At 41.3% G+C, this 58906-nt stretch overlaps 4 protein-coding genes across 4 annotated transcripts in view; 3 read left to right on the top strand and 1 right to left on the bottom strand.

Annotated features, from left to right (window-relative positions):
• Positions 1 to 9179: 9179 nt before the first annotated feature.
• aebp1b (AE binding protein 1b) lies at positions 9180 to 30373 on the top strand. The gene is made up of 20 exons (XM_042099684.1): positions 9180 to 9550; positions 13355 to 13666; positions 13927 to 14073; positions 18731 to 18865; positions 19162 to 19236; positions 19896 to 19946; positions 20953 to 21006; positions 22793 to 22864; positions 23683 to 23792; positions 24078 to 24217; positions 24747 to 24831; positions 24940 to 25084; positions 25700 to 25788; positions 25945 to 26068; positions 26429 to 26625; positions 26916 to 27095; positions 27398 to 28031; positions 28268 to 28407; positions 28651 to 28750; positions 29004 to 30373. Exons 1-20 carry the CDS (start codon positions 9286 to 9288, stop codon positions 29534 to 29536), a joined length of 3588 nt encoding a protein of 1195 aa, XP_041955618.1. The 5' UTR covers positions 9180 to 9285; the 3' UTR covers positions 29537 to 30373.
• On the bottom strand, positions 30208 to 36423 carry pold2 (polymerase (DNA directed), delta 2, regulatory subunit). The gene is made up of 11 exons (XM_042099686.1): positions 36274 to 36423; positions 35548 to 35772; positions 34993 to 35114; positions 34405 to 34528; positions 34166 to 34280; positions 33840 to 34038; positions 33335 to 33415; positions 32903 to 33060; positions 31776 to 31903; positions 31303 to 31404; positions 30208 to 31044 (listed from the first exon to the last, which is right to left on the bottom strand). Exons 2-11 carry the CDS (start codon positions 35762 to 35764, stop codon positions 30887 to 30889), a joined length of 1404 nt encoding a protein of 467 aa, XP_041955620.1. The 5' UTR covers positions 35765 to 35772; positions 36274 to 36423; the 3' UTR covers positions 30208 to 30886.
• Positions 36424 to 44881: 8458 nt separating this feature from the next.
• entpd2a.2 (ectonucleoside triphosphate diphosphohydrolase 2a, tandem duplicate 2) lies at positions 44882 to 53081 on the top strand. The gene is made up of 9 exons (XM_042099685.1): positions 44882 to 45052; positions 46867 to 46984; positions 47474 to 47624; positions 47770 to 47929; positions 49722 to 49949; positions 50138 to 50407; positions 51051 to 51170; positions 51796 to 51930; positions 52153 to 53081. The coding sequence occupies exons 1-9, from the start codon at positions 44936 to 44938 to the stop codon at positions 52360 to 52362; spliced, it is 1509 nt and encodes a 502-aa protein (XP_041955619.1). The 5' UTR covers positions 44882 to 44935; the 3' UTR covers positions 52363 to 53081.
• Positions 53082 to 58090: 5009 nt separating this feature from the next.
• The window catches only part of nelfb (negative elongation factor complex member B), a 6026-nt gene continuing 5210 nt past the window's right edge, over positions 58091 to 58906 (top strand). Inside the window, exons 1-2 of the mRNA XM_042101685.1 lie at positions 58091 to 58359; positions 58787 to 58906. The exon at positions 58787 to 58906 is cut by the window's right edge and continues 41 nt beyond it. Of these exons, the coding sequence (XP_041957619.1) occupies positions 58258 to 58359; positions 58787 to 58906 (222 nt within the window). The 5' untranslated portion in view covers positions 58091 to 58257. The remainder of the gene's footprint in view (positions 58360 to 58786) is intronic.

Here is a 58906-nt window from a genome sequence, read left to right as displayed (position 1 = left end):
AAGACTTGCTTTGTCAACTATTCATTGCATAAACCATGGAGAGGCCTATGTATGGTTGAGGGCATGAATTTATTGCGAGTCTCTCCATATTCTGCCCTTTCTGTTGCCTGTTTAGTGAGGAGTTATGGCTGTGTGGTTTAACCCCAGCTGTGTGATTGGAGCATGTAAAAACAGAGAGAGAGAGAGAGAGAGAACTACAACCGCGCTGCCAGGCCACAGAGTAGTGGTAGTGCCATCAAAGAGCGTAAAATGAAGTGGTGGTCCAGAAGTGACTGTGTTGATGAAATGATTGGTCAATTAGTAAATGGAGTCTCTCATTGTCAACTTATTGCTTCTTATTTTTTTTCTTTTCTGTGGTTCCCAGCACTCACATGTGGTGAATGCTAGTCACTTTGGCTCCAAAGGAACAAGGGCAAGATGGAGTTATGGTGAAATCCTTTTTAAAGACTAGCAGAGTGGCTTGAACCTGTATCTCTTTGTAATGATGTGAAGAGGGCATGCATCTTGCTTCCATCTCTCTGAGTCAACGGTCGCTGACTCATCTCATTATATGCAATCCTTCTGCTGCTCTGCCTCTCCTCAAATACACACATACACACAGAATCCAGGCCTTGGCCTTGTGTTTCAGCCCCTCGGGCGAAAGCTCAGTTTTCAGGCAAACTCTTGCCCCTCACTGGTGCTGTCGCCGCTTCCAGGAATTTCTGAAGCAGTCTGTCCCCAGGCCAGGGTGATGCTTGGATCTAGCCTGGCCCGGCCAGATCCGGCCTCAGCCAGCAGAGGATGGAGAGTGAGGGGAGGGAGGGAGGGAGAGAATTCACTAAATGTCATGAGTCATAAAAAACTGAGTGAAAGCTGCTGCAGAAGCACTTGCTAAGCTGCAAAAAAGCTTACATGAAAAATCGGGTGACTTCTAGGGTGCTGCTGTTACACACTAGACAAACAAAAGAGGCACCTTGGAAATCATGGAAAAAATGCAACTCGTCATCAGTACTCTGTCATAGCATCAATTTTGGCTTGAGGTCACAAACTATAGTACTGGTCCAGATTTCAATGAATGATGGGACCGAGAATTGCAATACTGCCAGTTCACAAGATCCAAGAATTGTGATGCTTGCGATTCCCAGAACTGAAATACAGACTATCAGATGTTGAGAAGTAAAATTAACTCCCAGAGAGACTAACCAAATAGTTCATCAGCACATTCATACGTACATAAATGATTATGGCAGTTCTAAACTAACATGCCTTAACATTACAGAGGATTTGCCTTTGTCTAAAGGTTACAGTGTCTCTTCCAGTAGGCCAAGTGTGATCATTCTGGTTATGCCTTATGTTAAACGGTCGAAGCTTTAAGAACATTGCTTTAGTGCTTGTGCCCAGTGTTGTGGACGTTTGGTGTCTGTCTGCCTGTCTAGCCAGCTGAGGTTGGTGGGCGACCTTTCCTAAAGATTTAAGACCCATATGGGCTCAGTCTGTCTGGAAGTCACAGAAATATGACCGCCAGTCCTGCAGCCTTTAAGTATATACACAGACATGCACTTTTTTACAGAAGAGCAAGTTTGGGCTGTTTGTCTGTCTGTGCATGTCTCCAGAACGGGACCTGAGGTGTGGTTTTACAAGAGACAAATCTCGACTAATAAAAAATGGTTTATTTCACCACAGTGGCAGACCAAAATATGATTTCAGATGTGATTTCCTGATCTGGGAAACCTGTGTGCGGCAGCAGTGACGTAATTTCAGCACTTCAAAAGCTGCTCTGACTATGGGCTTGTCAAAGGTGTTTACATTTGATATTTTGGGTTATGTTTCTCTGTAGATAATACCACTTGTAAAACAATCATTCATATACTGATATGAACCATGTGGTTGAGCTTGGATGACTGCCAGGTTCTTAGCGGAACCATATATAGGAGCTATGCAGAAAGAATGTAACAGGAAAATGCCACATATGATTTTATGATACACAAAATCCATTAGTTTCACTTTCCTGAGGTTTGTATGAGCCTAATACTGTATGTACTGTAGATGACTTTGTTGGTCTTTTATTATCAACACCTGATCTTTAAACAGTGTTCCTTTCATTGTGTTCCATCATTTGTGGGATCAGTTGAGAACCTTGGTAATATTCTGTGAAGGAATCACGGTGACATCAACCTCCTCACCTACCACAGACCTTCTGCTCTGACACGACTCCGAATAGAGAGCTCCTATTAAGGGGCCAGACTGACCTTCCCAAGAGAAGTGACAAAGAGGCAGAAATGAAGAGCCGCAGAAACATACCAAGCCAGCCTAGCAAAATCCACATCTGTGTGCAATCAAGCTCGAAGCAGGCCAGCTTGGCCCATGTGTCCAGCAGGCCTTGGAGAGGCAAGCTGTGCGAGGGGTAAGCAGGTCAGTGACAGGACACCCCATGAGGAGTTTGACGGGAGAGAAAGAAGAATGTGAACGGATGCAGATACACCTATCAAGCCATTGGAGGTATGAAGGGCTACACATTAGTCACTACTTGCCTCATGACAGGCTAAGTCTGCTATTGTCATGTGTTGCTCTCTTGCCCACTCATATAATCTAATAATTTTGTTAAAGAGGAAAATGCAACGTGTTTGCCAATACAAGTGGAATAGATTAGCTACCATTAATCACTTCCCTTTCTCTTCACCGCTGCAATCTCATCTAGTCTTTTACTTCATGCCCAGTTCCCCTTCTCAGAATCTTGAAAGGATAGATTGAAAGAAAGTAAAGTTTTGGAAGTTGTTCAAGCAGCATTCTTAATCTGGGTATAATCACAACATTGGTTTGACTTAGAAGAGCATAGTTGAGAGGTCTGTGTAATCTTTTTGGTAGTGGTAACTACTCGCAGACCTCTCAGACAAAACAAGAGCTGGTATATCCCCTTAAGAAAGATCTCTGCCACATACAGTATAACTGTATCAAGCTGAATAAATCCAAACCTTATGTGTGGTTATACAAGTAGTAAATACTGACAACAAAATATTTTCAGTTTATAAACTAATAGTACAAACTTGGTCAAGGTCTATTTTCAGTACTTCTAGTACAACACACCTTATTTGATGTAAATGGACACAGATATTTTCTTCACTTTACTTTCTGTACTCATACTTTTTATTTGTCAGTGATATACAAATTCTATGGCGGTACAATCGGTGGCGGTTTAAGATGAAGTTGATCTTGACGCAGGGTTCAAGGCCACCCCATGGCTAAACTGACAAGTTTTCAGCTTGGCTACAACACCCCAGCTAAGCACGCCTTTCTATACCACCTGATCATAAGAACCAGGCATGTTAGATAAGGGTTGAAATAAAATACTTCTATCTGCAATGGATTTCCAGGAGAAGGGCTTAAGGACAGTGTTTTCTATTCAACAACACAACCTAATTGTTATTTTTAACATACTTTTGTCACAAAATGGATATAGGATACTGTACATGGCATATACAATGAAATGATAACTTCATACTCATTTTGACATTGACATGCTAGAGTGGGTAAAACATGTTGGACTGTATTGGATTTATTATATATATATATATATATCTTTTGTACTATTGTACTATGTTATTTGCATCAATTATTATTATCTTTTAAATTTGAACACCTTTGAAGTGGTTTCAGTTTTAGACCCATATTACCTGAAATTTAAATGTAGGATATCGTGGTTTGTGACTTGAGTTACAAATGTACTGAAGGACTTAGCAACATGTTACATGTGTCCAAAAGACTACAATTACACTCCATCAGAGCTAAAGACCACAGTTTTACAAAGCTAAGGCTGAGCAGATGGGAGGGATATGTTAGCTAGGCAACAATGAAAGGTATGGAAGTAATGACAGGACTTTTGCCACAGCAGCCATCCACTTAAAACTAGTAATGGCAGTTTGGGTGTGTTCCAGAAAGGAACTCAATGTGTTCCAGACTCAATGTGTTCCAGAAAGGTAGTTCTACAAACGAGTTTATTTAAAGGATCAAGCTGGATTATGGTATTCATGGCATTTACGGAAGTAAAAAACAATTCACCACAAGGTGTAACATACATAAAAATGTTGCTAAAGAATACAGATGTTGTCTGGTTTGACATTATCATGTGGTGTTCCGCAAGGGTCGGGTTTTGGCCCTATATAATTCTCATAATGTCCATACCCTATACATCTACCCTAAGGCTAGATCATTTCTTTCATTGTGATACAGAATATGTGCAATTATCTATGCTTGAAGTTTAGATATAGTACTGGTGTACACATCTGTTCTCCATGTACTGCTGACAACAACAGAATCCCTGAAACTTCCATTAGTTCAGCTTTGCCAAAACAAAATAAGTTCATTCATTGCTGCACAGGATACTGCATGTCATATTCAGTTGGATGTTAGGTCAATGATCCCTCAGGAGTCTAGTAACAGACTTCCAATGTAAATTTTTGGTTTACTGACATATTGTTGGAAAAATAAATTGTTGGTCAAATGTAGCACTACTGCACACAAAATTACACATGGTACAGTAATGACAATATCTAACAAAAAAACAAAAAAAGAAAACTGTAAAATATTTAAGTGCATTTAAAAAAAAAAACGTTTCCTTTCTGTAATCAGACGTATAATAAATATCTCTTCTGGTTGCTTCTTTAGTTATTTAGTTGGAATTGACATTCCACGTTGAAATTCCACATCCTGTCATACCCATATCATAACCATTTCTATGTAGTATAGTAGTAACAATGTTACATCTTCCTGCCCACACTGAGAATATAGTAGTATTAGACGTGAATCAATAGCACTGGCAGATAAAATGAAAATGTGGTGAAATCGCTTATTTGCTCTTAGTTTTTCATTCTCTTTTTGGATGAGGAGAGACCAAAGCCTTTCTCCTCCTGTCTTTGTTATTTCTGTGTCCCCCCTCACCCCTCTGCCTTTGCCTTACTTCCCCCTCTCTGCGTCAAAGTGCTTCATCTGAACTCAGTTGCACACACTATAGTGATTTGAGCAATGCGCTCTTCTTGTTGTGTGGGTGGTTAGCTGAGCATTCCGGACTGAGTCGGTTTAACAGAGTCAGTGTCTGTGTGACTGCTCTGATTGGAAGCCACAGCAGGAGTGATTCAGACCATATGAGTGGAAGTGTACAGTAGGTGCAGTTGCACATGAGGCTCGAGCAGCCTGCCTGCCTGCCTGCCCCCATCTGTACCTGGAGAGCCTGCTGGAATACACACAGCCACTCTCGTTCTCCCCGCGTCCTCACTTCCCATTCTCTCAGTTTCACTCAGCAGTTTCTTTAACAGCCTTTTTACTTCCTAGCTCTTTTTTCTTCTTCTCTTTCTCCCGCTTCCTCCCTCTCTCGCTCTCTTTCTCCCTCCCTCTCTCTCTCTCCTTCAGCAAATGAGAGTCTGTGTTTCCTCTCTCTTATTCTTCCACTCCCTCCCTCTTTTCCATCTCTCACGTCTTTCCACCTCTTCACCAAGTTTTCTCCCCTACAAACTCCTCTGCTTCATCTCTTATGGCATCTCTATGGCCATGATGTGTTATAACTTATCATTTATCACAGGTCATTTTGCATTATACTGTACACCCATATTGAAAACAACACCTCAGTGGTGTTTGAGAACCAGCGAATATACTGTTTTCTGAATCAAACTGCTTTGCCACTAATCAGCAATCATAAGTTATTATTCATTATAATACCTCTAACTGATATTCATTTCGGTATCACTTTGGACACTGAGGTAGAATGGTTAGCTTTTCTCCTGTCCAGTTCATTTTGCATTCTACCATTCTACTGGAACTGTGGGGACCCATAAATACTCCAAATGAAGTTCTCTATAACACCTATTTTTCTTGCATTTGCCAGACACACACACCTTAATCATCAAGGTATGACTAGCCGAGAAGAATTATTTGTACTTGTTATGATTGCTCAATAACAGCTTGTGTTGACTGCTATTATGTGGCCATTTGACAGTGCTCTGGTCATTGGAGTATGGCCAGGTGTTATATGTAGGCTTACCAGATGAGTGTGTAAGGAATGAATGACCTGTCTTTTCCATATTACTCATAGTGACATACCGAGGGACTGTTAAATCTTATAGATATTCCGTGTGTGTGTGTGTGTGTGTGTGTGTGTGTGTGTGTGTGTGTGTGTGTGTGTGTGTGAGAGTGTGTGCGAGAGAGAGAAAAAACAACACAGTTCAAGGTAGTGACCTCATTTCTTATTTGTAAGGGAAGGAGGAAATTCTTCTGAAAGCAAGCAGAACGTCAAGAGTCAAACAGCAGAACGTCGTAGCAAGTTGTGATTGTCACGTGATTGCCTCACCACTTTTCCTTTCCACCTGAATATGAGCCCCAGGTGGTGGAAACGAGGAGGAATGCTATATAACATACTTTGGCCAGCTTTATAGCAAAAGAGTCAGCTGCTAATTCAATTTCTCTGATGTTTTCGCCCATGTTTTTCTTTTATTTATAGTTGGCATATATGGTTACCTGTTCTTAGTCAATACTGACTGCTGTAATCAATCATTGTAGTATGGTGTCATGAAACAATATATAATGTCATACTACCTAAACTGGCTGATACAAGATATCTGCACAGTGAATTTCCACGGAAGCTAACATCACATAATCTTTTCATTGATTCAGTTATGGATTGTGGAAATGAATTCCCTAAGACTACTTGTGTAGGCTACAGACACTTAAGATCTCATGTGCTGAGATTAATTTAAATTTTCCTCCCACAAAACTCAAGTTTGTTTATCATGCCAAAAGTGCCAGATTGTTTCTTATGCCAAATGCTAACAGACCCCATCCATCAACTGCACATGTGGTAGGATGTAGTCAAGGTCAAAGATATGGGTCTTTGACAGTCACTGGCCCACGTAAGTGTACCAGCCCACAAAAACACATTCACACATGCCTGTGCACACAATGGATATATGTCTACTAAAGCTTCATACAGCTCAGGAGGGAGAAGAACTGGTGGCTTTCTAAATATTACATCATGTAAGCAAGTTTTTGAACATGAGTGTAGCCAGACATATGGTAGTACATTCATACCTGCACAAATGCACGCAAAAATAATTCCTACCTGTGGCATTACACTAGCCTCATTGAAACCAGACCCTTCTCAATTGAGATTGAAGGTGAGTCTGGCAAAGGTTCAATCGACTTCGGGCAGGGGCGTAACTAGCAGCTAAATTAAACTTACATTGGTACATTAAACTCTTAGCAAATTGTTTCAGAAGTGCATCAATCTTGTAAACGAAGGTTTTAAACTCAGTTGTCTACCCAATTTCAAAGAAATACACGTCCATGACAGATTAGCGTGTGTATTTGCATGCCATTGGAAATGGGCTTGTACGGAGCTCCAGAGCAAATCCGTATAGGTATTCCCAGGCTAGCATAACGCCCTACCTCATGCGAGTATTCATATGGTAATACATGCACACACACAAGCACACATACTATATATTATTGGGGGGCCCAGAATTATTGTCTGTCATAGGACCCAAATTGTCTAGCAGCACCCCTGCTCACACATACATTTTCCATCCAGATCACTAGTATAGTAATAGTTAATCCACTTAAGTAGTATTTTGTGTTTTATCATAGTGTTCATACTTGTGTAGAATAGGCATTTGAGAAACAGATATTATCTGATGATCTGATGGTTTTCATTCATTTTGAATGAACACATAGGCTACTAAAGTGTAAAGACATGATGAACCAGTTCCCCAGTCTTGGATTTAACCTAGACCCAGAAAAACAGCTGTCTCAGTGGAGATATATTTTAGTCTGAGACTAGTCTTAATCCCTGTCCAGAAAACCATCACAGAGTAGTAGATTATTTAGGTCATGTTACGCTAAGGAATCTTAAAATCTGGAATGAATCGCTTTGTCCAAACGGTATGGGGTCAAAGCCAAAGATCTGAAGATCTTGGAACTATGCTTTGGGGATTCAATGTGTGGCTTGGTGTCTCATCATTCACAAAATTCACACAGGATTCACAAAAGTACATATGACAATCAGGACTAGATAAATGTTTAACGTCAGAATAAAATCATCCCTCAGTCTCACAACTTGTAACATTTTGTATCAAATCTCAATAGTTTGATTTGCAATGCTCCTTATTTGAGTGTTATTTGAGTGAGATCACCCGGTATAATTAAAAAAAAGTCTTTGTTGCACAATATCCTGATGCTATGACTAGTAAGCATCATACATTCCAGCCTCTTTGAAAAGGTGGCCCCATTGCCAATGTTTTGTCTCAGTTTTCCACTTGAATTAAGCAATGGTGGTCTGCACTTGATTCATTTCCAGGACAAACACATTCTTTATTTCTCTGTGACTTATCAGTGGAAGAAGGGAAACAGAAAATAGGCATAGTGAAGTTAATAGAACTGTCACTCTGGTGTCTGATGGTCTACACACTCACTGAAGTCAAGGCTGAGAAGCCAGCCCAGTAATTAAACTAGATTTATACTGTTTCTTGCACATTTTAACTGGTTAAGTAGAGTAAGATACTGGTCACTTGACTAAACTCAACTTTAGAAATGTATAACTTGCACGGGAGGGAGGGGGAGGGAGTAGCGAGCTAGCTCTCTGTTTTGTTTGAACATCAACAGAAGTGACGTATCCCCGCTATCGCTGATACAACCTTTAATTAAAGGTAGTTTTTATTGACATAATGTCTTAAACCTAAATTCACTGTTATGGCATAGTGACATTGCAAAGCACCCTCGGTGTGACAGTAGCAAGAAAAAATCAAAAGGATTTTTACATATGGAGGTATGTGCTCCTGGCTCCCTTCTGTCGCCCGTTATGAGCTACATTTATTTATGTATTTCCATAATTTCCTTTCTATTTCTTTCTTGTTTTCTTTCTTTTTTCCTCCTTTATCTTTGCTGGCAAAAGAAGATGGAGGTGAAGGTGGGGGGGGGGGGGGGCTGCACCTGTTTGGACTCCTCAGATATTCCTCAATTTCCTTTGTTGTTTCAGCTGAGCCTCCTCTTCATATTACTCTGTCACTAGACCATCCACAAATTTCAACAGGACTCACTGCTGCCTCCATTCCCATCTCTCCCCCTTACACCTTCCCTCCTTCCTTCCCTCCCTCCCTCCCTCCCTCTCTCCTCCCCTCCCCTCCCACTCAGTCTCCCAGCCGTCTCTCCCCCTCTCACACACACCTCTTTTGCTCACTGAGTTCCTTGCCTGTTGAGCTCAGGAACTTTTCTATCTCTCTCTCTCTTTCTCTCTCTGCCTGACTGACTGACAGACTAGCTCCAGGCATGAGTCCTGTGAGAGGCACCTTTCTGTGCCTGGCCCTGCTGTTCTTCTGCCTGGGCTGCACACTGAGCCTCACTACGTGTTCTGGAAGAAACTCCATACAGACAAACACAGGGGACAAAGAGCTTGTGAGGAGCCAGGGAGATCCACCCCAGGATGAGGAACACAGGGAATCCACGCTAACACAAGAGGAAAGCAGACGAATACAGAGAGTACTTGGGCTGGTCAAGCCAGTGGCCAAGAGGTCTGCAGAAGGTGTGCTACCAGGTAAAGCGGATGTTCTTTTGTTTTGAATAGCTGGTATGTAACTGTGAAGGTGTAATCTCATATGGGTGGACTTCAATGGGCTGCAGCCATGAATGGAGAAGCATATGGGGTTTGTGTGTTTCTGATGAAATCTCAATTGTACGAGACTCAGGGCATATTTGGAGGAAAAACTCTCTTGTCTCCCATTATTAGCAGCGCTGGTAATGTTTTATTGGCATCATGCATTCTGAATAATGTGCATGTGAATATCTAAAATACTTTTCTTTTCTATCTGTCTAACTTGTGGCGTGTGGTAATATATGGGGTAAAGGACACAAGTGCCATACACATCTGAAAAGTTTCAGAGCTACAGTTGCAGGACAGCTGCAGGACAGATCGGAACAAGATAAGAGGTGGGGGAGAGTTGAGCTAAACCAGAACTTTCCTCAGTGACATGCTGACAGCACTTTGCTGGAATAACAAACACACACACACACACACACACACACACACACACACACACACACACACACACACACACACATACACATACACACACACACACACACACACACACCAAAACTGTCCTCAGTGACATGCTGACAGTACTTTGCTGGAATAACACACACACACACACACACACACACACACATTATTCATCATGCATGCGTTGCAAGCACAGTCTTGCAAAAGATGAGCTGAACGCATAATGGACAGATGGCCATGGTTCACCTTGGCAAGATGATCTGGGCACAGATCAACACAAGATTCTTCTTCAAACAGAACCAGATGACTCATCAGAAGCAACAAAACTCTCACCCACACTAAAATGTCTGTGTCCATCGGAAATGGAAATGGAAACATGTTTTTTTACCACCGCTTTCCATGCCTTGATCGTTGAGGTTATATGAGTAAGCTTTTTGGTGTCCACTCACTGGGCAACGTCATTTCCCTTGCAAACCGCCTTACAGTAGCATCCCTGTCTAGCCGCTGCTGTGGAACTGCCAGTGTTTGCAAATGAGGGAAACAGAAGGGTATGATGTAGCTGACCCAACTAATCCAAATCCAGTCTAGCTCAAGCGACTATACATACTACCTGGGCTCTCAAAATATAATGGCTACAGTTATAGCCACTCTAAGAGGTCTTTACTTTGGCCTCCATATTCTGGATATGTTTCCATTGAATTGCACATGTACATGTTCTCAGGATAGATTCAAAATGGTCCAAAGGAAATTCAAGTTCAGTATGCGAGTAATGTTTTAAATAGCTGTTATGTAACTGTGAAGGTGTAATCTCATATGGGAGGACTTAGATGGGCTGCAGCCATGAATGGAGGAGCATGGGGTGTGTGTGCTTCTGAGGAAATCTCAATTGTACGAGACTCAGTGGAATTTTTCGGAGGGAAAACTCTCCTGTCTCCCATTATTAACAGAGTTGGTGATGGACTCCATTGGATTACTTTATTTCACTTTGTTGAATGGCAGCTTTCCCAAAATGGGTTTAGTCTTTCTTTTCTGCCTCCATGCAGGGAAAAAAAATCACCAACATTCACACACTGGTCTTGTCATATATCATTTTGAAAAGTCAACCTTAAATGAAACAAGTCATGTAATGACCATAGGTTCCATTTATGTAGGCTAACCCTGACAGAATAGCAGCCTTAAGCTGCCCTGGGATATTAAGGGATTTTTGGTCTGCAGTGGGCTATGTCTGGACCAGTTCAATGGGAGATGAATTCCAAATGAAAGTTGTGGAAAGAGTTCTCTTTTGCCCTTCTACAGAAAACTGATCCCATACCAGAGTCACTGACTGAGTCATATCGCTCAGCAGGATATGTCTCTGTGGTCAAGTAGTGAGAAAGAGAGTGAGTGAGTGAGAATGAGGGAGAGAGAGAGAGAGAGAGAGAGAAAGAGAGAGAACTTTTGCAGACTGTAAGAAAAACGTAGAGGAGAAGAGGGGTGAGGTGCATATTGAGCTGTGGAGAAGAAATGGAGCTTCGGTTAGGGGTGAAGATGGACAGACATGCCAGAATGAGTAGAGAATATGTAAGGAGTTGGATAAGGAAAAAATACCTTGAGAAGAGAGAACACCGAAAACCTTTATCCCTCAAAAGGTACCAGGTGGTGTTTTAGCTTTGACCCCATTTGTTTGTGTGACCACTACAACCACTACACCGCAAGAGATACAAACCCAGCACTAAACTAAACCAAACAAAGTGAAGCAGAGATGTGTTCTCCTCAACTGTTAACATTTACCATTTTACACTCAAACTCTTAACTGTGGTGGAGAACTTTTAACCAGTTTGTGGAGAAACACACACACACACACACACACACACACACACACACACACACACACACACACACACACACACTGAATAACAAGTGAAAGTCAGATCTCTCAGTCCAGCTCAGTGTTTGACAAATGATGTCATTTGGAACATAGATTTCTGCTGAAAGTCTGGATTTTTTCCCCTCAGAGCTACCCTGTCTACTCCTGAGAGACAAACACAGGATGGGCTTTAAATACAGGAGCATCTGTATCAACATAGGATGACCTTAAGGGTGCCAACACACATGCTCCATACAGCATTCCTAATGTGGTCAGACCCATCATAACTTCACTAAAACTGCCGTTGTTCAAATTGTTCGAGTCTTTCACAGAAGAAAGAGTGAGGATGGCAGACATAGTGACCTTGGCACAGTCACAGTAGCCTGTTTATGGAGTGTGTAACTGGGGGGATTTCTTTCCATACAAGGTCTAGAGCTCACAAAACAGAAAGTGGGGGGATAGTTAGCAAAATTGGCCATGGAGACTAGCCAACAAACCAGTGATCCACGTGTTGGAAACTTTGACAGATTTATCTGAGTGTTAGCCAGCTGTCTCAGTAGACATTGCTGAGTGTTCCCTCCCCATCGTCAGTCCAAACATCCACAAAGGAAACAACGAAAGCCACAGACAGTTGAGGCTGTCTGAAAAGTTGCCATGGCCTCTTTAAAGTAATGCTTTTTTAAAAGAGTGAGGTATTTTGTCAGTCTAATTTTATTGTTTCAGGTTAAGTATGACTGGTCATGCTGGTAATGGATGTAGTTTCCAGGAGACATCCTCTCTGTGTTATTGTTGTTTTTCATGATAGTATCTTTGTTTACAACAAACTTGGATAAGAAGATAGAGGCACCTAATTAACTGACCAAACATCACTCGGCCTCTGACATTTGCTTTCAGCTTAAAGCCACAGAGTGCCCTTTGGAATTTCTGGTGGCTAGATGTCTGACTTTATCACTGAAGACTAAAGAAATGTTTTTGCTCAGTATATCATATGTCATTGATTTGAACTAACTGAAACAAACAATGTTGATACAAACTAGACTTTGCTGTGCATTTTATCCACTGCAAGTTAAGCCCACTCTGGAGCTCAGGATCAGTCCTAAATGTACACAACTGTGATATACAGTCCATATGTTGAACCCTGACTTTGATTTTGTATTGGTGGGAAAGCTATCTGGCTCTCCTTCCCCTCTAAGATAAAGACTAATGATTCACTATCCCCTCCAAATAACTTTGCTGATTAAACATTCTAAGAGTAGCAAGAAACACAAGGATAAGCTGCCTCTATCAGATCCACTGCCATCTGGCCGGGGTCCATTCATTTAGTTCTAGGATAGTATCCACATTAGTCTCTTGCATGGAGTAGTATCCACATTGCATCCTGAAAAGAATGTCTGCAATGGTACACAGTTCAGCAGCGCACACAAGCCAGACAAGGTCATTAATCCAGAGATGAGCTTAAATTGTCACGTCTTCTCCTCCTCCCTCTTTCGAAGCACCGAGGACCAAGAGAGCTCCGAAAGAGGGCCGGGGAAAGAGGCAGAAGGAGAAAGAGAAGGGGCCCAAACCCACCAAAAAGCCCAGAGGGGACAAGGGGCCGAAGCCCACCAAGAAACCCAAGGGGGAGAAGAAGAAAGGAGAGAAGGGGGAGAAGAAAGGAGAGAAGGGAGGGAAGAAGAAGAACAAGAAGCAGAAAGAGCTCACCACCACCCCACTGCCCACCACCACCACCCCTGCCCCCACCACCACTGTGCCCCTAGCGTACGATGACGAGGAGGACTTTTTCCCAGACTCCTACTGGGACCAAGGTTGGGGCCTTTTTCATTTCCAGACAGATTCAAAGCACATTCATTTCATGCAAATTAAAAAAAAAAATGTCATGATATAGTATTGCAGAATACAATAATGATATGTAGTTGGGCACACTACAGTTTGATATCTTTATATCAATGTATGTTGTTATAGATGATCATTGCAATTAGAGACTTTTTTTGTAGTATCGCTACTGTGTGTATATCATGAAAAAAATTGGGGTAAAAATGTGATCCAAGTTCTTCTATTTTCATAGAGTACCCTGACAGTACTGCAGACAGCAGTGTAGAACCACCCACAGAATTCCCTACGGAACCTCCAACAGATCCTCCGGTCGACACCTTCACGGATCCCATCTACACCATCGAGGCTGACACCGAGGAGTACGCCTACCCAGACCCTGGTGAGACGGCCGCGTCCCCCAGCAGGCCACGCCGGAGTGCTTGGGGTTTCTGAGTTATTACCCTCAGTCAGGAAATGTGGGTCTCTTGTGTCAGCACCTAGAAGACACACTAATTGAGGACATAATCATTCTGGTTAGGAGTTGTGTGTGTGTGTGTGTGTGTGTGTGTGTGTGTGTGTGTTTGTGTGTGTGTGTGTGTGTGTGTGTGTGTGTGTGTGTGTGTGTGTGTGTGTGTGTGTTTTAAGACTGCAGAAACCATAGAAGTATGGTCTTGCCTTGGATTGGAGGCTGAACTGCTGCACTTTATTCGTCTGAAATGAGTTATGTGGGGATTTTGTGTGTGTGTGCCTGTGCCTGTGTCTGTGTCTGTGCCTGTGTGTGTGTGTGTGTGTGTGTGTGTGTGTGTGTGTGTGTGTGTGTGTGTGTGTGTTTGTGTTTGTGTTTGTGTTTGTGTGTGTGTGTGTGTGTGTGTGTGTGATATGTGTATGTATTCATAGACCTATAGACCCTTTCAACTGCAAAAACATTATGCGTTTCTAATATAATAATATAATAATAAAGCTTTATTTGTATAGCACCTTTCATACACAGAATGCAGCTCAAAGTGCTTTACATTTGAAGCATGTAACACAATAATAGTCAGTCAGTCATTATCAATCACTTTTCTTTGCTGTTTATGATATACTCAGCAACATATCAAAAATATAGAAAATGACGTCATAAGACTGGCAGCCTTAACCCTCTTACCCCCCACAAGCACGCCATATGGCAACTGTGGCAAGGAAAAACTCCCATATTCCAGGAAGAAACCTTGAGCAGAACCTGACTTAATAGGGGGAGCCCATCTGCTTCTGGCTGGCTGCGCCCTCCAATAGTAGCAGATGTAGAATAATCTGAAAATGTAGTCTACAGGATAAGATGAGTTAACTAAAAGCTTTCCTGTACAGGTATGTTTTCAGATCTTTTTAAAAAATATTTACTGAACTCGCCTGCTTGATGTACAGAGGCAGGGTGTTCCATAGTTTGGGGGCATAATGGATAAACGCAGCTTCTCCACTTTGTTTGTGGAGCACTTTGGGTACGATTAAAAGATTAGAATTGGATGATCTAAGTTTCCTTTGTGGTTGATAAGATATTAAAAGCTCAGAGATATATGAAGGTGCTATGCCATTCAGAGCTTTGTAAGTAATTAACATAACCTTAAAATCAATTCTATAGGAAATAGGGAGCCAGTGCAGTTCAGCCAACACAGGGGTGATGTGTTCTCTCTTCTTAGTCTTAGTTAAAAGTCTAGCCGCAGAGTATGAGTGCCAATTTCTTTAGATGTTTTTTGGGAAGACCAGTGAAAAGTGCATTGCAGTAGTCTAACCTGCTAGTGATAAAGGCGTGAATTAGTTTTTCTGCATCTTGTTGAGTTAAAAAGGGCCGCACTTTGGCAATGTTTCTCAAGTGGAAATAGGCTGTCTGAGTAACTTTACTGATATGGGGCTTAAAACTTAACTCTGCATCTAAGATGACACCGAGGCTTGTTACTTTTGGTTTGACCTGGTGTGCCAAGTTCCCCAGATTACTAAGAATAATATCTCGCTTTAGTTTTGGTCCAACCAGAAGTACCTCTGTTTTGTCATCATTTAGTTTCAAAAAGTTTTTGCTCATCCACTGATTAATGGAGGTTAGGCATTCAGTGAGGGAGCAAAGGCCATCTGGGTTAGTTGGCTCCACAGAAAGATACAATTGGGTATCATCTGCGTAGCTGTGGAAGTTTACATTATGCTGACTTATGACGTTTCCCAATGGAAGCATATATAGAGAAAATAGCAGGGGACCAAGGCAGCTCCCCTGGGCCACACCAAAAGGCAAGTCATGTTTTTCAGATACATGATCTCCTAGACTGATATAAAAATCTCTGCCAGTAATGTAGGTTTGAAACCAGTTTAGAGCATTATCAGAGAGACCCACCCACTTCGCAAGGCGGTGAATTAGGATGCTATGATCAATGGTGTCAAATGCCGCACTCAAATCCAGAAGAATAAGGATTGAGACTTTGTTTGAGTCGGTAGCTAGTCTGAGATCATTGACTATTTTTACTAGAGCCGTTTCTGTGCTGTGATTTGATCTAAAACCTGATTGGAATTTTTCAAGGATACTGTTTTCGTTGAGGAAGGTATTTAACTGATTACAAACAATTTTTTCAAGTACTTTGCTCAAAAACGATAGATTTGATATAGGCCTGTAGTTGCTCAGATTGGTATGGTCAAGATTTGACTTTTTAAGTAAAGGTTTCACAACAGCGGTTTTAAAAGCAGTTGGAAATATACCTGTTTCTAATGAGGTATTTATTACCTTGAGAAAAAAGGGAGCTAAGCCATCATATACTTTTTTGAGGAATGTAGTAGGGATTGGATCTAAAACACATGTTGAGGAGCCGGTTTGAGTTATAATTTTACCAAGCTCAGATTGAGTAATAGTGCTAAAGGACCTTAATTTTTGGGGGCTGTTTTTGGGTGTACTATCAAACATATTACTTGTGTTACCAATAGCCTCCCTTATAGAAATGACTTTGTTTTTGAAGAAGTCTGCAAATTCTTTGCATCTTAGAGAGGATGCCTGACTGAGTGTATTAAAAGGTGTTTGATGCAATAGCCTATCAATGGTAGAGAACAACACCCTAGAGTTTCCACTGTTTTCAGCAATTACCTTAGAGAAGTGGTTCCTCCTCTCATTCCGAATAGCTCTATTATAATTTGCAATTTTTTCTTTTAGAATGGCACGGTGAACCTGTAACTTAGTTTTTCTCCATGTTCTCTCAGCTTTCCTACATGATCTTTTTAGATCATGGATATTTTCGTTCATCCAAGGTGTCAGTTTGCTACAGGGCCTTTTTTTAGTCTTTAAGGGTGCCACTCTGTCAAGCAGAGCGCCTAATTCACGATTAAGAGCCTCTACCATTTGATCAATGGGATGATGTAAAATATCTAAATTTATGGAGTCTATAAGAGCTATGAACTGCTGTTCTGCTCTAATGTCCAAGAGTCGCGATTTGATTGCAATTTCGGGATGAATTTTTGGAGTATGTAGTACAATATTAAAAGATACACAATGATGATCAGACATATTTATATAATTTACTGATAAGTCTGTGACTTCTATCCCTCTGGAAATGACTAGATCGAGGGTGTTGCCAAGGTTGTGGGTGGGTCCTGTAACATGCTGCTTTAGCTCTAAACTGTCCAACACATTAAGGAACTTACTGGCTTTAGCATCAGTTGTCTTATTGACATGAATATTGAAGTCGCCATTTACAATTATCCGATCATAGCTAGTGATGATGAGCGACATAAGAAAACTGGTCGAGAAAGCCAGTCCATAGTTTAGGAGGGCGGTATAAGGTTAATAGAAGTACAGCTGGGTCAGCCTTCAGAGTGAGGGCAATATACTCAAAGGAAGCGAATTCGCCAAAGTTGACTCGTGTGCAACTATATTTGTTTGAGAGAATGGAGGCAATTCCACCACCTCGTTTGCCTTGTCTAATTGAGTGGAAGAAATTATAATTTGGGGGACAAGTCTCAACAAGAACAGCTTCGCTGTCTGAAGTCAGCCAGGTTTCAACAAGAAACAGAAAATCCAATTTTTTTTCCACTAATAAAATCATTGATTGCAAAGGTTTTGGTAGTAAGTGCACCTATATTTAGTAAACCCATGTTAGCTGAAAATGCCTCTGGCTTTTGAGGAATATGCTGAGGTATGGAAAGAATATTTGTTAGGTTTCTAGTTTTAAATGTGTCTTTTCTTTTTACTATACGTTGGGTAGAAATCAACGTTGGAATAGAACTATAAGCATAAGTCATGCTATTGCATGACACAGCTTGATCTATGGTAGTAGTATTGTATGTTACCCTGCAGAAAACATTCTCAGACTCATCCACATGTATAATGCCATTCGAATCAATACCTGGGGGGCGTGAATCTGTAATATTTTCTACAGAATGTCAATGTCTCAGTGTGGACGCTATGTTGTCAGAGAGTAGCCTGGCAACATAGCGTCCACACTGAGACATTGACATTCTAAGGAATTTCCGGTCACAGAAAACAACATTGAGCTAATGGTAAACTGGGGACAAACAAAAATAAAAAAAGTTTTACGTAGACTTTTTGTAGAACATTACGCTAAAGTCCAATTAATTTTCTATTCAAAGTATCTACATTGGTTCGGAAATCCTCTAGGAACAAATTGAAAGGGTCTTTAGAGTATATCTATTCATAAGCCTATAGCCTAAGGCAATGATCGGATGGTGTTCAGTAAAGTAATGAGTGTTTATACATTTAGGACTGAGTGTAAATAAGTGGCGAATAAGTGGTATTTTGATAGGTTAAAACCAAATCAAGTTAGTTCCTGTTAGATTTTTGTGTTAGGTAGACAATTGTGTGTGGTGTTTTGCAAAATGTGTTTAAATTGAAAACAGTCAAACACTGAGAATTACTGTAGTGTATGGTTTTGCAGATTTGGTGTGGGGTTATGGTGTTTGAAAGACATGTTTTATAGTAGGCTTTTGTATTTAAAATATTCATTTGTGAAGACATCTCTTTGATTTTCTTTCTTTTGTTTGTTCGTTCTCTGTTGTTCTTGCCCCAACACGTGTTAATCTCTCTCCTGTAGAGTCCGATGACTATTGGAGGCAACCAGATGAGCAGACCAACACAGAGACAGACAGGCCGCCCGAGGAGCGGGTCCAAGAGCCAACCACCCCTCCAGTGTTTGATCTGGTGGACGAGGACTACTGGGACTCAACATGCAAGTGCTACTCAACTTCAAGCCTTTTCATGTTCTGTTATTGTGTGTTGTGTCAAAAAGTGGTAAAATATATTATGAGATATTACACTAATTACGTAGCTCACACAACACAATAGCATGTTCCTCCTCTCCTCATCTTTTTGTCCATTACAGAGACATGGACTAATCCTGTCTGCCCTCTTAAACAGCTCCTTTGCCAATTACCACTGTCTGGGACACCCAGGCATGGGAGCATTTGAGCCAAGTTTGTTTAAATTCTCTGCCTCTCTGACGGCCCTTTTTTCACATTCCAACAGTTGAGGTTCCAGAAAACTTACCCTTTCCAGATGGTAAGGAGGTGAGCCCAACCGCTGACTGGAACTACAACATAGGTGGGTTACATATGTGGGTCACAAATCAGTTGCTGTCAAGCATTAAGGGCATAAGTGCAGATCTGGACACAGCAGAAGTGATTGTGGACACACACACACACACACACACACACAAACACACACACACACACACACACACACACACACACACACACAAACACATGTACAGACACACACACACACATTTTTACTTATTCAACCAGTTCAAACTTTTTTTCGCAATTTTTCACAAGTCTGTTTTCAGCGTCTGCAACAACATTTCGTCAATGTGGGAGTTTTCAATTCTTGTAAATGAACATTAAAGTCTTAACCAGCCAAATAAAAGGGTGGTTACATTGGCCATTAGCACACGTCTCCCCAAACAAAAAAAGAGAAATAAGTATGTCGCAGCCTCAGTTGTGGTTTCTCCTGAGGGCGCACAGACAGAAGCAGTTATTCACTGAAGGCTACTGTAAATGCAGAAACCCCAAATCTGCAAACGTTGTGAATTACAGCCTCTGTGTAGCGGCTGTCTTAACAAAGACACTTTAATTTGAGGGGAGGGGGGCCTGAAAGGGGGAGCCCAAACTAGCCTGGATCTGAAGGGGAGCAGCTGTGTTGATCCTGTGTTAATCTTGAAAGTCTGTCAGCTGAGTTGATCTATGTCTGCTCTTTTGTAGAGGAGCCTACCTCATCGCCTTACGAGACACCATGGTATGACTATGACTATGGTATGTACCACTGTCATAACGGTTTTGTGATTAATTAAGACTGTATATTGAATGTATGTTTTTGACTGAGACAGCTATGTGAATGGGGAGAGTGGTAAGAGTAGGGGTAACCCTGGTTCCAAACTGAGTATAAGACATAGTCAGGAAATAAGAGAAAATATAATAGAGCAAAGATGAAAGTAGGAAAACTGCAAGATGAAACTTGAACCAGAAGGAAGACCAAGTTTCTTCGAGAGAGAGACAAGACAGAAAGAGTGAACCTGCCAATATCCCCTGTACACCATGGGGGCCAATCAGACGTTCCAGACACAGATCATGTGACCTCTGACTCATAGAGGCCTGCTCACAGTTGTAGGCATGACACATAATTCCAGTGTTTTGCTGTGTTTCTTGAAGCTTTTTGGTTTGAGCAACACAGGCAAACACAGCACACAGGCAAACACAGCACAGAGGACCTGACCCTCTGAAAGTTCTATGAAAAGTTTCTTTTAAAGATGGAAACAAAATGGCCTCCTGAAACCGCGCCAGGTTGCAAACATGAAGAGAGATAGCCAGCCAACCCAACAAGCACAGACACATAGTGTGATTAATGCAAGGGAGTGAGAGGAATTTGTTAGGTACAAACTTTAGTCAACTGTCCAGACATGTACACAACACATATGGTCTATTACCAACACTGAGCAGATGAGAAGTTAGTTTAAAAAATGTCCATAATGTATTTTAGGATTTAATGTAAATCCATATGCCATTACAGGCTTAACATATAGAAACATTATTTGGCAAAGACAGTACTGAATACTGTGCTCAAGATAAATATAAGCCCAGCAGTGTAACTGTTAAGATATTGGACCATAAGAGGTTATGTGCACAATCCAGTGTGACCATCAATCTTTCCAGTGGGGTTTTGGCCCCTGAAGGCTATACTCTAGCCACCCATAGTTGACTTAGTTTGAAAGTGTTGGCTTTGTTTCTGAAGCTATCCTTGTGGTTGTTTGGTTTTCTACAGACAGGAAGCTGGCTGAAAGAAAAGAGAAAGAAAGAAAAGACAAAGAGGAGACAGGTATAGTATGCTGTGTTTTTCTCTGCAAGGCGCTGATCAGTAATTCATCCCATTGTTTAGAAACGTCAAAACAACTGCTCTCAAGTGTGTTTTCAGTCAAATCAGTCCTCAAATTTGCAAGACCACCATCTTAAAGGTTACTGTGGGTTGGTATATAGAGCAGCTTGGCAAGTCTTTAAATCAACAAAGAAACAGTATATTTCACAATGGATGGAACGATCTTAATAAGAGAAGTTTAAGGAGAAGATGGTTTAGTTAAAAGTAATATTTTAAAGCCTATATTCAAGTGTGAATTGGGAACCTTTGACTTCCCTCTAGCCGTCCACCCAGGCCCATAAAGCTTGGTCACAAATAAAACTCAGCTGACACGGACGTTTGCTCACAATGTTGGCTTCATCTGACACGTCTCAGCCCATATTGCATGTTAGTGACTGAATGTGTTTGGAATCAGCATGGTGTACTGAGAATAAGTAAATGCAGCCTTGAATCCAAGGAACATTTTGCACTTCTTCTGAACCACCAGTGCACATTTATGTGTTTTGGTTGGTGTCAGTGATTTAAAGGGAAGTTGTGGGAGATTGAAAATATGGTACCTGTAACAAGTTGTCTCCCGAATTCCTAGAAATTGGTATTAGACATTTACCAGCACCTACCTTTGATGATGAATGGGAGTAGATAGTAGACTGGCTTTCACATGACCCTGGATCTGATAAGGCTAAGAGGTGTAATAACAAATGGAAAAGGCACACAGAGATAAAAAAAAAAAAAAACTGGAGTGGAGAACTATGGGAGTGAAAATGAAGGGAGTTTTACATGAGGTGGCTGGAATGTTCGTTTATCTAGAGTCCTATATGCCTGTGGGGTGCTGAATCACTGGTGTGTGTGTGTTTTTGGGTGTGTGTGTGTGTGTGTGTGTGTGTGTGTGTGTGTGTGTGTGTGTGTGTGTGTGTGTGTGTTTGGGTGTGTGTGTGTCTGTGTGTGTGTGTGTGTGTGTGTGTGCGTGTGTATCTATCCTTCTTGACCCAAAACTGTGAACATAAAGCCATAAATCAGCCATAAATCAGTTTTATCAGGCTCTGTTTTTTCTACTCTTGTGCCTGATCAGTAATTGTCCCGGTGTGGACCCTTATGATAAAATCCTCCTGGCTATTGAGAACTATCTGCACCACTGGGAGTATTTAGTTGACTGTGGTCTGTCTCACATTTTGCTAAGCGTAGATCAACATTAGGTCATGCTATTCCAGAATTTAGCAGAATCATCTGGAGCCGTTTGCTATTTGAGCCGGGCCCAGCTCAAGGGAAGCTTGGGGGCCCCTTTGAAAAGATTGTTTGATTTGGCGTCTACTCCACATTTTTACATAAACCCCTCAGTCCTGGCTTTGAAGCAGCAAACAGGAACAAAAACAGGCTCCGCAAACATACTATCAATAAATTGTTGTAAAATGTCATATGAAAGCAGTCTGAGGAACGGGAATAGAAATAGGGCAATAGCAGCCAATTGACCTGAAAACCAACATGCTGTGATGCCTTTGATTTGAATGAGAAATGCTGATATGTTTCTGAATAGTCACTACGCTGTTTACATTCACACATTGGACATTCATTTACACTTATCGTTTTTGCTTTTGTACACAAACAGATGTGAACTCTGACATGACCGTAGCCTGTGAGGACACATGCGGTATTGGTCAGGGACCTCAGTGTGTTGCATGCTCCACAGGGGAAGCACATTCACAGCATTCTTTTTTGGGGTGGTCCTCATTTTCTCTAAACATCTTGTTGGCAGAGAGACAGAGGAAGCTGGAGGAGGAGAGAGAGAGGAGGCTGAAGACGCCACGCATTTACAAAGATCCCAAAAGTGAGTGTAACAATCAGTTGTGCTTTGTCTTACTGTGTACTTAGAGAAGACAAAAATGTTGCCCATTTGTCCAAACTCCTGTCCTGCTCTGGCCGCTCTGCATTATTATTATTATTATTACAAAGACTCGTGTTAAAGACTTGTGCCTCTGCTAGATTTTGTGTGCCTCCTGCTGTTTCGTAAGCCGTTTTGTATTGGTTGGAGAGGGATATCTTTGCCAAAGCCTTGTCCCCGTTAGACAGCTGGTCCCTCTCAATGGAAATTTCCAAACAACAGAAAGGAGTTGTCTTGTTTGTTTCAAACAGATGCTTAGAATTAGTCATCTTTTCAAGTAAGTTGAAACCATTCAAGTCATGAATAAAATGCTTGTAATGGCTTGCCAATATATTAATACAATGAATCCCAGACCTGCAGAATACTACTATTTGAGTCTTCCTGTTTATAGGAACACAACAAATAATATTTTGAGATATTTGAAGGGACAGAAATACTTTCTTTGAAAAGTCTTTCTATACCTTTGTCTCCCAATAAAAATCTGTGTTTTGGAAATGTCAAAATTACTCGTCACATTTACTTGAATTTTGGTGTCTTGTTTTGAAAATAAGCCATGTGATTTAAAGGCTAAACGCTAATGTGAAGTGTTCATGTGCAACACAGAACAGTATTTTCACCATTTTTTGAATAAATTCAATAAAATTATATTTCGACATTCTGAAGTATCTACTGTATATATAAATATAAACTTGTCATCAGTATGGAATCTTCACTGTAAAGCTATCGGTGTCAGTAACATTTATATTAAATGTGTGTTTTGCCAGACTGCCCTCCACTTGGTATGGAGTCCCATCGCGTTGCTACTGACCAGCTGGTGGCGTCATCTATGTCCCAGTATCGCTATGGAGTGCACAGGTCACGACTCAACATGCAGGTGAATGCACACATGCATATATCACATACACTGAAACAGTATATTTTCAAAAATGTATTTTTTTTTTGGCAGATATTGCTATTGCGCAAAAACACAGCACTCTACACCACTCAAATTCAAATTCAAATATGCTTTATTGGCATGACAAACCATATGATGCATTGCCAAAGCGTTCACAGGAATAATAATAATTAAAGAAAATACAAATACAAAATGATCCACTCCATCATCCTCTGACCTGAGACTGATGTGTGTGCTTGTGGCTATGTGCTGTTGTGTGTCCAGGCCTCTGCCAACGATGATGACCTGCATGGTGGAGCGTGGTGCGCTAACCCTGAGGAGAAACAGCACTGGATTGAGATGGATGCCCGCACTATGACCGAGTTCACCGGGGTCATCACCCAGGGCCGTGACGACCCCTTAGAGTGAGGAGATCTCTTTAGCTCTATCTCACACCATCACTTCATAACTCACTTGTCTCTGCTACACACACACACACACACACACACACACACACACACACACACACACACAAATCAGTATAAGGTATTCTGTACATTTTTATGAGAAACATTTACTAGATCTGTCATGCATATTCACATTGTAGTACATAGCGTATCCTGACGTACATGTGTTTACAAGGACATTTGACATGTTAGATATCAGGGCCTTTATTTTCAAGGATCTTAAGGCTAAAAGTAGGTCCTAACTGGTGAATTTTGGAGAAAATTATATAATAATGGTCATGTCAGTCTTAACTTTAGGACAGCTAATTTTTTTACTGAGATTGATTCACAAAGCATTTTAGCGCTAAAAATAGTACTAAAGCCTATGAGAGCTTAGAAGTAGTTGAGAGGACTTCTAACTCATTTAGACCAATAGATTCTCTGCTTAACTGATAATCTTAATGCCATCTTTGATAACCTGTTAACCTTTCTTATCTTTCTGTTACAGTAACGACTTTGTGACCTCATACTATGTTGCCTTCAGTAATGACAGTCGTGAATGGATTATACTCAATGATGGCTACTCTGAATGGGTGGGTTAAGTCGACATTTTTCTTGTTTTATTTTACCTATTTTCAAGAAATAGACCTAAGATTTTTAGATTTAGATTGCAACAATTTTGTCTTTTTTCCTCTCCTTAGCTTTTCTTTGCCAACTCAGATAAGCAGACTCCAGTGATGGCACAGTTTGTGGAGCCAGTGGTTGCTCGCTACATTAGGGTCATGCCTCAGAGCTGGAATGGAAGCCTCTGCATGAGGATGGAGGTCATGGGCTGCCCAGTACCAGGTGATAGTGCTACTTTTGGCAGACAGTGTACCAGAGTTTGACTAAATTATTTAGTGTCCAGTGGCCAAACCTCAGTTGAGTGCTTCTTTCTCTGCCAGACAGAAGTGCTAGATAGTTGTTGTGTTGCTTTAAACATTTCTTACATTTTGATATCTCTTTATGCAGTATATTTGACACACACATATTTAATTTGTGTGGTTATGGGGAACTTACCTTCTAGGGACAATATGTGGTGCACCTTGTGGTAATTTCACACCTGGTGACAAAGTATTGGTGAATGTACACTACATAGTAGTTCTAGACTCTAACATAGAAGACAAACCCTACCACCGTTGTTGGTCAGTTGTAGCACCATACCATCTCCTCTACCAAAGCATGACTTTGTGATTTTTAAATTACCTTAATTAATTGAATGCAAAGTAAAGTTTGGCATCAAAGCAAAACTGGCGTTTGAAAATGGATTCCGAGTTAGATACAGTAGAGGTAACAGCATTGATATTTTATTTCAAAGCAATATTTGGTCTCTTTAATAATAGGCTGCTGTCTGGATGATTTGCCTTTTGTAGCCCAATTTTTTATGAGCCATGATTTTCTTTATTGTATCTAAATGCACAGATCCTGTCAGCGTCTACCACAGTGAGAATGAAGTGACCCCCAGAGACGACCTTGATTTCACCCATCATAGCTACACAGACATGGAGAAGGTGTGTTGTGGATCATATATGTCGCTTTCAGTGACCTATCTACATTGGAACTGACAAATCCTGTTCTTGGTGGAACTTTAGTTGCACTTTGCACAGTATATAATTGAATGTTTTCATGTCATTGGCTCAGATCATGACTTCTCTGCATTTTTGCAGTTGATGAAATCCGTCTCAGATGAGTGTCCCAACATCACCCGATTCTACAGCTTAGGCAAGAGTTCTAAAGGTCTGGAGATATATGCCATGGAAATTACAGACAACCCTGGCATGCATGAGACAGGTGGGTAGCTTGTAAGTTTACTAGCATTGGTATTAGTGTGCTCAACTATTTCTACAAGAGCATCCAAAACAAACAACATATTTATGTGCTGTATATGTGTTTCCATATAACAGTCTCAATTTTTTGAAACCCCTAGACTATGGTGAGAAATGCCATTGCAGTGGAAAACATAAGTTTTCAAGAAAACACAAAAGTATTTAAGAACATAACCTTTTAGAAGAACAAAGCATTACAAATTCAATCAGATGTAGCATACATTTGAACCCTTTGCCATGTAATGATTTCATGTATTGCAGACAGAAGCTGTGATCCATTGTGTTTTTCATGATCTGAGTTCTGTGACTTACTTACACACCACAGGTGAGCCGGAGTTCCGCTACACAGCAGGTCTCCATGGTAACGAGGCGCTGGGGCGGGAGCTGCTTCTCATGCTAATGCAGTACCTCTGTAAGGAGTACAAGGACGGAAATCCAAAAGTGCGCCGCCTGGTGGAGGGGATCCGAATTCACCTTGTGCCCTCACTCAACCCAGACGGCCATGTAAAGGCCTTTGAAAAGGTTAGCGCCCTTTAAACCATACTTTAATTCCACAATAATTCTTTAAAGAAGATAAAATATGTATTTAATATAATAATTTATAACAATTTAATAATGCATTACATGGGACAAATCCATTAGCTTTAACCAGTATTTGAGCTACCATTTTGTGTAGAGCACTTTCAAATGGACAAACATTCAACATTTCCAGGAAACCTTTTTAAAACAATGCTATAATTTTGTTTTCCTCCAAGTTACATTCTGTGTTTGTGTTCATCTATTCCTCTAACACTGTGCTTCTCTGGTCACAGGGGTCTGAGCTTGGCAGCTGGCAGCTGGGTCACTGGACTGAGGAGGGCTATGACATCTTCCAGAGCTTCCCCGACCTCAACACCGTCCTGTGGGACGCAGAAGACAAGGGGCTGGTGCCCAAAGTGATGCCTAATCATCATGTGCCCATCCCTGAGGGCTTCCTGGCCGACAATGGAATGGTTAGAGAAAAATGTGGACAAAAGAATGAAGAATTATGGTTGTAAATTATGGTTGTATAAGTGAAGTTAACGCTATAACAGGAGTTTTAAGTCTTTCGACTAAAAGAGTACCCACCTCTGCTTTTGGTTTGATTTGAAATGGAATGCAGGTTTTACTTCTGTGAATGATGTTACAAACATCAAGTAGAAGTGGAACTTATGTAATGCTATGCCTGCCATGTGTACCAGTTTCCGTGCGCCCTGACACCTTCATGACTCTTTACATGCTTCCCACACATCAATTTTCCTACTTTCTTTTTCAGATTGGTTCAGAAACCAGAGCCATCATTTCCTGGATGGAGACCCACCCCTTTGTGCTTGGGGCTAACCTTCAGGGGGGCGAGAGGCTGGTGACATACCCCTTCGACATGCACCGCCTGACCAAAGAGGGAGAGGACCGCAACAAGAGGACCCGGCGAGTGGTTCGGCGAAAGAGGCAGTATATGGAAGAGGAGGAATCGGACAGACGCTGGGAGCATATTGGCTACCACGAGGCGCCTGACTCGTACCGCGAGGAATCCTATGGATACCATCACCAGGAGAGAGGCTATCATGAGGAGAACCAGGGACACTACCCTGACGGCTACGGATACCACCACGAAGGCTATGGGTACCATCAGGAGAGTGAGCCTGAGGGCTACCCAGAGGGTTACCACGAGAGAGGCCATGAAGAGGAGAGCGAAAGGGGGTATGGAGGGGAGGCCGAGGGGTACGGAGGGGAGGCCGAGGACGAGATCCGCACCATTGCAGACCAGTCGCTCTTCCGCTGGCTGGCAGTCTCGTTCGCCTCAACCCACCGCAGCATGACGCAGACCTATCAAGGGGGTTGCCATGGTGATGACCCCACGGGAGGGATGGGCATTGTGAACCGCGCCAAATGGAAGCCTGTCACAGGAAGTGAGTAGTACACCAACAGGGCAACTGGGCTGTACGAATCACATTATAATTGGTTGCAGATTTTACCCTCATGGGTGAATTCAACAAACCACTGACTTTTTTTTTAAACAGGCACTTTTCTATTAGATCTTACATGCTTAACTGGATAGAGGCTGCCCTCTTGTGGCCAGCCCTTTCACCTAAAAACCACAATGAGAGAAATAACTGCCAGCGATGCATTTTTTCCCCTTCTTTAGGCATGAATGACTTCAGCTACCTTCACACCAACTGCTTTGAGCTGTCCATCTTCCTGGGTTGTGACAAATTCCCCCATCAGAGTGAACTGCGCCGTGAGTGGGAGAACAACAAAGAGGCCCTCCTCACCTTCATGGACCAGGTGAGTCTCCACAAAAGACCTATCCTTAATGAATTGATGACCTATTCTTAATTAAAAGAATTGCTGAAGCAAACTTTCAGGAATTTGTAGCCTTAGGTACAGATAGAGATCTTAATTAAAATGCATAAGTTAAGACAGATCATATATTGAAAGAAATAAAGATATTATGGGGACATTAAATATGTAGCAAGAGCTTTGTGTTTTTGAGTCTGCAGTGTCCCTACTAAATTGATCTCCCCTCAGGTGCACCGTGGAATTAGGGGTGTGGTAAGGGACAAAGAAGGGAACCCCATCAATAACGCCACTGTATCTGTAGAGGGGGTAAACCACGACATGAGGACAGGTGAGTTAAGTGTCTCTTGCTGGCTATGAGTATGTAGTACCAATCTTGTACCACTTATTGAAATCAATTACAACTCACTGTGACTCAGAAACGTGCAGCTGAGCAGATGGTTTCACAAGCGATTACTCTCACTTCTTCTGTTTTTCTCTTCCCTATTCCCCCTCACCTCCTGTCCCTGTCCTGGCCTCCCCCACATGCTGACTCTCATTTCTGCTGTTTTTGTCTGTTCCGTCTCTTCCCCCCTCCCCCCCAGCGGAGTCCGGGGATTACTGGCGCCTGGTGAATCCTGGAGAATACCGCGTCACTGTACGTGCAGAGGGCTACGCACCCCTTACCAAGATGTGCGTGGTGGGCTTCGAGCCCGGCGCCACCCTGTGTAACTTTGACCTCAGCAAGTCCAACTGGGACCGCATTAAGCAGATCATGGCCCTACATGGCAACAAGCCCATTCGTGTCCTCAGCCATGGAAACCAACAGGGATATGGCGGCAGCAGACAAGGGTACGGCGCAAGAGTGACGGGCTCAGAGAACAATGGTGCGTCGGGCAACGTCAGAAACAACCGTTTACAAAGGTTACGACGGCTGCGCTTCCTTCGTCAGCAGAGGCTTCTGGCCCTAAAGTCAACCATGGCCCCAACAATGGCCCCAACCACAACCACCACAACCACAACTACCACAACTACAGAACCCCCTACCACTCCCTGGGTCTACTCCTGGCTCGAGGACACTCAACCCACAGATTATAATGTGGGGCTGGACTACAATTACAATGTTGATGACTATTAAAAATGAGACGCTTCCATGGAATTAAGTTGCCAAACTACAAATTTAGGACAAGGGTCACACTTCCTAAATCAGTAACCCAGTTATTATCAATGGGGGATAACTGGCACCATCGTAATCCTAGGTTAGCTTTTAGGTGCACTTCAAAGTAACATCTGTTAAGCTCTCATTACAACTATTCTTTCGGTTCATGTCAACAGGAGAGACTTGGTCTTAGGTCCTGTATCACCTATGAGTTTGTATTCAGGTCTTTGTCCACTCTTGAGTCATATGTAGACATGGAGAGTGAGGCACTCAACACAGCAGAGCTTCACTGACACACCTCTCACACCTACATTACAATCTGCATCTCACAAGGCACATGTTGTAATAGACTGATGGTACATAGATTGAAGATTGAGTTATCTCTGTCCTAGAAGGCTACCTGGGTCTGTCCTATTTTTGTTATATTGACTATTTGGTTGAAATTTGTAGAGAAGCTGTTTCGTGGTCTGAAACCATTTAGAGTAGCTCTGGGAGATACAAAGTTCCAACCCCAGGAACAGAGTGATGGAAGTGTTTACAATATTAGGCTTCTCAAAGTGGGTTGACAAAAAAATGTAACGTCAAAGTGAGATTATGAGTAATATAAGAGGGAAATGCAAGAAGCACAAAGAGATGCCAGAGACCTAAAGTCATTTCGATACAAAAGAGTTTTTATTTACATTATACATTCCTCACCCTCAAAGGCAACTGCTCCAGCTTCAACTAAGGGGGTGCACTGAACAATCCAGAAACATTTCTCAATGTGTAGCTGAGGTCAATGACTATTTTCCAGCGAATAAAGGCTTGTTTACATAATGCTGTTGTCTTCTGCCATGAAATTGACTCACAAAATGCAAGGGTGGGGAAATCCATACAAACACACTAAGATCTACAGCGATTTAAATGCCTGAAAGGATCTCTTATCAATAACTTTGTCCTTGCTTGTTATGTTTTTTAACAGGTGGACGTTTACCTGTGTAACAGAATTATAATCCACAAAAAGTATTAAAACACTTTACATGGACAGATTCCAATACAGAAATTATTGCTCTCATGAAAAACAATAAAAACATGAATAACACCCATGGCTGGGAAACTTCATGGCCAGTATCGTTACAATGACTTGTGCCTAGTTGTCCAATGATCAAATTTCACACAAACTGAACCAAAGAATTAGTCATCCTAAGAGTGTTCAACCTTGTTTTTCCATATCCATACATCATGGTGTAATGATATACTGTAGATATACTTTGGTAATTAAAAGTATACACTGAAATCCTTTTTACCAGTCGGACACTTGTCATGGGCAATAAATACAACTGCAGGGCTTCAGTGGCTAATATTCATTTCAGATTCTTCATCTTCATCAGAGAAGGAGGAAAAGCTGATTGGCTCACACTCTAGAGTGCGCAGGTTGACTAGGCAGGCTGTCTGTGTGCTGCTGAATTCTGGGATGGCCAACAGGAGGACGTCTTGCCCTTCAGGACCTACAGAAATAAAAAAAGCCAAAGCAGTGATTTTGACCATTGAAATAAAGAACCATATCTTCAATGAATAACTATATCTAAAACATAAAAAATACATGCAATTGCACTGGGTATTTATGATTTATAAAGCCAGAAACAACAAACTGAACAAAGGGTACACTTAACAGGAGCTCAGTGAGCCCCTCAGGTGAAAGATTGCGCATCTACAGGTACGTCCGAAGTATGCCATGCAGCGTACTGTAGGTTACCTGCACTGACCTGTAATACGCTTGGACTGGTAACTGGGAGCGCTTCCGCTGAAGTAAACATGCGGACACTCTTCCAGGATGAAGGGATCGTTCTGATAGAAGGGATAACAACCTAGGAATGGTGGAGAAGGGGGAGAAAAGAGGGATGGAGAGAACACAACATGAGACTGCACTACAGTGATTAGTTGTTGATAAGTCCTTGTTGATAAGTCCTTGCATTGTTTTCCCACAGAAGTTATTCTGTCATACTAAGTAATGGTACAATTAAATATCAAAGTATGACAACAGTTCTACAATTAACATAATATGATCAGTGGCAGGCTTCCAAACTCCTTCCAAACATCATACGATCCTACACAATCCAAATGTCCACGAGCTCTTCTTCACTTCTCAGTGAAGATAGTAACTGAAACAATACAATTATGAAAACATACCGCAGCAGCATGAGTAGGTGTGTGTGTGTGTGTGTGTGTGTGTTCTGACCGAGTGTATCCGGAGCAGTGGGGGCCAGGTGGCGCAGACGGAGTGTGGTCTCCAAAACCTCCAGGTGGTCTTCCATGCTGCTGTACTTAACGATGTCACTCACATTCTGACCTGATGTGCCCAAGAACCTGAGGGGTCGGCAGTAAGAGGGAAAAATTACATCACACTTCCAATGCTTATCCGGTTGTTAAGTCCGACATCACGGGTCCACCAGCTTTTTCGAAAAAAAAAAACGTTTGCTAGCGCAACCAGCCGGTTTTCACAACTTGTAAACATCACCTCCATTTTAGTAAGAGTAAAACAAAATCGCTTAACTTTAACAGAGTAATTACTATAGCTGTGCAGCCAGATGATACAATCAAGGGCAACATCCAGCCTTCCGCGAAAAATAGGATTTTATTAGGTTGAGGCAACAAGTGAGTAGTATGATGACAATTTTCTTAAATGCTACTCTGAATTGTTGACAAAATTGACAAAATTGTTTATTTTACTGTCTTTGGAGAAAAACAAGCGGCTCTGAAAGCCGTTGGACCCGGAAAGAGATTTATTATCCCCTCATCACTTAATAATTGGAAGGTCACATATTACCAACCGTCACGTATGTCCAACCTCTTATGTGTAGGCCTATGTGTCACTTAATATGCATTTCTATACAAACCAAGACGGCGAATTCCTAAAGAAACGCAAGCACCCACACCAAAAGTTTATCTAAATTAGCTATGTACCAAAAATTACATTTTACCGTGACTCGAGCTGTAAACAGTGTTGTAAGGCTGCATGTACAAATCCGCTTGGAGCTCCAGTGGAATTTTGAATTGCGACGAGAATTCTCGGTTGGTAATTAGCATGTTTACAAAACCAAATTTGACAATGGAGTGGTGCACCACTTCTATTTAAGCTTGATGAGATAATGAAATGCATATCTAAATCAAGAACATTTGAGGCAGTCCCAAAAAAGCTGGCTGATTCTGATTTCAATGATAAAGTGCTTTTCTGATGTTCAATCTGCTGAAATCCAAATCCACACTCACACGATCACTGACTCATCACATCTACATTCACAAGAGTGGCGGTTTCCTTGAATGAGAAGAGAATGTGTGGGCGGTCTCCAACAGAAAAGGACTCACCGCACACCATTCACACAGGCCTGATAGGGGTTGCTGACCAGCTGCAGGGTTGGGTAGGGAGTGGACAGAGGGAACATGCAGCGGTGCAGAGGTTGCTGTGGCAATGTATAGTTGGTGGGGTCATACTGGCCTGGCATCACATCCACAGGTACGGAGGCCTGCAGAGGACAGAAATATGAACAAACTCAATCACTAAAAAAACAGTTCAATGTCATAAACAGGGTTAAGGAAAAATAGATCATATACATCCCATATTCATAATGGATTCTGTGTTACAATGCTCCTTTGAAAGATATTCCACCGTGTCAGATTTCAATGTGGTTGGTTACGGTTATAGTATTCAGCAAGTGCTTTAATCCAAAGCAAATAAGACCTTCTTTCTCCATCGTGCACAATAAGGCAAATTTTTGCAGGGCAGATTTAGTTTCTTACCACTAGCTGAACCAACAGCTCATCAAGCAGTCTAATGGCCTCCACACTGCCTGCCTGAGTTTTCTTAGTCAGGTACTTGGCCTACAAAGGCAAAAAAAAAAAAGGAAAAGCGTGAGGAAAAAAGGAAAAAAGGAAAAACACCTGAAAAACAACGCAATGCTTTTTGGACATACTCTCTTTTTCAATCACAAATTGGTACAGCTGTACCAAAAGGGACACTATTGCAAACAGACTAAGGTTCTGCTGCATATAATGCTTTAAGAGACTAAAAGATATCTAGACAGCGCAAGGACTGTTTTCAGTTTTCAGTGTTGCACTTATATCCAGAGCGACTTACATAGGTAATTACAAGGCCCACTGTCCCGGGGTTAAGTGCCTTGCTCAAGTGCACAATAGTGGAAAGGCAGAAGTTGAACCCACAACTTTACAGGTTACTGCATGCTAGCCAAGCTCCTTAACCACTACGCTACCTCCACTCACTCTGTCACCACTCCACTTGCCTCACCTTGGTGTTGGAGTCTTTGTCCTGGGTACTTGGGCTCAGCAGGTTCCCAGCCAAGAGAACGTGGGAGATGGACGCCGCTCCACTCTGTTCTCCCTCATCGCCCAAGTGTCCTGTTACCATGTCAACCAGAAGCTGTAGTCCCAGCATGCTGTCGGCACCGGTGCCACCCAATCCAAGACCAGAAACAAGCAAAACAAACCTGTCAGAGCCAAGAGAGCAGAGGAAAGAGATCAAGATATGTTAACTCATATTTATACTGTATATATAATATAGACACTTTATGTACAACATGTCCTCCAAACTTTAATTAAAAAAAAGGCACTCACCGATCGGCCTCTGGGACCTTTCTGAGAGTCTGAGCTGGCAAATCTGCTGTACAGAAGTCCTCAACAGTGAACTTCCCATCATTCTTCTCTGCGCCCAAGATGGCAATCACACTGCCTTTTACAAAACAAAACAAGAACAATACCAATAACAAAGGATGTAGCCTATAAACTAAATGGCTCTCTCAAAATGATTCTCTCAGGTGAGAGGAGAACTACAGTTACATACATGGCAGCCCTACCTGTGACAAACTTGGCAACGTCAATGTTTCCCTCTAGTTTGATTCGCTGCAGCTCATCCTCAAGGATGAGTTCGTCTGACTGGCTGATGTATTTGGTGCGGGGCGGCTGGGGTAACAGGTTGTGCTGATGGAACAAAGAGGGGATTTAAGGCACTCACACAGGCACTGCAAATCAAAAGCCCTTCCATGAGACCGTGTTGACACTGAAGCGGAGGGATTTTCATTATCTCAGTGGAAGACAGCTGAAGGTGGGTGGGTGAGGGAGCCTTCTCATCAACATTCAACCAACAACCTGCTTCTGCTTCCAGTCAAATTGTTTCACACACACACACACACACACACACACACACACACACACACACACACACACACCTTCCCCTTCACTGAAAACCGCCCATCTATCACGGCTCCAAACAGAGTAGCACTGATCTCTTCAGTGTGGTAAGCATAGTAAGGGGAACAGTGTAAAGCACATGTGTCAGAGCTTTGTGGGGTGAAGGTGAAGGATTTGTGTGGTGAATGTTGACATTATTACTGAGGAATCACGTTACAATGGGGAAAGCTGATATGAGAGTGTGGAATTCTCACCTCCTCACTGATTTCCTTCAGGATAGATGGCTGAAGTTCCATGTGTTTGAAGATGGTACCCACAATTACACAATGCTCCCCCATCGGCAGATCGCATAACTTCCGCATGGGCACCGACTCTCCTGCAGATATATGACTCAGGTTTAATTCTATACCACAGTAAAGTCTGCATCTTCTAAAGCCCATAAAGGTCCACTGTGACAACAACGTATTCTGTGCCACACATATTTCCATTTCCATTGTTTTACATTTTAGAAAAGATATCAATGGGATATGATGGATTAAGTACAGAGGAATTACCTCATCGCAGGAAAATACACAGTTACCGGTTAGCCTTTAACTTTGTACAAAGAGAGGATACTCCTACAAACAACTGCAGTCATGGGTTCAGTGAATGCTATATTACTCAGCTGACTGTCAAGACTACATTTCCACCTGTCCAAAAGGATGCCCACAATGACAGTGACAATGCCACTGATGGATGTACGGATGTACAGATCGACAGAACAGGGAACATAGTTGACACTTAATGTTACAGTAATTCACAAATCTTACCCCACTTTTGCTTGGCTCTTTTGACAAGGATGTCTCTCATCTGCATGAGACGAGTGGCGTATATGTGCGCGTACTGTCGACTGAAGCTTCGTTCACCCAGTCGGAAGCGCTCCGAGCAGCCTTTGTATGACAGCTGCTCCCGCTGAAATACAGGCTGTTCCGAACCGGGCGGCTGGAGCAATGTAGACTCCTTCTGATCAATAATGTCGGAGAACATGGCAATACCTGTGTGTACGTTGCATCACAATGTGAACATTGACACAAAAGTTTACCAAGTCAGCTACCACTCTAAAATGACACACAGGCGTTAGCTTTAGCCAAAGTCCATCATGGATCGTGTTAGCCATAGTGCATCAAGCAATTTCAAGCAACCAAAGGTTCACCCTTCTTTAAAACATGAACCGTCCGGCTAACTTAGCCGGCGACTCAAATGTTTTGACTTTCATTTTACACAGACTGTTGGACAACAGATTCACTCCGAAGATCTGGTGGCCAATACATATACCTATCCACCGTATACACGGCAATAATCAATAAGGCTGTATAAGTCATTATGGCATCCTCTACACTTTCAGACTGGGATAATTTAACAATGTTGTTAGCAGTGTATATTAGCTAACCTCGTTAGCTAACGTTACACATTCAATATACAACATGCATCGTTTATCTGCCCTATTGGCCATCTAAAGCACTAGTTCACCACATTATAAAGATGTGGACCCTTACCTTTGCTATTCTGATTGACTGTTACAGAAGCTGGAATATGTACTTTAACACAAAATGCACTTCCAACACACGGGTGCAATGTTTCTGGAATATTGATATCTCCCGCGAAATGCTTCAACTTTGAACTCCTACGTCATAGGACAAACACGAGCGCCATACTGTTGAGGTCGTTAAGGGCATATTATTTTTTACAGTACACATGCTTTCTGCACTACTGTGGTGTTTTTTGCATTCCTGCAAATCACATTATGTAACAGGATACCCAGAGGTACTGATTACATTGTAGGCTGCCACGGGGTTACTGTGGAATTATCCGATTTAGAAGCCATGGTGGTCTTCTTAAGCACTCAGAAAGGAAACCGCAGCCTTCTACGCTAGTGACCCAAGTGAGTAAAGCTCAAGGAAAGCCCATTATGAGGCCCAGAAATTCAATTGGAATGGCCAAGAAACTACAAGCAAATTGATGGGGTCCTCCAACAGCATGGGTGATAGCAGTCCATTAGCCTAGCAGTCCATTTCAAATAGCTCAGATGTTATGTGATGTGAAAGATGTGAAACAGCTCGGATCAGATTATATCCTGGGCTAAAATCTTAAAAACTGGCATAGGCTACAAACCCAATCTTAACTTAAAGTGCGTATGTCAGGTTAAAAAACATTTTTGACAAATGAAGGGACATGAAGCAAGATAGTAGTGAGTAGTGATTTACCTTGAAAATCTACTTTAAATACAAGAGAACAATATTTACAGTGCCTACTGTGTGCACCACAGTAATATGGAAACTAATATGGAAAGTTCGCTAGCAAGTTAGCTATGGCTAAGATGGAGAGTCTGTTTGGGGAATGTGTTGTGTTTGGGCGCATATCGCCATCTAGCGAGGTGGAGTAAAACAGTAATACTTTGGCCTATGACAGTGTTTCTCAAACTTTTTCAGTTTCAGGACCACTTAACTAACCCTAGCTAAAAAAAAAAAAAAAGATTAGACCTACTTCAACAGTAGCCTATAATTAGTCTACACAATAGGCCTACTCACTGAACCACCTTGCTTATTGTCTTTGCACTTTGCTTATTGTGTGGATTCATACTGTATGATTTAAACTGGCATATCTTACATAGACAGTGGTGCAGAACTGTTTTTACATACAAGTTGGTTCAATATTGCAAACAACTCATCTATATTATATTTTACCACGTCTGCTCGCGGACTACTTGGGATAGCTTGCGGACCACCAGTGATCCCCGGACCACACTTTGAGAAACACTGGTCTACGAATATGACAGTGGTCCAGTCAAATCTTTTACTGTCTATGGTCAAATCCCAGCCGAGCTATAACTGTAGCTCGACTTACCTGTGCATGTAAACATACTGACAGACAAAAAATCAGAATGAGTAATTATAACAGACGAGTAGCCCTGTGGACACACAATATTGTTGGAAAATTGAGATGTGTGAAACACTATTTGACTCAAATGGTAATCAGAAATAATTTGTTATAAAAAAAAAGACTAAAATGTGTTGACTAAAACTGACTAAGACTAAGATACCTTTAGTTTTCTTTTGACTAAAACTAGACTAAAATGACGAGGCTTTTAGTCGACTAAAACTTGACTAACAAAAATTATATTTGAATGACTAAATATGACAAAGACTAAAAAGGACATTTCGTCACAAGACTAAGACTAAGACTAAATTAAAAATAGGTGACAAAATTAACACTAGGACGGACGTTGGAACCCATTTTTGTGCACTGTGTTGAAACGGATGGCATATATCGTGCACATGAGTGCCCAGGCCTGGACCCTTGAAATCACCAGGTCGGACTTTTTATAACAATGGGGATTTAGGGGTTCCTCCCCCGAGAACATTTTTCAAATTCTGGTTGCTGAAAATTTTTCAAATTCTGGTTTTCTGAGTTAACTTACCCAGGTTTGTCACTAAACCATACCCTGGATGATAAAAACATAACAAACTGTTCCAGCCAATCATTAGATGCGCGTTTAGGAGAGTTTCGATTGCACAGGAGGGAGGGAGATAGTCTGGTCAGTTTGGGGCAAAAATGGGGTCAAGGCTGCAAATCATGATTAACATTTGAGCCAATGTTTTTCTGTTCATTTAGGGCCCAATAAAGAAAAAAATGCAAGGAGCCCAAAAAATTAGGTGGGGGAAGGCCCTGAAACGGCCACGCCCACTTTTTAGACTTGAAATTCAGTATCTCGGCTCCCGAAGGTCGCTGAGAGTTAGTCTTTGGCTTAAAAGATGCGGAAATGCCACATTTATGTTAGTGTTATGAAGAAACATAGGCCCTAAAACCTTTCATTTCTGAGATATTCGTGAAAAACCTTTTTTTATCACTGAATCAATCAGTGCCCAAGCCACCTTTTTTCTGTAAATCTACTCATGAAAGCCATGCAGTTTGTTTGGGCAAAAGCTCTAAACCTACTCATGGGGCATACTAGTGCTTAAGTTGATTAAGGCTCTTTGTTAGGAGGAGGACCCCAATAACCTTCTAAGAAACAATGTAAACCTAAGTGAAAGTCCAAACATTATAGGTTTTTGTAAGGTGGCAGCAGTTATCACACGTGATGAAGACCATGGAGCGACTGGTTTTGGGGATACTCAGACTCCAGGTATGCCATGCACTAGACCCGCTACAGTTTGCATACCAGGAGAAAGTGGGCGTGGACGATGTCATCACATATCTCCTACACAGGACGCATTCTCACCTGGACAAAGGGAAAAGTGCTGTGAGAATCATGTTCTTTGACTTCTCCAGTGCTTTTAACACCATCCAACCCCTCAGACTGGGTGACAAGCTCCTGCAGATGGGTGGGGAGGCTCAACTAGTATTCTGCATGCCACATGCAGAAGTTTTTGGATAATACTGCAATTGTGGGGTGTATCAGGGATGAGCAAAAGGAGGAATACAGGAGCCTGGTGGAGGACTTTGTGCAATGGTGCAAACTCAACCACCTACAACTCAACACTGCTAAGACCAGAGGTGGAAAAAGTACTAAAATATTGTACTCAAGTAAAAGTACCAATACTTTGATGAAATATTACTCAAGTACAAGTGGGGGGTAAAATCGGTTTTACCCAGCTCTAGTGGCTGCAGCCAGCAGCTAAAGAAGCCAGGCAGCTACCGTGTTACGTTCTGGGGGCATGTTCGTGAGCCCCCATGTTCATGCCCCAGAGTGTAGCGCTGCAGCTGCCTAGCTACCTTAGCTGCTGGCTGCTGAAACGGAGATCTACAGTATGTAAAAAATAGCCGGATTTTGAGCAGCAGTTGATTTTCAAAATTAGTTGTGCTCATCCTTGCTCACTTTGCAGTGAACAGTAATCCAGCACAACTGAAAAGCTGCTCACAGGCATTTGAGGCAAGCAGGCCCATGTTGAGTTTCAACTCTATTTGTAAAGGAGTTCAGCAGATCCAAGGGCCTCGGACTGTGGGAAAAGTGGGACTGATTACAGGGCCCCAATGGAGGAGAAGGCCCTTGAAAAGTCTGGAGTATATCTTATTTTACCTGGATATTTTAATTTCCAAATTAAATGTCAAAATGAATGTCAGACGAAATGTAAAGTATACAAAAAAATAGTGACGACTGTATAAGGCAGGGGTGTCAAACATCAGGCCCGCCAGCAGGTTTCATACCCCAGATGTTTTTGGTAGGAAGGGAAAATTAGAAAAAAAGAAATTCACATCCAGTTGTCTTCAACAATGTGTTATAAGCAATATTTCTATGATATGACAAATTGATTAAACCTAGCACTACAAACCATCCTCAGCAAGGAATTAGCAGAAAAACTAACATGGAAGTAGGGCATTTCAAGAGAGAAAGAGCAGTATATGACAGCATTATTGTGTACTGTGTACTCCAGCTGTGTACAGCTGTGTACTCCAAAATGGTTTGGTCCGCCTGCACAACGATTGATAAGGTATCTCATTTTGTTTACATAGTTGAGTATAGTAGTGAACAGCTAATTGTTGTGCTGCTGGTACAATGTCTTTCTCCAAGAAAACCAAGTCGGATTACCAAAAAAACAAAGGCAAAAAAACGGGAAAAAGAGAGATGAAAATGAGGGGAAACAGATGCTAATAAACTTCTTTCCAAAGAAAGGTGAGCACACACGTTAAAACACGAAATCCCATGGTGTTAAACTGCTTGAATATCTCCGCAATAGAACTGAGGCAACCCATTGAAAGAGCGGAAAATACACTTTCCTCGGTTACACAGGTAATCTGAGGTAGCCTATCTCGTGATCCACTTCCATCTCCATCTCTTTCAGAAAGACTTCTTGATTCATGCCCTATGCTACATGCTGATCATTGTAATGGTTCCGGGCCCAATTTCCCCCCTTCCTTTCGGTTGTCGTTAGTCTTATTCAGTAACGCATGAGATTTCTGATGTAGCGAAGTACAATACTTCACTCAAAACGTAATCAAGTAAAAATAAAAGTACTAATTTGAAAAACTACTTAAAAAATACAAAATACACACACAAAAAAAACTCAATACAGTAGGCTACAATGAGTAAATGTATTTCGTTACTTTCCACCTCTGACCGCCACTGATATTGTTTGGCCCAGTCAAATTATTCTGGCAGTCCTATTTTTTAAAATCTTTTATTTTAAGATATCGATTTACAAATAGCCTATTCACCAATCAGACTGAGTTGGTGCTTAAACAAATATGAGAAAGAACACCAGAATGCACTGGATCCTGCTAGCTGTGCATAGCCCTCGGCCAGCGCTTCAATATTGCGCCTTTGTGCTTGTTTGGAGCAAATAGCTGCGTTTTGTAGTGTGGTATGATATTATTTATCGTGACAGCGTTGTTGCATATCTGATACACAGGTTTTGCATTTGTGAAACCGGAAGATGAACGCAAATGTTTCTTTCCATTCCTGTTTATAGGCCCAGCTATTTTTCTCCCAGCTCCAACTCCTTTAGTTCGCTTCTCACTCTGCATGCTAATAATTCTTGTAAGCAAACAATAAACATTGTAACATTGTCAGGAGATGGGTCAACCAAGTAGCTTATTTAAGAATAAAGGATAGACTTTATCCAAAGAAGTTTTTCATGTTTGGAACATTTGGAATTAAAAAAAAAAAAGAAAAAAAAAAAGGTTTTATTTAAACATTTTCCGTTGGTATCAGATTATTTATAGCCTAACATAATGGTGATGAACACTGGTCGGTAGGGCCCCCTTGAAATTTTTGCTTGGGGCCCCACAGACTCTAGAATCGCCCCTGAAAGCCTATAGACATAATAAAATTAAACAGTTGTTTAATTATTCAGATGATAGCCTAAATTAGCTTCTATTTCATGAAACACCTGATGTAAGCGAACGGATAACACTAAACCCTGCACGATTACGCGCACTCTTGGATTTTAAAAAAAAGAAGTTGCGTGAGTTATTTCCACGCATGTTGCCACACACAGACATTTACACTAGCCTGTATTCCAATTAGGCTACGTTTAGTAGGCCTATAGCATGGCCTAAAATTGTGCAGCCAAAATCATCTCGGTCTTATGAGTGTTTTCTCTAAGTTGCAGTCGGTATGCTACTTTGCGCAAGTTTACGGCAGAGAGCTGAGGTAAGAAGTGTTAAGGCATGTGTTTGAGTGTGGGCGTGCGTGTGTGTGTATGAGAGAGAGAGAGAGAGAGAATGAAGGGGGTTTTATAGGCTGTTTTTAAGTCCAGACGTTTCCCATTGTACATAGTCTAGACTCTTTTAGACAAGGCTACATTGACTGCATTTATTTATTTGTTAGTCTACATGAATGTCTTGTGGAGTAAAGTAACATTATTATGGCTAGGGGCGGATGGTCAAACAAGCTGTTCAACAAGCTGGTCAACCAGCAAACCACCTTAAGCTGGTCAGGCTGTTTTTTTCCAGCATGGATGTTCCACATGCACATACACTATCACAGCAAGGGCATGGCAAAGGTTTTTTTCTTGTTTTGTTTTTAACTGTATTTGTCACACAAACAGAGACAGTAGACATTGATAGCAGTAACACAAAACTGAATTAAGAATGCACTTTTTTCATTCAGGTCAATATTGAGCTTCAAATCTTATTTTTAGCTCTTAAAAAATTACAGAGGCCTGGACATCGGTGACCTCATAGCTGGCTACGGGCCTGCTTACTTGTGTATGCATGGATCTTGTTGAAGCTGAATTTAAAAATCAAAAATAGGCTACATCCAAGGAAGTAAAGATGAAAAGTTGGCATGGAAATAGGCATGTGTGAAGTGAGACATTTGTCAATTGCTAGAGTTGGCAACCTTGGTGACTTTGTAGCCTTTTCATTGTCCCTGCATGGCACAAGTGTGGCTAGTTTTTTGAATGACAATGATAACTGATAGCGTAGAGTAGACATACTGATAGGCTTAAGTGAAGCATAATTAATTGTAGAACTAGACACTGACTTGGCTGATGAAGCATATTGAGCCAGGCCAACTACCTGATGGACGACGGCACTTCCAGAATGTCTATTGCCAGTCTGCCCCTGCCTACAAACCAAACAGGTATGGTGTTCATTGACTTCAGCTCAACTTTTACATAATGCACCTCAGACCTTAACATCAGTTTCTCTGTGCAGCTGGATCCTACACTTCAGAGCCATATAGAGAGTTCAGCCAACTAGGGGATCGAATGGGTGCCATCTTTAAGGGCCTTTTTACATATTGACAAACGATGATAACATTTATATGCCTTTTACAATGGTGAAAATAAGCAATTTATTTCATATTCGCCCCATATGTTACGCTGTATCTGACGTTGGTATCCAACATGGCGGAGTTGGCCAAACTCTTTCTATGTACAGCTCTGCTACACTTCCTGACTGGCAGACCATAGGTTGTACGGATTGGCAATATCCCCTCCTACATTCTGACACTCAGCACTGGTTCTCTGTGGATGTGTGCTTTTGCCCTGTAGGACACATTGTTCACCCATGAATGGAGGGTGACACACTGCTTCAACACTGTCATGTTTGCTGACAACACCACTGTAATCAGCAGCATCACAGATGCCTCTACCTTTGTACCAGTGAGAGCATTCTAACTGGCAGCAGAGGCAGTTTTTACCCATATGCCTTCAGGTTATTGAACACTATTTTCACATAAATTATATTACACATTAGCTACACGTCACATTCCAAATGATTCCCTAAGCCTACTATTCTATTGCTCACAGTGCTAATATCCAGTGTATGTTTTTTTTTTTTTTATCACTAGCGACTTTCTTTAAATATTTGCTCTTCAGACTTACTATTTAAATACCTATGCTTTAATATTTCCTTTTTATGGTTTCTGTGTAAAGTTGAGTTGCAATGTAACATTGTTATCACTTATCACTGTATTTCAATTGCTCTGGAAATACATACAATCTCCACCTACGTCAACACAGTCCCATCACTGCCACATGGACAGACACTGTTTCCTGCTAGCCATCTTTATCTTCCTTGGCCTGACCGCATGATCCTCCTGCTCCTCTGGAACTATCAGTGTTTGTTGGTCACTCACATCTGCCAGGACCAGGAGGACAGATCGGTGTTCCCTGTGCTTAACCTCTTGAAGGGCAGCGGCAGAGCAGATGGAATGACTTGATGGACACTGAGTGCAATCAGCCTTCAGGGCTTTGGTCGTCATGCCATTTTATTTTGAGACATTAATGTACTTGCAGCCTGCTAAATCCCTGCCTGATAAAAAGCATCTTTTGAAAGTCAGTTACAATCTACTCAATCTCATTAGGCTATATATCTTGGTGAAGCAACTGAAAATAAAAACAAATATCTTTATTTTTGAGTATCTGGGTCCCTTAATCTGTAGGAGATGTAAGAGATGTAGGAGATAAAACCCTCCTTCATGCCCATTATGTCACGCTGGAGTTGCAAAGCCTCCCACCTCCTCCAATTCACTATTAGCTATAAGCTCTTATCCCCTTAGGGGGTGTCAGTGGACATCACTTGCATGTGATCTCCACTATTGGCATCCCAGGACCATGGCCAGCTACCGAGCCAAACTTGCTATTCCCTGCACTCTGTCTAAAGCAATCCAATGGGTGAACTAATAACTAAGAACTAATTCCCTTCAAGACCTTTTAACATGCAGCCTGTTCTCCTTTGTGAAGAAAATTGTACATTTTTACTCTGTAAACATATACCATATATTGTACCAAATAAGACCATAATATGCTGTATGCCAGGCTGTTATAAACATTTTTTCCTCCTCGTTGTTTAATGACCCAAGTCTTTTTTTACATAGGTGTAAAGGCTAAGTAACCAGGAGACTGTTCATTTGTTTTCTTTTGCCACATATCTGCATTAGATTCGTTTGTACCATAAGCATTAATTGCCTTATTATACAGTTTAACTTACTTCAATAGTGGGTTAATTTCTACATTTCACAGTTGACTATATGTGAACATGTGCAAACTCAAATATAGTAGCTGGGACAGAGCTGTCAATTGGAGCTGTGATAAAAAATAAAAATAAAAAAAGAGAGAGAGAAACCATAGGGCAATGATGAAGTAATCCAGACTGTATCAGATCCGGCCAAGCCCACTTCATGATCTGCCCTCCCTTGGCTGTTTCCTTATCTCCCCCCACTTTCACTCGTCTTCGTCTACATGACACTTGTGTACCACACAAGAGCGCAACATGACTAACGTGCGGTGTCACATCATTATCCCGATTGTCGTTCTGGTCTTTGCCCTTCTAGGTATTCTGCTGCTTGCCCTCTCAACGGACGATGTAGAAGAACCAACGGAATACATGGTAAATTCTGTTTACCTGCTTATTAATGTATAGCCTAATTGGAACATTGCAGTGCTATCTAAAAACGAAAGTAGTCCTAGATTATAGGCTGCAAGTTATGTGAACAATATTCTCAGAATTTTAAAAATGAAGAGATTTGGCAGTAGCCTACTGTCAGAAAGACCGTGAACGGTGAACATGTTTAGGCGAGTATCTGCCCGTAATAAGCAATGGTGTGGTTATGGGTGAGGCGTAATGGCACTAGTCTATACCTATTTGGCGCGTGATCCTGTGCTAAAGATCATCCACTGCGATGATATAGATATGAAACATATGGTTTCACAGAAATATGCTACCATAAGCTGTCTTTCAGATGAAACATTTGCATAGTGCATAGCAACAGCGTTGACCTAAATCCAGTTCTTTTTTCATTTAGCTAAAACAATCATGGACAAAATAAATCATAAGCCTAATGAAAATGTACACTATAGTAGGCTACTGAATTTTACAAGCATCTTTCCAAATAGCAAATTAAAGTGCACTGACTCTTCTTCTCAGTGATCATGAAAACTGCAGCTCTGAGAATGTCTGGGTATCTTTTCAGATATAAAAGTGTGTGTGTAAAGTTTTTGTTCAATTCAAATGCAATTCAATTATTGGTTGAACGACGATATTCTTATGGAAATTCACTATGGTTTCCTATGGTTTTTATACAGTAGGCTAACCATATATGACCTGCGCAGTACTATGGTAAATCATGGTAATTACAATTAGGCCTACTATGCTCCTAACCATGGTACTATGGAACTCAAACATGGCGAATAAGCCAGAGTGAAAAATACCTCAATCTAGACACAAGCCAATTGCCACTGTGGCAGTGTCATTAAGTGAGAGAAGTGGCGTCTCCATATCAAGCATCCTCATGCAGCTTTTCACTCTGGCTTATTCCCCATGTTTGAGTTCCATGTATTTATTTAGTTTTATTCTATGTAGGCTATGTGATCTTGTCTTGATTCAAGAACACAAAGTGAGTTTAAGCCAAAGGTCTATGCAAACGGTCATGCAAAGCTTGGCCTCTCCCTATAATTTGAAAACCTCACATGATGAAACATACTTCGAAGTAAGGTGTAATGGAAATAAATCCAAGTTCATCGACACCCTTGCATATTTGTGGCACAGTACTGAATGTGGCACAATAGACAGATGAGACCTGCCTTAACATGAAGAGGTTTATAGTGTTTGTACTATGATGGCTTGACATTTTGTCTTGGAAAGTTTTAACAGTGACAACTGCTCAAACACGCAGGCCCATATCACCGTCATTGTGGACAGCCACAAGATCCTCTTTTCCGGAACTGCCCCAAAGTCAAACACAGAAAAAAGAACCAAAAGGAAAGATAAAACATAGCAATACAAGGAGAAAAGGAATGGCCAAATTCAAAACATTGCTCCTCATTCTTTCTCTTTCACCCTTTGAATGCACTGTATGCTGTGTTATTCTTTGATCTCACAGACATTTGTTACATTCTTATTATGTCAGAAGAAACCCTACTTGAATACATTTAGCCACAGTGTACAAACCTTTTGTACTTGGCAGCACAGGTGCACTATAACATGAGGTGCTGTTGCACACGTGCACCAACATTTGCAAGTGCATATCATTTCACTTGAGCTTTAAGTGATTTGATAATGTTGTCATCCAGAAGGCTTAACCAGTTTCTCTTGTCCTCTTGGTGGTGGTTAGTGAGGTTCCCCCTTCACTGTGAAGCGCTTTGAGTGTTGAGAAAAGCGCTATATAAATGTAACGTGTTGTTGTTGTTGTTGTTGTTGTTTAGTATGGCATCGTCCTGGATGCAGGCTCCTCCCATACGACCATGTATGTCTACAAATGGCCGGCCGACAAGCAGAATGGGACCGGCATCGTGACCCAACATGACGAGTGTCATGTGAAAGGTCAGAGACATCACCTCCATCCTGTGTTTTTTTTTTTAAAAAGTCCCTGTCATGCACATTTTACAAGGTTTAGAAAAGACAAGATATTGTGTGTGCAACATACATTTCTGTCACTTAAAATAGGGAAATTATGAAATATTTGATGTTTTGTAATGCTGTTTTAGGGAACACTCGAGTTCGATGGCAGTAGTGGTAGGGAAGTAACAAGTGATGCTATATGTGTAGCTTCGTTGTTTAAAGTTTATAGAGAGGTAATTCAAAGTTTAGCTTTTGCGTAACACAGCTCCCCAATGCCCCATTTCCTATTTTTTTGCTGATGTACCCTTCATGCCCTCTGTTGCTGTTCCTCATTCACTGAAGCTTTGTCATCCTTGTGAGTTTGTCTCTATGGATGCCTTAGTGACAGACCAGTAATATTTCTGGACCAAATGACCCAATGTACCAACACCCACCGTGAACTCACAGTTTGCTCCTTCTGACGATCCTCAGGAGGCGGAATATCCAGCTATGCTGGGAAACATGGAAAGGCAGGGCAGAGTCTGGTGGCATGCCTCGACCAGGCAAAGGAGGTCATTCCTAAATCCAGACACCACCTGAGTCCTTTGTACCTAGGGGCAACAGCTGGCATGAGACTTCTGAAGTGAGTGACACTGAATGAAAATGAAGAGCTTGATAAGATTGCATGACACACTGATATGGCTGTATAGAAATTGAGAAAATTCAGATTTGCTATAATTATCCAAGTCCAGACAATGTGTGTAATCTTCTGTGTCTGTATCCCCAAGCATGTCCAATACCTTAGAGTCAGATCAGATTCTGAAAGAAGTCAGTGCTAAACTGAAAGTGTATCCATTCAACTTTCGTGGGGCCACTATTTTGAGTGGTCAAGAAGAGGGGGCCTATGGCTGGGTCACAGTGAATTACCTGTTGGAAAATTTCATCAAGGTAGGTCATTAAAATTTAACTGTAAAAGTATAACCGCAGCTCTGAGAATGTCTGGGTATCTTTTCAGAAACAAAAATCTGTCTTTGACATTTTGGCTCAATTCATATTCAATTCAGTTATTGGTTGTAGCACGACTTGGGTATACAGTGTGCTCATAAGATTAAATAGAGAAATGAAGCAGAAAACAATGTCAGTAATGGTATTTATTTATGTTACAAGTCAATAGACTATGAAAAGTATGTGTAATGCACACCAAATGTTCTTTTGTGAAGTCCTGGCTACTGGTAAAAAGTTGAAGGGTAGAAAAGTGCCAGACACTCTGGCTCCATAGAGGTTTTTAATAGACAAGGCCTTTAAGGCCTTCATCAGATTAATAGGTCAATAGGCTGCCACACAATATGAAAGCATCATACCAGAGTAGATTGTGGATAACAGTGTGATGAAATTGAGCAGATGTAAGAAGGTTTCTGCAAGTGGAAAGACTAGCAGCACCCTACAGTGGAGATGGTAGGAGGGGAAGTAAGATGAGACAGAATGAGGCCATCCTTAAAAATATTTTCGTTTGCCGTAACCCGACCGACCCTGTCAATTTAGAACCGACTCAAATATTTATTTTTTTCCCCTTTTAGTCCGACCGACTTGCCGGTTGTAAACTTGCGTTAATACCGACCGATTGTTTTTTTTACTCTAAACAACCAATACAAATGCAATAAAATAATATTTCTTTTAGTAGGCCCAAGTATTGTGAATATAAATTGCCTACATGCAAACGTGGCTCACTTAAAAAAAAAACCTGTGGCGTCATCTCTACACCATTGGTTTTATGCATGTCACACTATGGCCTACGCTTCGTTTCATTCACACAAACTGATAACGCTTTTACTTGGCACGAAGTTCTGGAAGAACTGTGGCCATATCTTTTCTCATCCCTTCTCCCCCTAGTCTAACGGTGACCGTGTCGGAGTATTGAAATTGGTTGTGGTCTATTCAGCATTTCTCAAAATATGGGTCCGCAACATGGAGACTGCTGGTTCGCGGAGTCGTGGAGTGAAATTAGGCCCGGTGCTTCATCTGATAATTTGCTGCGCAGTTGATCAAGAAACCGCGGATCGACGAAAAAAGAAAACAAACGTTTCTGCTATCGATGTCATTAAACATGGAGCCCTACAATTAAGTGGTGGTATGAGCATTCATTCAATGCGCGTCTGCGCGAGAGAAACTGAAACTAATCGATAACGTTGGTATCAAAGCTCCGCTTCAACCTGTTGGAAGGCTATTTATTTATTTAACGAAACTTAATAGAACGACGTTGTTTTTTGGAACTTCCTTAGAAACAGAGCAGAGACTGTATAATAATACACTGTATAGCATTGAGTATTGTATAGTCAAATTTCAATATAACGTGGCCAAGAGCTATTGTAGCCTTCTTTCTGGGTACATGTAGATGAGCCTTATGACCCAAAAGTCTGCCATGACCGGGCCTCAGGTCAAAGAAGTTTGAGAAAGGCTGGTCTATATAACCTGCATCAGAATGAGGTTTGCAATGGTGCGCCTGAAGGCACGGGTTGAAGACCCAGTCAGTTACGTCACGATATGCACATTTGTGTAAATTCATTCCTACGTAATCACCATGACCAAAATTGTACTTTTTTTTTTACTTTGAATCTTGAAAAAAAAAATATTGACCTACCTACCGACCCATTTTTATTTTTTTTTGGCTGTTACTGCAAACAAAAATATTTTTAAGGATGGCCTGACTGGACAGCCCTTATATGTGTATATGTCTCCACAGTATGGCTTTGTTGGTGAGTGGCTTATTCCAAAAAGGAAGACCGTAGGAGCGCTGGACTTTGGAGGAGCCTCGACTCAGATAACATTTCAGACGACAGATACTGTGGAGGACCCTAAAAATGCGATGACATTGAAACTGTATGGACGAAATTATAGTCTGTACACACACAGCTTTCTGTGCTATGGCAGAGACCAGATGTTAAGACAGCTCTTGGCTCATCTGCACCAGGTAATTGACTTTCCCCAGATGTCATTGATGACTCAGCACAGGCAATAGCATGCATGGCAATTGTCACATATTTCATTTCTGGGTTTAAACGCTCATTGGCAATCATATTTTATCGGTGGTTCATCTTAATTAGCCAATTCTTGTCCATTAGTTTTATTAGATTTTTTGTTTCCTTCCTTTTTTCCCAGGCGCAGGGATCGTCTGGTAGTATAACACACCCTTGCTACCCATCAGGATATAATATCTCTATGAAGCTGAACAAAATCTTTGATTCTCCATGTACAAAGAGTAAGATGCCCTCACAGTACAATGCTCAGGACACTATAAAGGTGATTGGATCGGGGCATTATCAACACTGCCTTCAGAACATGTCCGGAATCTTCTCTTTTGACACTTGTACTTTTTCCAAGTGCTCCTTAAATGGTGTTTTCCAGCCCAATGTTACTGGAAACTTTATGGTGAGAATCCTTGTCTGTCCCTATGTGTGTTTATAAATCGGTCAGATGTGAAAGCACATGGTCTTCATTAAAATAGAAAAACATCTCATCATACAGTACAATGACTAAGGTCATGACAGGTTGATCAGTGTTAAAATATCAAGTGGTTAGTTGGATTAGGAATAAAGGTACTATAGGGATGTCAGTCACTATATAGGGCTATAGGGTACTATAGGGATGTCAGTCACTATATGTAACTATAAAGACAACCATAACTATAAAGATATGAGCATCCACACTGACCAACGATAAGGAAAGTATCTCTTCATGTTGATGAATGTGATGTCTATAATTCAATGGATTCTGATTAGCTGTCAGCTTTTTATTGTTCTTTTAATCACACTGAAAATGACACCCAACAATATCGTTCCTCATTTTGTTATCGTTATATGCTGTGTGGACGTTGTAATTTATATTACCTAGAGCAATACTTATAACTGTTGTTTTTGACGTTATTGTTACAGTTATCTTTCAATGTGTGGATGTTTATGTAACTTATATCTTATACGTTTATATAACTTATCTTCAACAGTAGAGTAGCCTATAAGGGGAAAAATGTGGTTATTAGGCTCTATGTGAAGTTCTCTCTTTTTCTGGACCACAGGCCTTTTCTGCCTTTTACTATGTCTACTCTTTCCTGCAACGGACCACTGGCATTACTGCGACATCCCCCAGCCTTTTGAAGGAAGCGGTCCAAGCTATTTGCAATATGAGCATGCGTGAGGTACTGAACCTCCTCTAATTTCTACTATTTACCGCTACCCTGCTCTCTTATTAGTGTGCCGTATGAAACTGTCTCTTCAGATCCCTTTCTGATCAGCATAGAAAGGATGAATCTTCATAGATAATAAAGGTCACTGTGTAATCATTGCCAAACTCCTCTCTTAAATAATGTAGGTGTAAACTGCATTGGTCTATTTTTGTACTTTGCCCTGATGACGCTGATGATGTACGAAAATACTACTAAAATGCTACACCTTAATTTCTTGAGGAAAATTATTGTGTTCTTTCCCCCCTGAATGTGTCCCAGGACAGCTATGCTCCAGATTTAAAGAGGCCTGTGTGTGAGATTTACGTAAATGTGATTTTTAATCCAGATATCAAAAGGGTGACAATCAGGAGTCAATCTTGAGTAAAATACTTCTGTATAGCTGGGTAGTCTCTTTGCAAGTGATGATGGAGGGTGGAGGTGTTACTATGGCATATTTTCCATCCGTTACGTAAAACACCATGACACAAAGGAGAGTGGGTTTGGAAAAGGATATCGCCACGGTAGTAATTCAGCTATATGCACAAGGTAATGTAAATAATCACCTGCATGTAGTAAAGAAAAATCTCCTCTCACACAGATGCTGGAGAAAGCTCCTGACCAGCAAAGTCGTCTCCAGGATTACTGCGCTGCTTCAGTGTTCATTCAGGTCCTCATGCTCCAAGCCTATGGTTTTGATGATAAGTCCTTCTCAACGATCTCATTTCAGAAGACGGTAAGTTCCCAGGAACATGCACGGTGACATCCATACCTAAATACATCGGTGGAAATGAGATATCACAGGACATACTGTAACATGGATCACATATAATCAATCGCCTGATGAGACTGATATTAATTACAGAAATTTGTAATTTGACTGTGATTTAATAAATAAATTAATTTTAATTTACAATTACCTTTTATAAAGAGATCCCATGTTCATATTTCATTGCAGGTGGAGGGCACTTCAGTTGGATGGGCACTGGGCTATATGCTCAGTCTGAGCAGCTTGCTCCCCGGGGAGAGTGTGGGACTGAGGAAAGCTTTGCGCTCTGAGGTATGGGCTGCTCTGCTGGTCCTTTTCGTCTTCCTCCTCCTCCTTGTGCTGGGATATCTTTTACTGAAGGCATATCAGAGGAAGGCCAGCAGTCCTGGTGTCATTTGAAAATCGGCACAGGAGTCAATCACCTGAGTTTGAACTACAACCTTACATTTGTAGCCTTAGCTGGTGAACAGGACTGACATGACCTCGCAAGATTCACTGCAGTTAGGCTAACTAGGAAAAACATGAAAGAAATGTGATTTTGCAATTAAAGGTGACGTCCACGACTCTTACACAATACACTTTTTTGTCAAGTTCAGTGAATTGAAACCTTTCGTAAGAATTGTGAACTGGACCTGTAATCACATTGTGGCTGATTTGTTTATTATGTTTTGAAGTGCTCTTAGGAAAAAGGATGCAAAGGATTTCATATGAGATGATAATTTTTTAAAACATGTTTCATGAAGGTGCTTTTTTTTTTTTTTTTTTACCCATGTTTTTTTTCCCCGTGTCACCCGGAGGGCTCCGTACTGTTGTGAACTTGCAAGTAAAAAACAAAGAAACATTTAGAGCTCCTGCATGTAATGGCAGATATTTTATATGGGGTTACAATTATGTGAAATCTTACTGTATGTGATACATTTTTACATCATGCTTTTTTAACTGCCCTTATGTAATGGGGTTATAACCTGTGAAATCTTACTGTATGTGTGATACATTTATTTTCTATGTTTTTTTTAACTGCCCTGAATATTTAACTGTGTAAATATTAGTTGAGGCCTATGTCTTTGTATAGATTTGTTGAGCTTAAAGAAGCCCTATGCAAGTCTGGTTATTCCTTCGCTGTTTCTGGGTTTTCGCCTGATTTGGGCTCGCATTTTTCACGACATAGCTCCCCCTGCAGCTTCGGTAGCAAGTGACTGCTACGCTAAACCCCCACTAGCTAGCGAGCTAGCCATCAAGAAACCAAGCTAAACACATACAGGGCTCACAATAAAACGGTCGAGCAAACATTGTTCAAGAGACTATCAAACCACATTACAAAAACGAAGTTCACCCAAGGGTAGGCTACTTACAATTTCAGCAGCAACAAAGCCAAGTCGGAGTCCGTTTTGCAGTCTTCTTAGAAACTACAATCTGACTACATTTTCGAGGCCTTCCGCCGAGTCACATCCGGATTTCTTCGTTCCGGGACCAGAAAGTTGCATATTCGATTTTTCCGCGGAGAAGCACTAGGGGGAGACGAAGCACCCACCAAACGACCCAAAAAGTGTTGTAGAACGATCAGAACGACTCTCAACCTGCATAATTAAGGTCATTTTTGCTAAAATTGTTCCATAGGGCTTATTTAATATTATTTTTGTTTTTGGAATAAAAGGCAAGTAGGCTACCGGAAAAAATAGCATCCTTAGATCATTTAAGTAAATGAACCGAAACAACCACACGTCTCAACCATGCTTTCGAAATGGGCTGACAGATTTCAAAGTCCTTTTAGGCAAGTCCCTCCACTCGGCGGCCATATACCAACGTTTTATGGGCACTCATCGGGCACAGTCTTTGAGTCGAACTGCGCGTGCGCAAGGCTTCACGACACCAATCTTGCTCCAGCGGCGAGATCACAACACATGATTGGCACGATGTCTTCACAACACACCACATGATTGGCTCAATGTATTCACATGTCGACGTTTTGCAGAGGAAGGGGTGGGATATGTGTAGACAACGGCCATATTGGCGTGACAAACTAGCCCCATGCATTTCTATGGAGTATTTTTTGAGTGCTGTGTCTCCACATTAGAAAGTCTCTGCAGATTTGCTCTGTGCTGTCCATCCCTTGCTATTAGTGCGGCAGATTAGTGAAACAATCGTTCACTTTGTGATACAAGCATCAAACTTGGCACAAATATTCTTTGGGATCCACTTTATCCAAAAAGCACACCATGCAAAAAATCCAATATGGCCGCCATTTTTCAAGATGGCCACCATTGAAAGCCATTATACTTGGTTTTTGACTTGGATTGGATAATCACATTTTGATGATCTTGATAGCCTATAGGTAAAAGGGACTGGACTATCCAATTCTACGATAAAATGTCAAAGAATGTGTTAAATTGTCAAGATAGACACAATTAATGGGAAAAATAGTAGTAGTAATATAAATAGCATCCCCTTCTTTCCCTCCCCCTTTTATTTACATTCTCTGATAAACTTTACTAATTTCACTCTTTCTCTCTGCCTCTCCCACCGTTATTCTGACGGGGCCCCATTGGATGGCTTGGGAGACTCGGTCCTGGCGGGTCGCGGTGTGGTTTTGGCATTGGTTGGGTCCTGTGGGTTATCTATTGGCCCTGGGCCCCCGGTGTGCACCCTCCTCATACGCTCATGCACACGCCTTGTCCTGGAAGCACACAGCACGCTTTACTCTCTTTTAATTGCACTACATGTTAGGTGACATACACCAAACATAAACAAAAACTACAAAACAGGCTAGGGTAAGAGTGGAGTGCAGGTAGATGCCTCATCAGGTGTCTATCTGCATGCCTCACTTATTTTAATGCACACATTGAGGAGGCATACATCTTACACAGGGTAAGTGTGGTGTGCATGGGGAAATCCTGACAGATATTCACCATGCATGCCCACTTCTTTTAATGCTACACACTAGATAGATTCCTCAACCTAGCCATTCACATACTGTACATATTTAGGTCAAGAGTGGCGTGTTGGGTGAAGGTCTGGGGGCGAGGTGTGGTTGGTCGTGGTAGTGGGGGATGTGTGCATATGCTGGGGGCCTGGGGGGGTGGGTGGCACGCAGGTCCTCCCCTCTGTCAGCTCATCGCAGTATAACAGCGGGGGCTGGGTGGAACTGTGGCCATTAATGGATGTCCTATTATTATACTTATCTTTAATAGAATAATTACAACTCCTCTCCTCTGAAACCCTCCCTCTCTATGTTCCAGCTTCTCTCCTCTTGGCCCAACAGCAAGCCAGCCTTATACATATGCACACACACACACACACACACACACATACAGGTGAGGTTGGTCACACACATATATCCTCACATACTCACTACCCCTCACCCCCCACCCCCACCCCCATCCCAACACCACCTCATTCACACTCTCAGAGCTACCATCCGCACCCCCCTCATCCCCCCTTCTTTTCATTCCGGTCATCAATTTCATCCCTGATAATCATATCTGTAATCATCCTGGATGCAAATCATCCTTAGCCTTTCTGTTATTAATGTTATGTTGTGCTATGTTTATGGAAGCCAAGTCAATGTGATGTTTTGTTAAGTTACAGTATGTGTTTATGTAATGTACATCTGTTTGTCGTATGTAGTATTCTTGTGCATGTCGTAGTGTTGCATTTTCTGTAATGTCAATGATGTTTGCAAAAAAATAAATAAATAAATAAAAAAAATTAAAAAAAAAATGGGCAAAATAGTATATTTTAGTACTAATTTGAGCATAATTAAATTGTTTTTTGTTAATAAAACATATGTTGGTTAGGTTACTTCAGCAGGGGCAGGGGGGCTAAGTAAGTGCATTTTCTTTTTTCAGTTTAATATATATATATATACAGTACAGGCCAAAAGTTTGGACACACCTTTTGAACAATGATTCAATGTGTTTCCTTTATTTTCATGACTATTTACATTGCAGATTCATCAAAACTAATAATGTGGAATTATGTACTTAAAAAAAAAGTGTGAAATAACTTAAAACATGTCTTATATTCTAGTTTCTTCAAAGTTGCTATACCATTTACAGCAAGCCATAATTTGACAAATATTCATCTGTGGGCCAAATAACTTTGCATTCATTAATAGTTTTGATGCCTTCAGTGAGAATCCACAATGTAAATAGTCATGAAAATAAAGAAAAGACATTGAAATGAGAAGGTGTGTCCAAACTTTTGGCCTGTACTGTTATATATATATATTATAAATATATATAATATAATCATTTCAATACAATAGTGCAGATTGACAGGAAATTAGCAGGAAAGAGAGACAGGGCTGGATCGGAATATGATCACTATAACCTAAACTTCAACAGGGGCAGGGAGCCTAAGTAAGTGCATGTGTTTGTTTAAAATATATATATACAGTATATATATATATATATATATATATATAAATAACTCCATAGAACAACAAAGACTAACAGGAAATGTGTGGGAAAGAGAGACAGGGCCCCAGTAACGTCTAGTGATGCCTCTGCTCTGTAGCTAGCCATATCAAATGAATTTAATCATTGCATTTGCAGGCACACAACGGTGTACACTCAAGACTAATGCGATAGTATTTACATCTTCCCAGACATTCAATCTTGACACATTTAGTCAATTGTTGACAGCTCTCAGCAATTGGTGGGAGTGTCATCCACGCTACTTGCCAAATGTCACCTTCTTTCCTCCAACCTCAGTTGGCAGGACTCTCCATATTCATTTGATATATACTGCCTGGCCCCAGATACAGGCAGCTTGATAGGTTGTACACTTCACATGCTTAGCAAGAGATGCCCTTGTTGGTGGAATGGCATTATAGGACCTCTGCCTACGTGCAAACAGGTCAAGTCTTGTTTCATCAACTCCATCAGCAGTGCTGTTCTTGTTGTGCATTGCTATGACAAACTTCAAGTGTGCTGAGATCCACATCATCTGTTACTAGTGGGTATTGACTGAGCTTCTCAAAGACGCTTCAGGGCACACTTCTCAGGATTGGCAGGCAGTCCATTTGCCTCTACCACGAAAGGCTAACACAACATCACAACCAGTGAGGGCATGGACAAAAAGCATGCCATCTGACAGACTTACCATGACCAAATTCAATCCACAGCTCCTCTAAGCCTGCATCCCGTGGAGTCCCAAAAACACTGAGTGCAATAGCAAGAATCTCCATGTCACAGGCCTTAATCAACACAAATTTCATCTGTTGCGCATGTAATGGACGCCAGCTAGCTAGCTTAGCTGTAGGGTTGCCACCTGTGTCTGACAAAAATCCTGGACATTTTGACCATCCAATCGACCTTTTTGTTTGTAAGCAACGGCGCCTTTCGCACATCTAACCCAAGATAAAAACCGTCATTCTAAGCGACAATTGTATATCTAAAATTAGTAAGAATGACACTTTCTAGTTATTTGTTTAGTTAATTGCTTTATTTAATAGCAGACCTTTATTATTTTGTTATATTTTCAACAGTTTTTAGTTGTGGACACCTGGGGGCAGTATTGAGAAAAAAGGGGAATACATAATTAGGTTCTGCTTTTTTGCTTATGTGGAATAAACTTTCCTTTCTCTGTCTCTCCTTGTCCCACACACTCTCCATCTCCACCTTACCATTTCTAATGAACCTCCACGGTGCGTGCCCCCACCACCACCACCCATGTTATGCTACGTCATTTTTGTAGAGCCAATAAGGCTGTGCATACGTTAATGGCCGTAGGCACGCGTCAATTAAACTGAAATACACATTTTGCGCATCATGTACAAAAATCCGGGACATTCAGTGTCCAGGATTTTTATTTTTATTTTCCTGGACAGACCATGAAAATCCTGGACAATCAGGAAAATCCTGGACAGGTGGCAACCCTACTTATAGCTCCTGATTGTAATGGCAAATATTTTAAATGGGATTACAACATGTAAACCTTACTGTATAATATCTTTTCTGTGCTTTTTTAATTGTCCTTTTTATTATTATTCGTAATTAACATTTATTTATTAAATAATCGATTGCGCCCAACTGTCTACGTGATCTAGGCTACCAGAGTCAGCTGGGCAGTCGTCTCGTCTCTCCTACTGACAAAGTGGTGCGTAACGGAACTATGTCTGCGAGTGCACGCATCCACACGAGCCTCTTGCAGAGTTGCATGCTTAGGAAGTGTGATTCACTTGAACAATACCAACAACAAGTGACAGTTTTAACGTTGTGGATAAATATTTAGGTGTATGCATAGTTGAATATTTTCAAAATATACAGGAAGCACCTCTACAAAGGGGTGAAAATGTTTGCGGGGCTAAGTGAACTGGGCATATCTAATGGCGAAGATTTGAAAGAAACTCTAACCAACTGCACAGAACCACTGAAAGCCATTGACCAGTTTCAGGTAACGTTAAGTTGAAGCCAGCGACCTAACGTTACTGTCACGATTAACTAGTCTCTTCTTCAACTAGTATTTGCACTCTTTAGTGATTTTTAAAGTATGTTTTGTGTTGGAATTTTATATACTATATACTATATAGTCTGGCAAATTGTATGCATGGTCAGCGTACATTTTAGCTAGCTAGCATCCGTTCATTAGCGTTAATGTTATTGCAGCATGTCATCGTTATACATTAGCAGCTATGCGGGTTAAACAACAGTAAATGAAAGGAAGAACGCAGATAATTATTTGTTTTATGTCAGTTCACTTGGTTAGTAGACCATCACACACCATCATTTAGATAATATCTAATTCATGTTATTGTAGTCGTGCAGGTATTTTCGCCTTGACAAACGGTAACTGTTAATCGAAATGATGATTCTTGATCTAGATGGAAAATGGCATATTGCTGCCAACGCTGCAGTCTGCTCTACCATTTCTGGACCTTCATGGTACCCCAAGACTAGAGTTCCATCAGTCGGTTTTTGACGAATTGCGTGACAAATTGATG

This window comes from Alosa sapidissima, chromosome 8 (genome assembly GCF_018492685.1).
Source record: "Alosa sapidissima isolate fAloSap1 chromosome 8, fAloSap1.pri, whole genome shotgun sequence".
Lineage (NCBI taxonomy): Eukaryota > Metazoa > Chordata > Actinopteri > Clupeiformes > Clupeidae > Alosa > Alosa sapidissima.
Note: the sequence above shows the minus strand (reverse complement) of the source record. Positions and strands in the feature narration are given on the sequence as shown.

Bases quoted from the DNA above. Each gene is read 5' to 3' on its own strand.
- pold2 (XM_042099686.1), bottom strand. From the start codon at position 35,764: ATGTTCTCCGACATTATTGATCAGAAGGAGTCTACATTGCTCCAGCCG. The intron at 31,904-32,902 runs GTGAGTCCTTTT...CCGACCCCTCAG, and splicing joins GCCTGTGTGAATGGTGTGCG to GTTCTTGGGCACATCAGGTC. The intron at 31,045-31,302 runs GTCAGTGCAGGT...TTATTTCTGTAG, and splicing joins CCAGTCCAAGCGTATTACAG to GTCCTGAAGGGCAAGACGTC.
- aebp1b (XM_042099684.1), top strand. From the start codon at position 9,286: ATGAGTCCTGTGAGAGGCACCTTTCTGTGCCTGGCCCTGCTGTTCTTC. The intron at 22,865-23,682 runs GTGAGTGTAACA...GTGTTTTGCCAG, and splicing joins CATTTACAAAGATCCCAAAA to ACTGCCCTCCACTTGGTATG. The intron at 27,096-27,397 runs GTTAGAGAAAAA...TTTCTTTTTCAG, and splicing joins TCCTGGCCGACAATGGAATG to ATTGGTTCAGAAACCAGAGC.
- entpd2a.2 (XM_042099685.1), top strand. From the start codon at position 44,936: ATGACTAACGTGCGGTGTCACATCATTATCCCGATTGTCGTTCTGGTC. The intron at 45,053-46,866 runs GTAAATTCTGTT...GTTGTTGTTTAG, and splicing joins AAGAACCAACGGAATACATG to TATGGCATCGTCCTGGATGC. The intron at 46,985-47,473 runs GTCAGAGACATC...GACGATCCTCAG, and splicing joins TGACGAGTGTCATGTGAAAG to GAGGCGGAATATCCAGCTAT.